This window comes from Liolophura sinensis, chromosome 12 (genome assembly GCF_032854445.1).
Source record: "Liolophura sinensis isolate JHLJ2023 chromosome 12, CUHK_Ljap_v2, whole genome shotgun sequence".
Lineage (NCBI taxonomy): Eukaryota > Metazoa > Mollusca > Polyplacophora > Chitonida > Chitonidae > Liolophura > Liolophura sinensis.
In genome coordinates, this window is record NC_088306.1 from 3,151,847 (window position 1) to 3,220,864 (window position 69,018).

The 69,018-nt window shown below is 39.9% G+C and overlaps 3 protein-coding genes across 14 annotated transcripts; 2 read left to right on the forward strand and 1 right to left on the reverse strand.

Annotated features, from left to right (window-relative positions):
• Nucleotides 1-21,640: 21,640 nt before the first annotated feature.
• LOC135479342 (collagen alpha-2(IV) chain-like) lies at nt 21,641-22,459 on the reverse strand. The gene has a single exon (XM_064759166.1). It carries the CDS (start codon nt 22,457-22,459, stop codon nt 21,641-21,643), a length of 819 nt encoding a protein of 272 aa, XP_064615236.1.
• A 13,324-nt stretch (nt 22,460-35,783) lies between these two features.
• On the forward strand, nt 35,784-51,088 carry LOC135479551 (uncharacterized). 8 transcript variants are annotated; one of them, XM_064759438.1, is made up of 12 exons: nt 35,794-35,861; nt 37,894-37,951; nt 40,102-40,210; nt 40,575-40,703; nt 41,206-41,625; nt 42,199-42,383; nt 43,149-43,257; nt 43,589-43,658; nt 44,181-44,354; nt 46,976-47,097; nt 47,414-47,525; nt 47,920-51,088. In XM_064759438.1, the coding sequence occupies exons 3-12, from the start codon at nt 40,136-40,138 to the stop codon at nt 48,027-48,029; spliced, it is 1,506 nt and encodes a 501-aa protein (XP_064615508.1). In that variant the 5' UTR covers nt 35,794-35,861; nt 37,894-37,951; nt 40,102-40,135; the 3' UTR covers nt 48,030-51,088. The 8 variants fall into 8 exon arrangements, with proteins under 8 accessions (XP_064615510.1, XP_064615508.1, XP_064615506.1 ...); XM_064759436.1 differs by having other exon boundaries at nt 35,846-35,861; nt 40,025-40,210; XM_064759440.1 differs by lacking the exon at nt 40,102-40,210 and having other exon boundaries at nt 35,784-35,861.
• Nucleotides 51,089-57,534: 6,446 nt separating this feature from the next.
• Nucleotides 57,535-67,148, forward strand: LOC135479207 (uncharacterized). 5 transcript variants are annotated; one of them, XM_064758999.1, is made up of 10 exons: nt 58,709-59,438; nt 60,454-60,509; nt 61,299-61,919; nt 62,479-62,663; nt 63,132-63,240; nt 63,594-63,663; nt 64,194-64,370; nt 65,105-65,226; nt 65,917-66,049; nt 66,699-67,148. In XM_064758999.1, exons 3-10 carry the CDS (start codon nt 61,311-61,313, stop codon nt 66,800-66,802), a joined length of 1,509 nt encoding a protein of 502 aa, XP_064615069.1. In that variant the 5' UTR covers nt 58,709-59,438; nt 60,454-60,509; nt 61,299-61,310; the 3' UTR covers nt 66,803-67,148. The 5 variants fall into 5 exon arrangements, with proteins under 5 accessions (XP_064615068.1, XP_064615070.1, XP_064615071.1 ...); XM_064758998.1 differs by lacking the exons at nt 58,709-59,438; nt 60,454-60,509 and adding an exon at nt 57,535-57,637; XM_064759000.1 differs by lacking the exons at nt 58,709-59,438; nt 60,454-60,509 and adding an exon at nt 57,574-57,645.
• Nucleotides 67,149-69,018: the final 1,870 nt, after the last annotated feature.

A 69,018-nucleotide genomic window follows, 5' to 3' on the forward strand; every position in this document is an offset into this window, starting at 1 on the left:
TGATATACGAGAAATGAGGGTCAATTAAGTGAAAGTTTGAGTGGTAGTCAATGTTTTAAAATAGAGGTGAAAAGTAGACTGATGATGAAAAGGATGATAAAAGTGATGGAAAAAAAAGTAAAAAAAAAAAAAAAAAAAAGCAGACTGATTGGATTAGACCACCGCATTTGGCCATGAATAGAAACTTCCCGATTTAAAGCCTCAGCCAACCTGAAGGGTCAAATTTGCCTTGGCTGCGCGAAAGAGTGACGTTTTGGTGAAATGAGCCAACGATGGTCAAGAGATGCTGATCTCAAATTCGAAAGATAGGTTACATTTCAAATTAAACCATACGACGACAAAACTGTAACAAAAAATTGGTTGAAAACTGGGTTGGAGTGTGTTCAGATGGACTCAGGGCCGGTATTTGTGGCGTCACATCCATAAATTTGAATGAAATAGTTCAAGTTCATCAACTGCATCTATAGGTGTTTATATTGAATCTCTGTGTACTTATTTGGAGACCGACGACATTTTGGGATGTCACTGGTCATAATATCACCAGAAAATGTCATCGTATAGTCCGATGTTTCAAATGTATTCTACTTGGTTGAAAAAAATTTCCATGGACACAATTTAATCATTTTTCATCTGGCATATACTTTATCTTAGGGTTTACTTTGTCTTTATAGCTTCATCGATAGTATTACAGCCGTATCATGCAGATATATATATATATATATATATATAAAGTTGACGACGAAAAAAGCATTGCACTCCAAGACACAAATCTCAACATCGCAAAAACAAAGCCTGGCATGAGTATTAAATGATCCATCATAATAAAACACGGTATTCGATTGGTCGGACGTGTTCACGTGACCTACGGCCGAAGCAACCTGTCACGACAGTTCTGAGTCGCTGTGGATGATTGATCAGTTTCGCTCATTCACATCCAGCTTAACGGGTGACTTTAGGTTGATTACTATGTCATAATAAACAACGGGTGTGACAGCCTCAGTGACGTACACATCCGCAGATTTACCAGCACGGCTTTACCATCACACACGGGTACTATATGATGATATATGCTCACGTGAATGTCCACAGTCAGCGTGTGTAATGACTCCAACCCCGACAGTTAGGACAGCAATGTGGATCGCTGGGTGTTACCGAGGCCCCGTTGTATGTGCTACATGTAAATCATACCGAAAGCTTTTATAGCCGTGCGTGGAGCAGTTCTGTGAGAAGATATCGTCGTCGTCGTCGTTGTTGTTGTTGTTCTCATCGTTATCACTGGGGGTTCGTCTTTACGTGGGGTGCATTTTTGAAATGTGTATGCGTCACCTCTCCCAAAGCCAACTTCAAATACTCTTATCCGTGGCCGAAGAGCCATATTTATCAAACAACTTAAGACTTAAGTCATAAACTGAATGTCCTTAATAAGTCAAACTCAGAACAGAAAATAGCTCACATTGTTCTGCAGTAAAGAAAGAGTGTACAAACTTTCAAGAGGGAAACATTTTAATTGTAGCTGTGTTTGAATTTTTGACTGAAGTCTTGTGACGTTTGATAAATACGGGCAGTGCTGGAAAAGTTACACTAAAGGCTTGTTAGATGATATAAACTGCCACGCCCAGAAATCAGCTTGCTGGAATCGTGGAATTTAAATCTGATGTAACAGGTGATATGAGGTTACCTTTAAGGTGCAAACATGATGGTTTTGTAGATGTCTGAATAACCTTCTCAACAATATAGGGTCTATCCCAATAGTTCTTCTTAAGTGACTTCACCTCGGTTTATTTTTTTTTAAGTGGCTAGAGTGACCATATAACAGACATCCTTGTTAGTAATGGATTAGCTCACTGATCGACTGTATATTTCTGATAGCTCAGTCACCGACCTGCTCATGTATGGATACAGTGACTTACGAAACCACCAACCGTACGTGTGAAGTCATCATATCTGGGATCAAACCCGGGCCGTGTCATACCACAGACTTTAAAAATTGCCCTTGTTGCTGCCTCGCTTGGAGCTCAATACAGAGGTCAGAGCAAGGAAACAGGACTGATAGACCAAGTGTCAGTATAATGTGACTTGGTGGGATGTCATGTCTAGTGACTGCGGCATAATACTTCACTGGTGGCAGCACTTGCACCATGGACAAGCAATGTCACAAGAAGATACAATATATGTACACCCACGCAATGAATCCTTGACGCATGCGCAGTGGATGAAGCATCTCTCACGTGCATCCAGGGCTCAGTCCCGGGTAAAGCCATACCAAGTCGTTAAATTCAGTAACCTTGGCATGACCTTGCGTGGCGCCCAGCGTAAGAGGAATAGACCAAGTAGTGGTCGGCCCATTGTACAATATTACTAGGTGAGGCGTCATGTCTGGTGTCTGCGGCATAGCGTTCCAGTGAGGCAGCATTATATGACGAAAGTATAACTGACAGCCAGCTTAGATCAAAGGCAAACAAGCGAGTCAAATTATTAACTGATCAACTCACTATCACACCAACTGATTCAAGAATTCTCCAACTGATCAATCAGTTAACTGACAAACCAACTGACCTAACGCTTATGTATCCAAAAGACTCCTTAACGACTTTCTTGTGAGGGAAAATTCTTTTGCATTGCGTTGAAGATGCCAGACATTACATTAGATCAGGATCTGAGCGCCACAAAAATACTGGCCGACGTTGCATAAGTGAAATATTTCTGAGTACGGCGTCAACACCAATCGAATAAATAAATAAATAAATAAATAAATAAATAAATAGTCAAGGATTTCTTGTTTCCGAGAAATGATGAAATTAAAACCTTCCTGATCTGACTAAAGACTTGTGATCGCTAACTTAAGTAAACCCGTCATGAAATACAGATGGAAAATTCTTCCCGATAACTTAAGAGCGGAAGAGAACTGAACTTGAATGGAGTTTAGGCAGAGGTTATTCTATGGGAGTCCTGTAAACCATCCAAGTTCCTAGACGACGTTTGGACGAAACATAACGGCCTGTTAAATAATAATACCAAGAAGCGGTCGTATTTTAGGATGTATCCTTCCCCCTGACATCTTTACGGCCTGGCCGTGGTCCCTGCTGATTAACTCTACCCGTTGGTAGAGTCAAGAGCCGGCCTGTGGGGTCGGGAACTATTTATCATACCCTCATACTTAAGCAAGACGATTCAAGATTCTGATTGGACCAGACGTGGAAGCAAGGTACTATAAAGCTGTTTGCCGCTTACAGCTGTATACACCCGGATATTCTGAGTTCAAATATTTCGTCTGAAGGAATAACTGTATAGGCTAATCCAGCAGTCGGTGTATCGGTTTGCTGCCATTGTCTTACCACCGTGACGTCATTATTGCTCACACAGGTTCGGCCGCCAGAAAACATAGTGCGTTTTTCAGACCAAACAAAATTAGCGAAAGGAGAAACGTTTGCGCTGCAGTAAATGATCTCGAAGAATATATGCATGTAATGGTTTACTTCGTCTAACTCCATTCATTACTGTCACTTACCTGAGTATTTTCTACATGCTGGTCATTCTGAAACACTCATCAGTCACTTCATTCACTACAGCGCGCTAGCTCGCTGGCTCAGATGGTGAAAGCACTTGCACCTGTGGCTATCAAGTTCATGACGATAGCGGTCCCTTGTTCGAATCCAAATGTAGTTGATCCGATCTCTACCTTTAGTCAGACGACTTGTCAGGCATGTGGCGAAGTCGGTAGTTTCCTCCACTCACAAACCTTACAGCCGTCAAGTGAAGACTTCTTGAGCACGGCTTTAAACCAAAGGAAAAGCAAATACTTCATCCAAAATTACTCCTCCGACTACACACATGGGCAATGCAAGTTTAGAATCACAGGGGAGATAATACTGGTGACCAGTGTAATAGGGACATATCTTGCATGGCATACACAAAGAATTCATTATCAGTGCGTCACATGGTGGACACTGACTGTATGTCACATGTCATCGGTGGGACTCTGTGGCCTGGCTGATTAATGTGCCATCTCGACGCAATGGTACAGGAGCCTCTCGCCAATGCGGTCGCTGTGAGTCCAAATCCTGCTCAGACTGGCTTCCTCTCTGTGGGTAGATTTGCCAGGGACCTTCAGATGGTCGTGGGTTTTCCCTGGGCTCTGCCCAATTTCCCCCCACTGTTTAATGCTGGCTGCCGTCGTATAAGTGAAGTGTCCTTGAGTACGGTGTAAAACAACAAACAAATAAATGAAATAAATGAATGTCTTCGGCACGGCGTTGCTATGAGTGTACAGTACAAACCAGATCAGTCTCGCGAGCGACCTGCATATATAGTGCTGTCTCACTGAAAAACAATACCGAAGACACATGTTATGAAGTCGGCAACCGATTTGATCTAATTCGCACCCAGTCGACTCTAAGGGCGGTCCTAGCCGAGATGGGCCGTGTTTAGTTGGAAGTAGGGTATGCATTCATCCACGACGCCCAACGATTGTCAGATGCTTAAGTGGGGACTCCTAGAATTCACCAGGTACCAGGCAACCCATCTGTGTGTAACCATGTGTATAGAGAAAAAGATGGATGTACGTAGGATCAGCATATGCCAGAAATTTCATTCTGGGATCATTCATCACTTCGTGAAATTCGAGCAACTTTTTTTATGAAAACTTTCTTTCTGCAAACGAACTCTTTGGTTTACCATTTTGAATACCGCCCCAATGCGGCCACGTGACCACACAACGATCTGTGACTGCCTTGAGGAACAAGAACGTCGCAATCGTCGTAGCGCTGTATACGCTTGTGGATAGCGTCTCACAAAATCCAACGAGGGCTGATTTTTTTCACAAAATATCTGGCAGTCAGATCGCTCAGGACGTTTGTCATGGTATAAATGGTATAAAGAAGGTATAAATTCATCGCCGACTTAAGACGATTTTTGGGTTGGCCAAAGTCGGGTCGGATGGGGGTACTGGCAAATACCCTGTGTACGTATACAGACCTTTACAGACATTTTATTAAAGGAGAAGAAAATTTAAATATCACACAAATACCATTGAAAAGGGTATGCATTTTCTCGCAGGTGCATGTCATAAACAATTCTAATATGTACCTCAAGTTGATAAATTATAAATAAAGTCAGCTCCAAAATCCGCTGTGGGCGACTCCATTTTGCCTAAGATCTAGTCCTGAAGCCTTCTGTGTTAGGAGGAGAATTGCCGTCGGTAAACTCTTCTTCCCAGAAGGTAACGAACAGTACAGTTCGTTTTCCGCTTGACGATCGGGAAACCGGAATGTTGGACGCAGTTTCCGAGTTTACACGAACAAGCCGGCAGTTTTAACTACTCTCACTGGCTGAGAGGCAACACACCCCCAGCATAAATTACAGGGTGTTAACGATTGGGGACGCGATGAACTCAGCGATTTAGTTGAGCAACTTTAATTTTATTTGGATGTATTCCGTTTTGATAATATGCATGATGACAAAATAGAATATGTGAGTTCAAATGACAATAAGCTAACTGACAATTGTTTATGAATACATCGCTATATCATGCCCTCCATTCTTTTCTTACTTCGTTTATTTAATGGATGGCGTACACGTTGCAGTTTTTTAAGCATGAACATAAACAGTTGGAATAAAAGCGTAACTAAGGTAAATTGACAAGAGACCGGATTTCACTGGTATGTTGCATTTAATCATTTAAATCGCTCTGTTAGAGCTTACTGAGATAAAAAAAAACAACATATTTTTTGTGTGTGAATGTTTTATTCTCAGTTTTTAACAATGTGCTCATTTCTTCTCTCTGCTGGTTTAGAGATAAACTGTGTAGATGCATGCGCACTGTAACTTGTCCTCGTACTATTCTGTCATGTTTAGATTGTTGGATACCTGTAACACAGCGTGAACAATGTATACTCTGTGACTTGCTGTCACACCTCACTGCTTTATTACATCTTAATGAGTTATGAGAGTGTGAAACGTTGCGCGATAGTATCAGAGGGCGATTATGTAAAAGATCTTATCTCTACATTTACTCTGAAAGAAATGACAAATTTCACCACCTCCGACGACTTTTTCTGACAGCACTTTTTTTGTGATATCTTCACGTAAATGGCGAATTAATCTGGCGTGTAATTGTTTGCATTTATCGTCAGAGCTTTATACAGAGTAGCCGCAGATGTCCCGCGCTGTTTGTCATTTTAGCGACAAATATGCTTTACAGAAAAGTACCGTACAACAATTTACAATCATTTGACGTACCTTTTTACTTAATGTTTAAATCTGTATAAATGCGTCAATTACTGCAAACACCTTCACACTTAAAGCGTTCCTTGTACACATGCATGGGTTAGATTACGTGCGATATATCGTCTTCGGTCTCTTACTGTTAAAGTGCACACCCACAGTGTATTCATTTACAACTTTATTTCATTGACTGAAGTAAGCTTGCGAAGACGGTATTGTTAATAAAATGACTATAACTGTATTATTTTATGTTTTATTTCATTGAAACGTCATTCTGTAGGAATAAACACTGGAATAAAAATCATTTCTGCTAATATATTTTAATTTTTAAGAAGCCTTTCTCTTGTTTGTAAAATCGACCAACAGTGGTAACGAACTGTATGGGCGAAAACAAGATATAGCCGGAAGTATAAGCATCTATAACAATAAAAAAACATGTTAATTATAGAAACGAATACCCTATAACCACATGTACAAATTCTTCTACTGGATCAGGATAAGTATCTGGTTGTATATCTGAGAGCATCCGCCTGGATTTACACTTACCAGCCATGACCTCAACTGTAGCAAATGCCTGATTCAAACTAAAATAGAAAGTTGAACAAAGTTCCCGAGTAATCAACGGATGGCTGTAATAGACTTGTAACGAACAATGTTCCCGAGTAATCAACAGATGGCTGTAATAGACTTGTAACGAACAATGTTCCCGAGTAATCAACGGATGGCGGTAATAGACTTGTAACGAACAAAGTTCCCCTATACTTTAGAGAAAATTCTTGCAAATATACATACTCAGTCACACATTGTACTAAAGATTAACATTTAGCTATAGCTTTACTTAAAGTGTTTGTGAATATAAGTTTAAGCATCATTTTGAACCAAATGTGAATTCCAGGATAAAAAAGATGTTTGTAGACGTTCCCTGTTTTTGTTATTCTTTCAGGGATTTGCCAGGGAGTCTATTAAGATGCATTTTTCTCCAAATATGTTAATGTTTATCAGTATATATCTAAATCAAATAAATAACTGGAAGGCATGGGGGTTTGGTTCCCTTCTCTGGACCGTGGGCCATTTTTCTTTCTTATATATAGCCGCATCCGGGTATTAGTCTGAGATAAATGTATTTGACAAAGTATTTTGACAAAACAGCTGAATAAACGATTAATTGACCACTTATTTATGGACAGAATGAAAAGGGATTTCTATTGCCCGTTAAATGTACAGTAACCACAAGCATTTCATTTCTCATATTTATTTTCGGTACTGAAATGATATCTTAAGTATTGCAAGCTCAAATGTTTGTTGATAGTTAGCCGCGGTGTTAGACCCTAGGGCCTTTGAAACGCCTTACACAGCCCCACTTAGAACCCTAATCTTAACTTTGATCATTAATATGGTGTGTTTATTGACACGTTTTGGAGACGCGATGTCTAACGTGATTTTGATAACCAGTCTATTTGCTGAACGGCGTGGTACTAACTATGTCGTAAAATGACAATAACATCACAACGGTGCTTTTGATTTCGACCAGAATGTTTAATACCGGCTTTTATCTTCCCGGGTTTGGTGCTATTAATATTGTCATTGTACGCTAATGTGTCCATTATGTATGCATCCACTAGTGTTCCTCTCTCCACCTATCCCACGCATAACTTTGTTTATCCCAGATTTAAATATTTCAGCACTTCATTGGTATGTCAGTGAGTTCGTGGTATTTTGTAGATGTAGTCTTTATGCAGTTTACGTTATACACCCTTTGTCAGTTTCATCCACTAACTAATGATCGTCAGTCTATACCCTATTTCTCTTAATTTTTGGAACACCTGGTCTGTTCATTTTAGCCGATATACATGTAATTGTGGAAGGAACATTTAGTTTCTTTTTTCTTACGTGGTTAGACCATCTAATGAATAACATACCCATAACTTTGCTTTTCCAAAAGGCTGGTAAAGAAATGTAATATTCTACTTTCATCTGACCCCAAAATTAGAAGAATTAGGGTGGGCAAAAACGGGTTACACGTTAATTAATTAAATAAATAAAATTGCGCAAAGGCAAGTTTTGAACCGTGTTTTTACCAACCGACTTAATATATATAATCACAATATCCTTACAAGGACAAATCACAACTTCATCTTAATTAATCTAAATTTCAACCACTTGAAACTTTTGACCTTCAAAAGGAATGTGTTTTGTAAAAAATCTCCTTAAGTTTTGCATCGATCAAAAAGGTCATAGATGTAACAATTATTAAAAGGAACAGATATAGTTATTTGAACTGAACTGAACATATCTTAATGCGTTAAACACAGTAGAATTGGGAACGATTTGGTCTCTTTCCCTAACTAAATGCAGTTTAATCGTTAAACTACAGATGTGAGAAAAGAATGGCAGTAGATTAAGATACATAATACAGAAAAAAGAGAGAATGAAAGAATCAGCATTACTAATTATAAGAAGTGCTAGATACAATATGAACGAAATAGTAAAACAAGACTGAAAAGACAAGGCAAAACTGAGAGCTGCTACAGTGAATAGTCTGACTTTTGTATGCATGGACGGTATGCTACATTCGCTATGTTACAGTGAATAGACTGACTTTTATATGCATGCATAGAATGCTACATTCGCAATGTTACAGTGAATAGTCTGACTTTTGTATGCATGATACATTCGCAATGTTACAGTGAATAGTCTGACTTTTGTATGCATGGACAGTATGCTACATTCGCAATGTTACAGTGAATAGACTGACTTTTATATGCATGCATAGAATGCTACATTCGCAATGTTACAGTGAATAGTCTGACTTTTGTATGCATGATACATTCGCAATGTTACAGTGAATAGTCTGACTTTTGTATGCATGGACAGTATGCTACATTCGCAATGTTACAGTGAATAGACTGACTTTTATATGCATGCATAGAATGCTACATTCGCAATGTTACAGTGAATAGCCTGACTTTTGTATGCATGGGCGGTATGCTACATTCGCAATATTACAGTGAATATTTATTTATTTATTTATTTGATTGGTGTTTTACGCCGTACTCAAGAATACTTCACTTATACGAGGGCGGCCAGCATTATAGTGGGAGGAATTAGCCTGACTTTTATATGCATGGATAGTATGCTACATTCGCAGTTCTACAGTATGAACATGTTGGGACGAGGAAACCAGAAATCTGTGCATATTATTTACATAGTACATATAGTCCCTTTTATTGTATTAATCTATAGTCTTTTTACGTGTTAAATAAAATAGAACGTTTATTGCCCAATAAACTGAATTCCTGCAACTCGCCGCGATTTCGCCCGGCAGCATGACTTTGACGTCACTTTATTGACGTCAAATGTTCCTTTCCCAGCTTATCATTATGATGTCATAATGAAGACCGTGCGACGTTACCAACTGACACATTGTAACGGTGTAGACGTTAAGCTACAACCCTTTCTTGACATAACAATGACTTGACGTTCTGCTTCTTGGAATTAAAGATATATACTGCTTCCTAATACAAATATATTTAATCAAATTTTGCGGGATTGGTGTTATTTTCCTTTATAAACCCAGAGACAATATTTCAGCGGAGTAAGGAATGTTCTCTTGATTTCACGCAGAATAACAATGTACAAGTAAGAAGTCATCTGGCGTATTGATTGAGGTTTTTCCCATTTTGGACGTTAGGAACAAAAAGAATGCATTTTTAAATGTTAATTTTCCAGATTACGGATGTGTCTATATGTTACTCCATGTCACTTACTCGACGTGGCCTAGACGGACTCGGAAGCACTTGGTCAATAACAGGATGTAGCATTATTTTTATAGCAGCTGAGCCTTCCAACTCTTAGAATCTGTTTCGACCACCTGTGATTGTAAACTTTGGTACGAAAGCTATACTTTTATATTATATGTATTTTTTAATTAAAGGTTAACAATATTTCAAGAGATGGTTGCTAACAGAGATACAGGTGAACGATGTTTGTTTTGCAATTGAGCAGTGCCGATAACACTGCATGTCAGCTCTTTAGTCATGGACGCTTTTATCTGATCATCTCATGTCATGAGATCATCAGTGGGTTTCACCTTGGTTTAATGGTTCTTGAATTCAAAGAGAGCTCAAAAGATGTTTAGTCTTCATTTGATAAACCATTGCCCTTTCTTAAAATAGTATCATTTTTCAAGATTTTTTTAGCCCAAATTAATGAAGTCAAGTATTTAATTTGTAAGGTGATCTCACGGGAATATATTGAGAACATTCCACTTATTTTGGGGCCACCGTCGGAACACCATAACCATGCTGTTTGGACGACAGTCAGGGCACCATTCCCGTACTGTTTGGACGACAGTCGGAACACCATAACCGTGCTGTTTGGACGACAGTCAGGGCACCATTCCCGTACTGTTTGGACGACAGTCGGAACACCATAACCGTGCTTTTTGGACGACAGTCGGAACACCATAACTGTGCTGTTTGGACGACAGTCGGGTCTCCATTCTCGTACTGTTTGGACGACAGTCAGGGCACCATTCCCGTACTGTTTGGACGACAGTCGAAACACCATAACTGTGCTGTTTGGACGACAGTCAGGGCACCATTCCCGTACTGTTTGGACGACAGTCGGAACACCATAACCGTGCTGTTTGGACGACAGTCGGAACACCATAACTGTGCTGTTTGGACGACAGTCAGGGCACCATTCCCGTACTGTTTGGACGACAGTCAGAGTACCATTCCCGTACTGTTTGGACGACAGTCGGAACACCATAACTGTGCTGTTTGGACGACAGTCAGGACGACAGTGACAACATCATTCAGTCACTGTTTAGACGACAGTCAGAGGACCATTCCTGCGCCGCTTGGACGACAGTGATAGAAACCTGTCAATACGGTTTGGGCCACAGCGAGAAGGCCAATCCTTCCTTTTGGGGGCCACAGTGAAAGCATCATTCCAGTGCTGTCTGACCACAGTGAGAGGACCATTCCAGTGCTGTTTGGACCACAGTGAGAAGACCAATCTAGTATTGTTTGGGCCACAGTGAAAGCACCATTCCAGTGCTGTCTGAGCACAGTGAGAGGACCATTCCAGTAGTGTATGGACCACAGTGAGAAGACCAATCTAGTATTGTTTGGGCCACAGTGAAAACATCATTGCAGTGCTGTCTGACCACAGTGATAGGACCATTCCAGTATTGTTTTGACCACAGTGAGACGACCATTCCACTATTGTTTGGACCACAGTGAGAAGACCAATCCAGTATTGTCTGGGCCACAGTGAAAGCACCATTCCAGTGCTGCCTGACCACAGTGAGAGGGCCATTCCACTGTTGTTTGGACCACAGTGAAAGCACCATTCCAGTGCTGTCTGACCACAGTGATAGGACCATTCTAGTATTGTTTGGACCACAGTAAGGGAACAATTCCAGTATTATTTGGGCCACAGTGAAAGCACCATTCCAGTGCTGTCTGGCCACAGTGAGAGGGCCATTCCACTACTGTTTGGACCACAGTGAGAAAACTAATCCAGCATTGTTTGGGCCACAGAGAAAGCACCATTCCAGTGCTGTCTGACCACAGTGAGAGGGCCATTTCACTACTGTTTGGGCCACCGTAAGAGCACCATTCCGGTAGTCTTTTGATTAGAGCTTAAAAACACTTGTTGTTAGAACAGAATACATATTGCACACTGGACACACTTCTTAATAATGTGGATATCACTAGTCAGATCTTGGCAATGGACTTATCTACATGTTCAACATAGTCTTGGAATACAGAAGTAACAAAAAATCCTAATTAACACGTTACCAGTAATAAGTCTTTTCACGCTGGTTTGGCAAATTTTCTTTGCAATAAAATTTACAATCAAGCGTCAGTAAGATGTGTGTGTTAAGCTTCATGAACGAGATTTCAGATAGTACGAAACTGCGGCTGAAGAAAACATATTCACTCCATCCCACCAGATATTCTATATGCTTATACCTCGAAGGAAAACTGGCAAAGCGTAACAAAGCTATGGGGACGACGCCTGGGGTTTGCCAGATAAAACAAAAATAGCATCGTAAAATCCCCAAAATACTGACTGAAGATGTTTGCTCATGCAGATAATTCGAACAATAAAAGTAAGCCGGGCTTCAAATGGATACCGCAGCTTTGCGAAAAACGTAGATTAATTTCTTCCACATGGTCTAAAGCTGGCCCACTCGGGCAAAGACGTATCAGATTAACGCAGCAGAAAGCCTCTTGCAAAGAAAATCTTCTCAGGCCGCGACAATTTTACGATTTTTCCGTCTCAGATCATAAAGATTGTGCTTCTACTTAAATCTCTAGACAAGTTTTATGTTTTTCCGGCAAAATGTTATGTTTTTCTTCCCTTTTCTTACATAGACCGATAGCCATATTCTTATCCTTCAGCAGAGTTCTTTAGCACCTGTCTGAAATGCTAGATATGAGGTAAAATATTCGAAATATGAATTTGTCATGACTAAGAGGTACAATAGACGTAATGATATAGTAGTGTTTGACAAAGCATGATGGAATTTATCTGTGATTAAATAATACGTGAAAATATTCAAATTTATGTTTGACTAAAAATAAAGGAAAGACGTAGGAACAATTATGATCATTCTTAAAATTTTAACGTTACTGTATTTCCGTCAAACCTATAACTGCATTCTGCATCACCGGACTGTTGAAAGTCCTTACTTGTGCTTTTTGTTTCAAGGCTTTGTGACAGACGACCAAGACGGAAAATTACAACTGTAAACGTCACCAGTGTTCATATGGGGTCTGTACATGCGCACAAGACAACACTTTACCTTGTTAAACTCCTACATCGATAAATAAACACGAACCTCTTTCACAAATCTTCGTAAATCCGGTGCAGTCGTAGCGTTTTTTCAAAATTGACATTGTTGAGGTGATATGGGCCTATTACTTTGATGTGCTATACTATTTACATGACCGCTCAAGATCTGCTGTATCAGACTGGACAAAATGTTTCTCTAGTCTACTTTCCACTGGGGGAAGAATCTTGTTGAGACGCCTCTCCAGCGATCACTATATTTACGTATTTAATGGATGTCTCACGCCATACTCAAGAATGTTTCACTTATACGACGGCGGCCAACATTAAGATGGGAGGAAACCGGGCAGAGCTCGCATGTTGCTGGCTGACGTTTTCCACGCACGACTGTAGAGGAATCAGCATGAAATGGACTTGAACTCACGGCGACCGTATTGGCTAACACCCTCCACCTATTTATTTGATTTATTTGATTGGCGTTTTACGCCGTACTCAAGAATATTTCACTTATACGACGGCGGCCAGCATTATGGCGAGAGGAAACCGGGCAGAACCCGGGGTAAACCCACGACCATCCGCGGGTTGTTGCCAGACCTTCCCACTCAGGCCTGAGCTAACCAACGGAACCCCCCCCCCCCCCACACACACACACGACCTATCCCACTCCATCATTATAGTACACGACTTGTGGATCGCGGCCTTGGACAAGAAATTTGTTGTGACAATAAGAGGTCTACGTTAAAGACCACTTGTCTTTCATCAATATGTTGTTCTTGTACGTGACACGTAAGAAACCATGTCAGCAACTTGCTTAGGTCCGGTAGTTTAACAACGTCAAGCCGGTTTCTCCACAATAGTGAAAAATTCTTCATTCATACGCTGAACCGGAGTCGAGTAAAATAAGTAAATATATACTTCATGCTGACTAACCCCGGCGTTACGTTAAAAGATTTGTGAATTTCCCTGAAAAGTGCGCGAAATTTCAGTGTGATCTCAGTGTGGATCGAAGTGACATATACTGAAACATATCCTCTTTTAAAATGATTTATGGCTTTTTTTGTTATCTGTTTGTCATGTTCCTTTTAGGTTTGTTTTTTTTTCAGTTTTTCAGAAATAATTCCTTAAAAATGCGTCATTTCCAATTTATGGCAGAAAGTTCACCAAGTGATCTGATGCAGGCAAGCAAAACCCAAACAGTCCCCGATTGAAGAGCCCAGCACTTGATAGCAGCATTAACATTCTTACTCAGTAAAAATAACCCATAGAGATAACGGAGTCAAACCTCGAAGTAATTTCACAGTCATTTTATCAGAGGCTGGAGAATCTTAAGTGGCAAGAAACGTGCCGGTTTGCCATTGACAAATATTCGGTTTGCTCTCACATGACCTAACCACGTGTTCGCACTCACCCGTGTCCGACTGCAACTAAAGGGGCGTAACCTCTGTCTTGCTGTCAAGTCGGGAGCGACAGCGCAAAACACAATACAGTTACGTCCCTTGAAAGTTGGACTTTGGTAAATTCTACAGGCTGTTTCTTTGCTTCACCTGGGATTAGCGCTGGTTACCAGATTATTTTCGTCATATCACGATGATTTTTCCTTGTAGAGAACCGGGCCCATCTCGTCCGGACATTAGAAATTTAGATTTACAGTGTTTCGTCACAGGAACACTTTGCAGAAACACCTGACACGACGTCACACTCATCCACATTATATTGACACCGGATGTCCATTCCCCTGTTGCTGAGCGCCAAGCGATGTAATTCTAATATTCCCAGTTAATTAACAGTCAATTATGCTACCGCAACGTGTACAGAAAAAACCCCAGAACCATTGATCGCCAAATATTTTCCTTGATAAAAATTTTGTTTGCAAGAAGTTGCATACACTATACATTTTATTTTGAATGAACATCGAAATAGCGTGACAAGTAATTTATTTGCAGCGAACCGGTGAAAGTGGGAGAAAAACAGCGAAGTTTGGTGGAACATTTTGGCTAGAGAAAAAACGAAAAATTGATGTGAATCTAAAAGCCAGTTCTACTCTAATATGAATCAGGCAGGAGGGAAGGCCCTTTTTAGGGTCATACAGAATAAGTAGGAGACCCTTTTAAGACTCATGCAGAGTAATGGAAATGTATTTTAAGGCTTATACAGGGTTAGAAAGAGGACTATTTAAGGATTATAGATCTCCCTTTCTAAGTGTCCTACATAAGACTGGAGAGGACTGTAAGGTTTATACAGAATAAAGGAGAGGCCCTTCTAATCGTCATACATAATACTGGAGAGGACTTTGTAAGGTTTTTTTACAGAAGAAGGGAAAGGCCCTTCTAATGGTCATGCAGAATACTGGAGAGGACTTTGTAAGGTTTTTTACACAAGAAGGGAAAGGTCCTTCTAATGGTCATGCAGAATATTGGAGAAAACTTTGTAAGGTTTTTTACAGAATAAGGGAAAGGCCCTTCTAATGGTCAGAAGACCATGGGGCAGAGCCCTGGGGAAGCCCATTACTATCCGCTGGTTGCTAAGAACATGTTATGTCTCTTTGTTACTTTGTGATCAAGTGGATGTGATATGTCTATAACTGTCCATAGCTGACATCTTATGGATCTGACATGTCTATAACTGTCCATAGCTGTCATCTTATGGACCTGACATGAATATAACCGTCCATAGCTGTCATCTTATGGACCTGACATGACCATAACCGTCCATAGCTGTCATCTTATGGATCTGACATGACCATAACCGTCCATAGCTGTCATCTTATGGATCTGACATGAATATAACCGTCCATAGCTGTCATCTTATGGATCTGACATGAATATAACCGTCCATAGCTGTCATCTTATGGATCTGACATGAATATAACTGTCCATAGCTGTCATCTTATGGATCTGACATGAATATAACTGTCCATAGCTGTCATCTTATGGATCTGACATGAATATAACCGTCCATAGCTGTCATCTTATGGATCTGACATGAATATAACTGTCCATAGCTGTCATCTTATGGATCTGACATGAATATAACTGTCCATAGCTGTCATCTTATGGATCTGACATGAATATAACTGTCCATAGCTGTCATCTTATGGATCTGACATGAATATAACTGTCCATAGCTGACATCTTATGGATCTGACATGTCTATAACTGTCCATAGCTGTCATCTTATGGACCTGACATGAATATAACCGTCCATAGCTGTCATCTTATGGACCTGACATGACCATAACCGTCCATAGCTGTCATCTTATGGATCTGACATGACCATAACCGTCCATAGCTGTCATCTTATGGATCTGACATGAATATAACTGTCCATAGCTGTCATCTTATGGATCTGACATGAATATAACCGTCCATAGCTGTCATCTTATGGATCTGACATGAATATAACCGTCCATAGCTGTCATCTTATGGATCTGACATGAATATAACCGTCCATAGCTGTCATCTTATGGATCTGACATGAATATAACCGTCCATAGCTGTCATCTTATGGATCTGACATGAAAATAACTGTCCATAGCTGTCATCTTATGGATCTGACATGAATATAACTGTCCATAGCTGTCATCTGGTTGGTGTGACATGACTATAACTGTCCATAGCTGTCATCTAGTTGGTGTGACATGACCATAGCTGTCCATAGCTGTCATCTAGTTGGTGTGACATGACCATAGCTGTCCATAGCTGTCATCTAGTTGGTGTGACATGACCATAGCTGTCCATAGCTGTCATCTAGTGGCTGTGACATGACCATAAGTGTCCATAGCTGTCATCTAGTTGGTGTGACATGACTATAGCTGTCCATAGCTGTCATCTAGTTGGTGTGACATGACCATAGCTGTCCATAGCTGTCATCTAGTTGGTGTGACATGACTATAACTGTCCATAGCTGTCATCTAGTGGGTGTGACATGACCATAACTGTCCATAGCTGTCATCTAGTTGGTGTGACATGACTATAACTGTGCATATCCATTGGATGGAATTGTAGTATGCTAAATCAAAGTCTCAGTAATCTAGTTGGTGTGACATGACCACAACTGTCCATAGCTGTCATCTAGTGGGTGTGACATGACCACAACTGTCCATAGCTGTCATCTGGTTGGTGTGACATGACCACAACTGTCCATAGCTGTCATCTAGTTGGTGTGACATGACTATAACTGTGCATATCCATTGGATGGGATTGTAGTATGCTAAATCAAAGTATCAGTAATCTAGTGGCTGTGACATGACCATAACTGTCCTTAGCTGTCATCTGGTGGATGTGACGTGACCATAACTGTCCATAGCTGTCATCTAGTGGGTGTGACATGACTATAACTGTACATAGCTGTCATCTGGTTGGTGTGACATGACTATAACTGTCCATAGCTGTCATCTAGTTGGTGTGACATGGCTATAACTGTCCATAGCTGTCATCTGGTTGGTGTGACATGACTATAGCTGTCCATAGCTGTCATCTGGTTGGTGTGACATGACTATAACTGTGCATATCCATTGGATGGGATTGTAGTATGCTAAATCAAAGTATCAGTAATCTAGTGGCTGTGACATGACCATAACTGTCCTTAGCTGTCATCTGGTGGATGTGACGTGACCATAACTGTCCATAGCTGTCATCTAGTGGGTGTGACATGACTATAACTGTACATAGCTGTCATCTGATTGGTGTGACATGACTATAACTGTCCATAGCTGTCATCTAGTTGGTGTGACATGACTATAACTGTCCATAGCTGTCATCTGGTTGGTGTGACATGACTATAGCTGTCCATAGCTGTCATCTGGTTGGTGTGACATGACTATAGCTGTCCATAGCTGTCATCTAGTTGGTGTGACATGACTATAGCTGTGCATATCCATTGGATGGAATTGTAGTATGCTAAATCAAAGCCTCAATAATGTAATTAATCCGTTCCATACAAGATATATTTTATCCAATGGCTGGATACAACTCATATGAAGCCTTGATATCAGAAATCAATTAAAAATTAGGTGTCCTGTATACGTGGAAGGTATGTAATTACATTTTCTTGTGGTAAGTTCCGTTTTGAATTCCTCTGCCAAAAAATGTATAACCCATTTTGATGCTAAGAATTTCAGATTTGTGTTTTAACAAAACACCCACTCGTTTCCTAAATTGTAACTGGTGGTGTCCAGAAAGCAGCATTACATTCCATTCTGGCGATACATTACATATACTTACAAACTGAAAAAAGTTTTGCCTATATGTTCCGTTTCCATGTGTGTTTTTATTGCAGGAAGAGGAAATGATTCTGGCAGATACAGCTGTAAACCTAAGCAAGTCCACAACAATGGCTGCTGGTCACAACCCATACCTGAACATGTTTAAGGTGGGGTGTGCCGTCGTAAAACTTAACAACTTTTTCACTGACCACTAATGGATCTGCTGGAAACTTTTCCTATTTACCTCCACCAAATGTATAATGTACTGTTAGACTTCCGTAGATTAGACGTAAGCTTCAATCCGTTCGGATTTACTTTCCCGCATAACTAATCATAGACCGAGTCACCGAATGCACTCCTAGTCACTAAGAACTCTAACGCTGTTGCATTAAAATTTCATGTAACATTGTCACGAAAGACCAACCATGCTACTTATTATATTTCACCATGCAAATAATGCGGCTCAGCCGGCACGAAAGAGCATTCATCCACGCTGATTGTGATGTAACGTTTTTTTTTTATTATTTGCTTGAAATGACACTGTACGATTCTTGAAAAAGAGGCGATAGTTGTTATGTTACTACAAACACGTTTAATTGGAGAAACAACACGCAACAGTTGATTCTTAAAAAAAGAATCGACGCGGATTTCAAGAATCAAATGTTGCTCGTCGTTTCTCAACTACATAACCCAACAAAGGGAGAAAACCTACAGACGTCGTCTGCAATATATCTGTACCCTACTTGACCATTGTTGTCCAATGAAAATCGGTGTATTTTCCCTGCTGCGAGATAAACTTTAATATGGGCTCACATTACCGTCCACGTGTTCACTCCCTTGATTCGACTCATCATTCTCCCTCCCCTCAGCACCCATCCCTCTCCCCCACCCCTGTGAGATTTTTCTTCCTCTAATTTGATTGATCTAATAATTACAATATCAACGTGTATATTTAATAACCTGCAAACATCGGAACCTTACAACTGTGCTAACTAACTATAAAGTTTGGAAGATAACTGAGAAAATGATGTGGTGAGTTTCACCACTGTTCCCACTATTTTGACAGCGGTCTAAAGTCGGTGGAGGGGGGGGGGGGGTGCTGTCAGGTGCCCGTTTCAAGGTGATGGCTCACCGTAGTCTTGTCCAGCAACAAATCTCACCCAGGGCGTACAGGTGAAAGGTGAAACTTCCATGGCGTTCATAAATAAATCAATACAGAAATGTTAAAGTGGAAATGTGCATTACTTGACAATGTTTTATTATGATGTTATTTTATTTCTCTTTTTTGTTTGCTGGTTTAACATTTGAAATGACTATCAATCAATAATTTTCAATGAATGAATGATTATGGATTAACGCGACATCGGCAAAATTTTCGCAATATCGCCGCGAGAACAAGTTGAAAACAGGAGGCGGTAAATGGTTCTCGATATGATAATGAGAATATCAAAGATGAAATAAACATGAGCGTAACATGTTTAAAACCAGATAAAACAACAATTTTGACGTTGTTTTGCAGTCTGATTCCACTTCGGACGTGTTTGTAATGTGTCCTTTCTGGAACAAAGTGTCGAGGACACAAGACTTGAACCCAGACCAAGTTACATCTGTCACCCGGGTGTCTTAGTTCGTTCTTAATCAAGGCGGTCACTATCTTGTGGAGGATACCAGAGATGGCACCACACATGTCACTCACAGTAAGGTGTAGGTTTTTTTCACCAGTTTTTATTCCGTTCGTCCGTGCCATAATGACCATGGACACACGGAAGCACAAATTACTACGAGGTATTGCGTTTCAAGTTATTTCTTAAGTTTTACAATGAGTATAATTCCCTTGTATATATGGGCAGAGCGTGCAGAATCTCTGGCACCCCGATTCGTGATTGTGTCTATTCCCGCTCAACCCGGGGCTAGAGGCTGTATATTCATCCTGTTGAGTTGATCGCCCTTTTGGATTTATTAACAGAAGCAATCAAATTGAAACTGAGATATAAGTATAAGTATAAGTATAAGTATAAGTATGAGTATAAGTATAAGTATAAGTATAAGTACACTTTATTATCGACAACTTATATTCTAGCATAGTACACGGTTTGAATGCTGATTTTACTCCGTTGACTCCGTTCTATTTTTGTACTTTATATGCTGTCATAGCACTTTCGTGGTTTGTGTTAAACGTCGTTTTTGAGAATTGGCCTTGCGATTATTGACGCGGAACGTCATTACTGGCTGACGGCTGGTATATGAATGTCTGTTTTGAGGCATAGATTACAAGTGTAGTGATTACAGCATGCTTGACCACGATAAACAACATCCTGCTGATAGGGTGACGATAACTGCTAAACCCACACATAGTATTATTTAACTCAGCTTTGCCGTTATATTTTTTTGTTCCATGGGAAGAATGAAAAACAAATTCTTCTTTCTGAAGAAGAGATTGCCCTTATTGGTGGGTTAAGAGAGGCCATATTACCACGATCATTACGGGTATCATCAGTCAATCTTTGAATGAGGTATTCGATTTAATAAGATTTGTTTTCATGCCAGGTCTGTTACGCTCGTTTCGGGAGTGTATCAACTTCCAACTTATTTGATTGTTGTTCAAAACCATGTTCCTTTCACTTATTCGACTGCTTTCAGGTTAAAGGGTGACACATAGGAATTGGAAACAAATGACCTGTTCTGCAGACAAATAAGTGAAGACACTAATTCGCAAAGATTCATTCTCAGAAAAGGTAATCTATATGGCTACGTATCAAATAAAGATCTCTCAATAAAACGTGAAGAGTGAATGTGCTTGAAGGTCGACTTCATTGAGGGCAGGATTTCAGCATAGTACAAGCATAGCGCGTGTCGGCTAGACAGTAGAAATATGGTGTATATATGCAAAAGATTTCATCAGTTATTAAATAATTATAACAAACATCATTATTCGCTACCATGGCAACTGTCGCTACCAGCTCTACTCTCGCTACTACCATCACCGTTGTCGCAACCGCAAGACCCATTAATCCCACCATTCGCATCGGTAACCTCAGCCCCATCATTCTCATCAGTCCCATCAGTCCCACCAGTCGCATCGGTCTTATCAGTCCCATCGATTCCATCGATTCCATCAGTTCCGTCAGCCCCTAAAGTCGCATCAGTCCCGTCAGTCACGTCTATTGATTCCATCAGTCCCGTCAGTCCCGTCTATTGATTCCATCAGTCCCGTCAGTCACGTCTATTGGTTCCATCAGCCCCGTCAGTCCCGTCAGTCCCGTCTATTGATTCCATCAGTCCCGTCAGTCACGTCTATTGGTTCCATCAGTCCCGTCAGTCCCGTCTATTGATTCCATCAGTCCCGTCAGTCCCGTCTATTGATTCCATCAGTCCCGTCAGTCCCGTCTATTGATTCCATCAGTCCCGTCAGTCCCGTCTATTGGTTCCATCAGTCCCGTCAGTCCCGTCTATTGGTTCCATCAGTGCAGTTAGTCCCTTCAGCCCCATTGGTTCCATCAGTGCAGTTAGTCCCTTCAGCCCCATTGGTTCCATCAGTGCAGTTAGTCCCTTCAGCCCCATCGGTTCCATCAGTCCCTTGAGTCTCACCGATTCCAACAGTCCCTTCAGTCCCATTCTTTCCATCAGTCCAGTCAGTGCCTTCAGTCCCTTCAGTCCTTTCAGCCCCTTCAATCCCATCGGCTCCATCAGTGCCGTCAGTCCCATCAGTCCCATCGGTTCCATCAGTGCCGTCAGTCCCTTCAGCCCCATTGGTTCCATCAGTGCAGTTAGTCCCTTCAGCCCCATCGGTTCCATCAGTCCCTTGAGTCTCACCGATTCCAACAGTCCCTTCAGTCCCATTCTTTCCATCAGTCCAGTCAGTGCCTTCAGTCCCTTCAGTCCTTTCAGCCCCTTCAGTCCCATCGGCTCCATCAGTGCCGTCAGTCCCATCAGTCCCATCGGTTCCATCAGTCCTGTCAATCTCTTCAGTCTCTTCAGTCCCGCAGGTCCCATCCTTTCCATCAGTCCCATCTGTCTCATCCGTTCCATAAGGCCCGTCAGTCTCTTCAGTCTCATCAGTTCCATCGGTTCCATCAGTCCCATCAGTCCTTTCAGTTCCATCAGTGCAATCGCTTTCATCAGTGCCGTCAGTGCCGTCAGTCCCTTCAGTCGCATCAGTCCCACCAGTAGCATCGGTTTCATCGGTTTCATCAGTCCCATCGATTCCATCAGTCCCACCAGTCTCATCGATTCTATCTCTAGCGGCAATGATTCAGCAGTATTCCAACACCTTTGTGAATCTGGTCACACCTTCCCTAAATGTCAGTCCTTAAAAAATAGCCCAGGTGATTTGAACGACTGGTTAAAGAGGCTATTTTAGTCCGTGCTTCAAACCCCTCTCTAATTCGCAAAGGTGATTCAAGATGTAACTTAACGCACACTTGGGACCCTGCACTGAAAAAAATAAGAAGACTTTAGTGTAAGCTTTTGGAGATTTTTGTATATTCCATGTTCCTTTTACAACTGAGCGCAACCTGTTTAGAAAAAAAAACATACTTACCTTTGTACTATAGTCTATATCTTTTAGATATATGTTGCACGTCCACATTATTATAAGAAATTGCAGTTAGAATAATTTTTTTAATACATAATGTTAAACTCCTTAAGCTTAGTTTTAAAACCAAGAACTCATTGTCTCGGGTGACGTCCTAATTATCCAAAAGCAAGTTGCAGGCTGCACAATGGGCGTGGGGTATGATTTGTTTTTACTGATTACAGGCAATTTTGATTGTGAGCATGAATGATTTTACAGACAGCTGAATATATGCAACTATAAAAGAAAGAGACGATGAAAATGTTTATTTGGAGATGTTCAGTTACACACGTGCAAGCCACTGTACTCCTAATGATTTTTGTGAACAATTAACTGAAATGGACAGGCTTCTTGCAGATGCACATACTCTTGTAGAATTTCGTCTTCTTCGGGATACTAGACACTAAAGGTCGGTTAGTTTGTTGTTTTCTACCAGTCAGTTTGTCAGTAGTTTCTACGGGCTTGTTTGTCAGTGTTTTTCTACGGGTTTGTTTGTCAATAGTTTTGTACAATCTGTTTATAGTGGTATTTATGGGTGGCACAATATCTTAGGGTCAGGGCTACTTTACCTGTGAACAGATACCATATATAGATAATACAACCCAGTATACTAAAAAAAGTACAGTTAACCAGGTTGCTCAGAATTGCGGAAGCACTATATGCTTGTTACTTTTTGCTACTTGTTTTTGTTTATGTAACGCCATACTCATAGATGCTCTATTGAATAATGGCTGTCTAATTTTATAGGTAGATCAAACTGAAGTGCTCGGGGGTAAACTACCGATCTTAGAGGAATTCAAGGTTTGACTACTGTGGTTTGTCGACGTGGTTTGTCTGCGGCTGTGGTTTGTCAGCTGTGGTATATCAGCTGTGGTTTGACAGCGTGGTTTGTAAGCTATGGTTTGACAGCACCATTTGTAATGTTGTCTGTCAGCTAAGGCCTGTCAGCTATGGTTTGTCAGCTAATGTTTGTTAGCTGTGGTTTGTCAGCTAATGTTTGTTAGCTATGGTTTGTTAGCTATGGTTTGTCAGCTAATGTTTGTTAGCTATGGTTTGTCAGCAAATGTTTGTTAGCTAAGGTCTGTCAGCTATGGTTTGTCAGCAAATGTTTGTTAGCTATGGTTTGACAGCACCATTTGTATGGTGTGGTTTGTCAGCTAAGGTCTGTCTGCTAAGGTTTGTCAGCTAATGTTTGCTAGCTATGGTTTGACAGCACCATTTGTATGGTGTTGTGTGTCAGCTCAGGTCTGTCAGCTAAGGTTTGTCAGCTAATGTTTGTCAGCTATGGTTTGACAGCACCATTTGTATGGTGTTGTCTGTCAGCTAAGGTCTGTCAGCTATGGTTTGTCAGCTAATGTTTGTTAGCTATGGTTTGTCAGCTAATGTTTGTTAGCCATGGTTTGTCAGCTAATGTTTGTTAGCTATGGTTTGACAGCTATGGTTTGTCAGCTAATGTTTGTCAGCTATTGTTTGTCAGTTTATGTTTGTTGGCTAATGTTTGTTAGCTATGGTTTGACAGCGCGGTTTGTAAGGTGTGGCCTGTCAGCTATGGTTTGTCAGCTAATGTTTGTTAGCTATGGTTTGTCAGCTAATGTTTGTTACCTATGGTTTGTCAGCTAAGGTTTGTTAGCTATGGTTTGACAGCTATGGTTTGTCAGCTAATGTTTGTCAGCTTATGTTTGTCAGCTAAGGTTTGTCAGCTGATGTTTGTTAGCTATGGTTTGACACCACCATTTGTAAGGTGTGATTTGTCAGCTAAGGTTTGTCAGCTTATCTTTGTCAGTTAAGGTTTGTCAGCTCATGTTTGTTAGCTATGGTTTGACAGCGCGGTTTGTAAGCTATGGTTTGACAGCACCATTTGTATGGTGTGGTCTGTCAGCTAAGGTTTGTCAGCTAATGTTTGTTAGCTATGGTTTGACAGCGCGGTCTGTAAGCTATGGTTTGACAGCACCATTTGTAAGGTGTGGTCTGTCAGCTAAGGTTTGTTAGCTAAGGTTTGTCAGCTAATGTTTGTTAGCTATGGTTTGTCAGCTAATGTTTGTCAGCTAATGTTTGTCAGCTTATGTTTGTTAGCTATGGTTTGTCAGCTTATGTTTGTTAGCTATGGTTTGTCAGCTAATGTTTGTTAGCTATGGTTTGTCAGCTAATGTTTGTTAGCTATGGTTTGTCAGCTAATGTTTGTTAGCTATGGTTTGACAGCACCAGTTGTATGGTGTGGTCTGTCAGCTAATTTATGTCAGCTATGGTTTGTCAGCTAATGTTTGTTAGCTATGATCTGACAGCGCAGTTTGCGATTCAGGACATTTTGTTTTGTATAATAAGTCTAGATGTGACCCAGAATCGCATTCATTTTAAATCGCTGTAGCTTTGATGAGCCACAAAATCCGTAAGGGAAATTTTTCCTTAAATCAGTAGTCCAGCAACAGTTAGCACTACTGAGTTAAAGGCTTAAGCTGGTGGCTGAACGTCAGCAATTAGTTAAATAAATAGCAAAAAAAAGAAATCGAGTTGATTTGAGTTATCGTAATTGTTCTGTTGTATAGATTAGTGACTAATTAAAAAATTAACTTTATTTTCTAATCAGATTATTTTGTTCATCGTTCGCGTCGAAGAACAGAGTCACTTTCAAATAGTATGATTACACTGAGGCATTTCCATGTATTTATGTATTTATTTAATTGGTGTTTTACGCCGTGCACTGGAATATTTCACTTATACGACGCCGACCAGCATTATGTTGGGAGGAAACAGGGCTGAGCCTGGAACAAACCCACGACCATTCGCAGGTTACTGCCAGGCCTAATCACATGCAGCCGGAGAGGAAACCAGCATGAGTTCCCACTGGAAACCCAAGGAGGCCCCCTACATTTACATGTAGTTAAGCTATAGCTCTACAGCAGATCAAACTGGTGTAAATATCAGAAAGCTCCAATCCCGAGAAGCGAGGCCGCTTAGTGTGATAGATTGTAGAGGGTAAAGAATACTTATAGTTCGGATTATCCACGTGCTTTTCAATTTCATGAGGAAGTGTTCCCGAAGTGGATAACCGGTCTGATTTAAACTTTTATAAAAATTGTCACCCTGGCAATAAACTACAATTGAATAAATATTTAAAGATAAAATAAAACTTCCTGATATTTAACAGTTCTTGAAATGTTGAAACTCGTTTTGCGTCCCTTTACTCATTCCTTGTCCAGTGCGTTATATTTAGCCAAAATATTTTTCACGTAGTATTTATTTGTTTTGATCTTTACGACGATATTATATTACGGAACAGGGAAGAGGTCGGAAGGAGGATTGACGCCTGTCTAAAGTACCATTTGCCTAGATACCTGCCCATATTCACTGACGTGAAAACCCACACGAACTTTATTTGTGAATGGCTTTTAGAGTGACGTCATAGAATGAATGAATGATGGTTTATAGACGACGTGCATTCTTTATATCACTGGAAATAATGAACCGTATAAACGGATGAAACGTTCAAAATTTGTATAGCTCATCGTACTTAAAGTTGTGTGTAGTTATCTTCGAATTTCACTGAGAAAATATCTTTATATCCAGGAAACTTAGGCTGAGAAGGATATGAAAGTCATCATAAGGGCATTTCAACTGGAAGAGCAAATGCGACCTTCTGTTCTTGTAATATTGGGAAGTAATGGGAGTACGGTGCCTTGACCTTATAGACATGATAGACGTCCTGCTGTGGTCGTTTTGAATTTTGTGATCTATGAATCAATAAAATTTGATTACAATAAAACTTGTTTAAATATAATTAATGACATAGGCCTGCAGCATAGAGGGTAAAACCAGAGCAGCGGCGACGGTGTGATAGCTGGTGAATGGTCAAGCGTACCTAGTGAAATACGGTCTCTTTGTCGGTTTACCTCAGTTAGGGTTTAAAACTAACTGTTCATGTAAATGTTTAAATAGTAACAAATAGCACCATGGCATAAGCAGATAGTAGTTGTAAAAAATGCAGTGATGTTAGTTGCAGTATATTAGACGTCATTGATCAAGAATTACTCAAAATGCTGAGTTTTCACAACATTTAACATACAGCAGTATTAAAGCAATGCGAAGGGACCTGGCCTCGGGGATGCTTAGCCCACCAGCAGAATCCTGGTTTATGCAGGAATACAGTATAGGCCTAAGTAAGACGCACAGAATAGAGAGAAAAACCAGAGCAGCGACGACAGTGTGATGGCTAGCAAATGGTCACTTGTAACCTTTGAAATACAGCCTCTTGTCAATTTACCTCTGTAAGGGTTTTGCTGTCAGTGTTCATGTAAATGCAGTCGCTCATTACACTCAATGCAATAAGTACAGTGTAAATACAAAAAAAAAAGCCCCAAAACGCAGTGATGTTAATTCTAATTTATTAGACGTCACTAGTCTAGAATGACTCAAAATGCTCTGTTGTCATCACATAATACAATTAAAGACGCACAGCGTACTGAGTAATACCAGAAGAGCGACGATAGTGTGATAACTGGCAAATTGCCACACGTAACCCGAGAAATGCGGCGTCTTGTCAATTTTAAGGCAAGCAGTAGATGATGAGCTATCAGTGCATAGCTTCAGCGTGTCGTGTGATCTTATGTTGAGCATTTGAAGAGATATGGCGATCCCAAGAAGATCTCTACCACTTCAGAAAAAAATATATAAACTCTTAAATTTAGTTGTACATAAAACTCAATACATGTATCATCTCAACGGGGTTGGTCGAATTTTGCTCTCAGAAATGAGAAGCAGTCCAGAATATTCATTCTGATATTCTCTGATATGTTTGTATTTATTTATTTTACTGGTGTTTTACGCCGTACTCAAGAATATTTCACTTATACGACGGCGGCCAGCATTATGGTGGGAGGAAACCAGGCAGAGCCTGGGGAAACCCACGACCATCCGCAGGTTGCTGACAGACCTTCCCACTCAGGCCGGAGAGGAAGCCAGCATGAGCTGGACTTGAACTCACAGCGACCGCACAGGTGAGAGACTCATGGGTCATTTCGCTGCGCTGGCGCGTTAACCGACTGAGCCACGGAGGCCCCCTCTGATATGTTTGATGTCACCTAGATGTACGTGCTCCAGTTTTGGTACAAAAAGTCTGCTGTGATTTGGAAAATTCAAACAACTGATAGAAGTTGTTATAATGTTTTTTATGTGATGTATCTGCACTCTTAGTGAAATCCTGCTTAATAACACATAACGTATAGTGTATCTGAGTTGGTTGTTGTTCAAAGCCAAGCTCATGAATTTTTCACTTAGGCGGTCAGTATTAGGGGTGGTGGGAACGCAAGTGCCAGAATGGAAAGTTACTGACGAAACTTCCAACGTCTGGCTTACAACTATGCACACCATAATGGTGGAAGATAAACCGTCTTATTTGAACGATAGCGCAAAACGGCCTCCGATCAGCTTCATTGCACCTACGACCCAACTCACGGTGAGAGCAAAGGCGGTGTACAAAGTCATACGATGACATATACTGTGTCGTACTTGTGACAGGGCGAGTTCATCCTGCCAATGTGCAGCCGCCACTGAAGTATCATACCGAAAACATCAGACATGACACCCCACCACTAAACGCCTAGCGAGGCAGCAACAAATGACATTCTTAAAGTCTTTGGGGTGACCTGACCTTGGTTTGACCCCAGGTCTCCAGACTGCGTGATAATCTGGGATCGCACTGGTGAGAGGCTACTGGGTTATTGCGACGCGATAGTAGGTGCACCACCTGGGCCACGGTCTAGATTTACAAGCCGTATGTTGTTCTCGTAACTCAAATTCACGTTAGTAAGCCTGAAAGTACACTTAACATGTACATAGTGGAGCAGTCAATTGTCAGTTTTAATTCCTGTTCTATAGTGAGAAGGAACCGCCTGATTAGGATGACACCTTATGGTGGAAATGATACTCTACGACTAGTCGCCCACAGGGTACAAAGAAGGATATTTATCTCGGAGTTCAATCATAACCGGATATTACATAGGTCACTTCTTCGTAATCTTTGTCAGTGGGACATGATCTAGCCTATTGTCCCTTTGCACTGTTTTAGTGTGATTGTATGTGAAATGTGATGACAACACAGCATGTTGAGCAATTCTGGACCAGTGACGTCTAATTAACTGCAATTAATACCACTGCCACTTAATCTGTTTAATCAGTATTCAGCAATAACATTGTTTCGGGTGTTGGTTAGAATAATATTGTGCATGCTTTGAATGTGTGTAAAGTAAAGTATTATTAGTATGGAGTTGTTGTATTTTCTGACATCATTTCCAGCCTCATGACCGTGACCCAATTGAAGTCGTCGTTGTTCAAGATTTGTGTACAAATTTTGCTGGTGGTGGCAGTGATGTATTGCAAAGTAGAGAGAGGCACATGCGCTGTAAGGAGTGTGTTGAACGTTCTGTTCTCGCTCGACTGCCCAAGCTCAGTCAGAATGTCCTCCGTATCTCAAGGTTGGGATACAGATTGTCACCGTTGTATCGGTGAATACCTGACGCAGCATTGCAGCCGCGTTAATCACGCTCACGTGCAGTTTAGACACGAATTATCAGCAGAATTCCAGCAAGTGATTGCGTCTTTACTCTCGTGACCTGAATGGTACAAATCACACTGCTGCGTCTTTACTTTCGTGACGTGAATGGTACAAATCACACTGCAGCGTCTTTACTTTCGTGACCTGAATGGTACAAATCACACGGCTGCGTCTTTACTCTCGTGACGTGAATGGTACAAATCACACTGCAGCGTCTTTACTTTCGTGACGTGAATGGTACAAATCACACTGCAGCGTCTTTACTTTCGTGACGTGAATGGTACAAATCACACTGCAGCGTCTTTACTTTCGTGACGTGAATGGTACAAATCACACTGCAGCGTCTTTACTTTCGTGACGTGAATGGTACAAATCACACTGCAGCGTCTTTACTTTCGTGACGTGAATGGTACAAATCACACTGCAGCGTCTTTACTTTCGTGACGTGAATGGTACAAATCACACTGCAGCTTATTGGGTTCATATTGTAATAATGCGACTATTATACTAGGAAATAAAATGTGTATACAAAAACGATATGAAAAAGCAACAATTGGCTTCTTATATGTCTTGGGTGAATTTATTGTTCTTTGATTGGCGTTACGTATGATGCGTTTCGATTACAGACGGAACGACGGAAGACAGACAGAACGAATGACAGGCGGAATGACAGTAGGAACGACAGACAGACGGAACGACAGACGGAACGACAGACGGAACGTCAGACGGAACGTCAGAAGACAGACGGAAGGAATGACAGGCGGAAGGACAGACGGAACGACAGACAGGCGGAACGACAGACAGAACAACAGACGTTACGACGCATGATGTGTTTTGATTACAGACGGAACGGCGGAACGACAGACGGAACGTCAGAAGACAGACGGAGCGAATGACAGGCGGAATGACAGTCGGAACGACAGACAGATGAAACGAAAGACAGAACGACTGACACACGGAACGACAGATGGACGGAACGACGGGTAGAGGGAACGACAGACGGACCGACAGACCTACTGACAGACAGACACAAGTTCGACTTATAGAGCCGCTCAAAAGACAACTTCCTTGAGTGCATCCACAGTCTTAACTCATCGTTTAGCATCTAGCGTCTGCAGGGGACAGCCTGGTTCAGTGTTCGAAAGTGTCGTTCTCCCTCACAAAATACAGGCACACGACAATCAGGTGGAGAGTTCGACACCACCTCGTGTGGTTTTCACAGACAGAAAGACAGAGCTTTTTGTCGCTGCTATAAGACATAGATAATGGGACCAGTTTTCGGGTCTGTACATTTAACGTGGAATTGAGATTGGTGCACATCTCGCTGTCTCACATTCTTCTCAACATTTGCTAATATTCGGATGCTTTCATATCTCCACTTGAAAAGATTTTTAGCAACGTATCAAGAAATACATCACACTATGATTTATATTACAACAACCAACACTTAATGTAACGCCAAGCTTTCCACCCACGGTTATGCTAGCCGCCGTAGTGTGAGTGAAATATGCTTCAGTATGGCGTAAAACACAAGTTAAAAAAAAAAAAATAAATGACTTAACTTCAGAGACAAAACCTACTTAAATACCATTCAGAAAAAAAGCGTAACGCTTATATTAGCATGCGAATATAAAGTATATTTAAGCTTTTCTAATCACAAATTTAAGTATGAAAGCGAATGCTTTTACCACATATAATTGGAACTTTTCGGAGAGTTCCAGCTCCAGCATTTCAGCATTCCAGCTCCTGCATTCCATCTATCCAGCTCCAGCTTTCCAGTTCCAGTATTCCTGCTGTACACTTAAGGCCATAGTAAAGTGCACATATTTTCCAGCACACACACTCTCAGAGGTGTCTGAGAGAAAATAACAAAGACCCAGTGCCCATTTACCACTATGTACTCACCCAGCTGCCTTATCCACTATGAACATGGCATGTATCCTTTGAGTGCGGGCCAGCCACCACACACCAAATCTCTCAACACCTAATGATTAAAAAGTCCATGTGAAAATTTCTTTGAATGCTAATCTGTGCGAGCTACTATCTTTTAAATGTAGAATTCTTGTAATAGAGCAATAAAGTTTCATTTTGTTACAAAATACCATGACAGTCAAAAGCACAGTCTTACACTTGTCAAAAGGACTGTACAGTATATATTATCTAATTTACCTGAAAACGGAACCCTGTAATCACAGAGTCGATGTACGTGGTACTATTTATTCCGAACTGTCACGACTATACCTGAAGAAACTTTCTTGTGCGGCCTTACAAAAATCTAGCGGCGTTTAGACTACACTCAGTACTCTTGTCAGATGTGTTCACATCGTTGGCAAATTTGACTATACCTATTCATTTCGTCTAATTATTCATGTTACTTTTGATAAAGCCGTTCATACATTTGTGAGAGTAATAGGATGTAAATTTAGTGAAACGAACATTTCGGTCCGCAACTGTACTATAAGCATAATTGGACTAAGAAAAACTAATGTGGGTAAATGTCAGCCACACTCTGCATTTTGACGTGAGTTCGTGAGAAATCTGTGCTTTATGAAGACATTCTTCGATTATGAAAGCAAGTTTCATTTATCATCATCATTTATCATCACATCATTGCATCATTTATCACTAACAATACAGAAAATGAGTCTTGAGTAAATAAGTACAGAATAATTTTGTAGTTCTGGATTCACTGAAAGTTCAAGATGAATGATGCCTGCTAATGGGTCGTACTAAAAGTAGAGCTATCTCCATACTCGGAAGTCTTACTATCTAATACGAATCAGCTAATGTGATACAGTTTAAAGGAAAAGACCTCTAAAACTCGAAGTAGGAACCAATAAATAGACCACTTAAAACTATTCATATTTTTTCATTTATATTTTTAAATGTTTGTGAAAGGAGCTAAAGGCGTTCTAACAGCTAAATTCTAAGGTGGGCTATATGGACCATGCTATCAGAGTTTAGGAACTCTGACGTCACAGGTAGTTTTTCCAACTGTAATCCCCACGCTGAATGTTGGAATAATTATTTTTACCCATGAGTAACATATTACTGAAATAATGTTCCTACAAATTCCTTCCTTCTGTTCAGGAACATTACGAAAAAAAGTTGATGTGATGTCAGAGTTCCTAGATACTGTCATTATGGCTCATAAAGCCCACCATAGTATTCAAATATTTAGTTAAGGATATAACAACATCATCCTGCTCAACGGGGGTACGTAAATTCGAGAAATCTGACCTCCCAACTATGAACCTAAAATAAATGGTTTGTGTACTCGTGGACTTCCCTGTTTTTATAACAGTAGTTTCCAGTTACATGTGCAAATTTCCTGTATTCCGGACCAGTACTTCTATACTGTTTCAAGCTTTTGTTTTTAGCAGAGAAAAATTCCCTCAACAATGGTAAAATTCAACGTTCAAAAATTTATTTATTTATTTATTTTATTGGTGTTTACGCCGTACTCAAGTATATTTCACTTATACGACTGCGACTTCAACGTTCAAAAAGTTGTCCATATATAACCCCGATATGACGTATTCTCCAACGCCGCGCCATAATGCTGACCGCTGTAACAGTCGTATATGTAATTATTCTTGAGTAGACGTGCTGAGTAAAACTCAAATCAGGTAAATACATAAATAAATCAATAAAGAAAGCAATGGATAAATCAATAAATAATTTGAAAGCGTCCTGATAAGCATAGCGGTCGTGTGGTAACACTTTTATTTCCATGAGAATAAAAACTTATCCGCCTTGGAAGTAGTTGTGGTAATAGCGATCGCGGTGGTAATAGCAGTGGTGGTGGTAATAGCAGCAGTGGTGGTAATAGCAGAAGTGGTAGTAATAGCAGTAGTGATGGTGGTAGTAGTAGTTTTGTTAATAGCAGTAGTGATGGTAATGGCCATCGTGGTGGTAAAAATAGCAGTAGTGGTAAAAATAGCAAGAGTGGTGGTAATGGCAGTAGTGGTGAAAATACCAGTAGTAGTGATAATAGCGGTAGTGTTGGGAATAGCAGCAGTGGTGGTAATCACACTAGTGGTGGTAATTGTAGTAGTTGCGGTAATAGCAGCAGTGGTGGTAATAGCTGTAGTGATGGTAATAGCAGTAGTGGTGCTAATCACACTAGTGGTGGTAATAGTAGTAGTGGTGGTGATAGCAGTTGTGGTGGTAATGGCAGAAGAAATGGTTGAATGTTAGGTAGGTAGTGTAACACTTATATGACGGCGGTTTGTGGGTGTTGGAAAGTATCGCATAACCATACGTTGTGACATTGAAGAAGGGCTCGTACAGTTTTCTTCCATAATATAGATAGATAGATCCTTTATTTACCCAGGGTTACATAATTAGTTATAGAACTAGTTTACATTATGGCCCTGTATTCAAACCTATATACATTATTAGTATGAGTAGACGAACATTATATATACAATAATATAAGATAGATAAATGTGTGAAGATTTTAAATCATCAGCAAATTTGTAAATCGGTTGGAGTCGAGTAGGAATAGGATCTTTTATTATTGTATACATAATATTTAGAGTTTATACATTTATACATAATTTTAGAGTTTTCTCACAAATATCGTTTAATCAGACGTTACGACATTAGAGGAAAGCTCTGCTCTACAATTTTTTTCCATAATATCGTTTAATGATACATTGCGACATTATAGAAGAGCTCTGTTGTGCAGTTTTTTCCCATAATGTCGCTTAATCAAACATTGTAACATTAGAGGAGAGTTCTGTTGTACAGTTTTCTCCCAAAACATGGCTTAATCATACGTTGCGACATTAGAGGAGAGCTCTGTTGTACAGTTGTCTCCTATGATATCGGTTGATCAAACCTGGCAACATTAGAGGAGAGCTCTGTTGTGCTGTTGTCTCGTATAATATCGGTTGATCAAACATGGCAACATTAGAGGAGAGCTCTGTTGTGCTGTTGTCTCGTATAATATCGGTTGATCAAACATGGCAACATTAGAGGAGAGCTCTGTTGTACTGTTGTCTCGTATAATATCGGTTGATCAAACATGGCAACTGTTGTACTGTTGTCTCCCATAATATCGTTTAATCGTACGTTGCGATATTACAGGAGAGCTCTGCTGTTCTAGCATACTTAGCGACGTTAACAGAGAGCTCTGTTGTTCAGCCCTCTCATATAACATCCCATAATCATACACTATAACCTTACTGAAGAGATCTATGTTGTGTAGTCCTCTCTTCTACTATGGTATAGTCATACATTGCGGCATTAGGGGAAAGCTATGTTGATCAGTTCTCTCCCCTAATATCACACAATCATACATTCTGACCTTAGGGGAGACCTCTGTCGTTCAGCCCCCTCTTTTCTAATATCGTACTATCATACATAGCGACATTCGGGTAGAGCTCTGTTGGACAGTCCTCTCCCGTAATGTCGCACAATCATACATTGCGACATTAGGGTAGAACTCTGTTGGTCAGTCCTCTCCCATAATGTCGCACAATCATGCACTGCGACATTAGAGGGAAAACTCTGCTGGTCAGTATTCTCCCGTGATGTCGAACAATCATACACTGCGACATTAGGGGGAAAACTCTGCTGGTCAGTATTCTCCCGTGATGTCGAACAATCATACACTGCGATATTAGGGGAGAATGCTGTACAATTTAAATGTCACACAAGTTCGAGGAAATAACATACTTTCTTCGTAATGGCGTAATTGCGTAATTTGAACAAGTAATTACGATTTATTCCCTGGTATAAGTGAAATGTACACTGCGTCAATGTCGGCAGAAAACGCATTTTATATCTAGCACAGATGTCAAGTTACGTCCGTATACTTTAGACCTATTTTTTTTTTTTGTTTGGTTTTTGGTTTTTAAAAAATTTCCAGGCTACCCAAATATTTCTTCGGCGAAATGTACCCGGATATTTACATAGTAATAGTAATTTAGTATAGTTATTATATACCGATGTAGCGTAATACTTCCGGATCGCAGTAATAAGTCACACAAAATAGCATCACATCTTTGAATACTTTTATCACTCAAACCAAATGGCATGGCTCTAAATGTGTTTGACTTAATACTTTATATTAAAACACCTTGAGTATACAGGGTTGAACATCAGTCAGTCAATCAATCAACCAAACATGTCAACACCTGATGAGAAGACTTTTTCTACAGAGATTTACGTTTTATATTTCCACGTGTTTTCTCCACGAGGTAGCCCCGTGCAGAGAATGAGTATAAGCATTGAACAACTTGCTCCATTTTTGATTATGTGCTGTATAACCCTTGATTCAGTGAGGAGTATTTACGGCAATGTTTGTAGGTCAGGCAACACACAAGCTTAAGTGCGGTCTGCCCTGACAAACACGGACATAACATACATAACTTCGAGGGTAACCCACATAGCCCAATTGGATGAAGATCCGTGTGTGTGTGGTTATACGCCAATGTAATACGTGGAATTCACCCGTGATCAACTCATATGCTGTGTTTGTAACTCATAAATCATATCAGGTAAAAACAAAATTTTCAGACATTACATGTGTGTACATATACTGTCTTCTTGTGGCAGGGCGAGTCCTAAAACGCAGTCACCACTGAAGTATCGTACCGTAGACACCGGACATGTCGCCCCACCCAGTTACATTATACTGACCTCGGGCCAGCCTGCCCTGTTTTTCGTGCTGTACTCTCAAGATGCTGAGTGCCAAGCGAGACAGCAACAAGTTCCATTTTTAAAGTCTTTGGTATCCCAAGGTTTGATCCCTGGTCTCCCGATTTCGACTGAGAGAGTGAGTGCTTGGGGTTTAACGTCGTACTCAACAATTTTTCAGTCATAGGACGACGAAGGAATCATTAGGGTGCATATACGTCTAATGTGCCTCCTTGTTGCACGACGGATTTCCACCGCTCTTTTACTTAGTGCTGCTTCAACTGAGACGACTTACCGAAGGCAAGTAAGCCGCCCCACCCGAGCCATTATACTGATACGGGTCAACCAGTCGTTGCACTATCCCCTTCATGCTGAAGGCCAAGCGAGGAAGTTACAATTTCCTCTTTTAAAGTCTTAGGTGTGACTCGATCAAGGATTGATCCTGGATCTACCGGTCCCAAAGTGGACGCTCTACCCGATTTCGAGGGGGACGCTCTAATCATTATGCCACCGAAGTGATCTTCAATATTGATATTCATTTGAGACTTATCTGATCGATACATCATTCATCGACATCGATAATTCTTTTGTCGATATTGCTAAGTGATGTATCCATATTGATAAATGATTTATCGTTATGCCTAAACAATCTTATTTATTGACAGGGTAAATGAATCATCGATATCAATAAATGAATTATTGATATTATTTATTGATATAGACGAATCATCTATCGATAGCGAAAAATGAATTGTGACAAATAGTTATCGATATCTATAATCCATTCAGCAATATCGATAATTCTGTGTAATTTAGGGGACCTTGGACCCTGGATTTGAGAGATTGTTTGTGATGGATGTCGATGAGGACTTGGTGATGGATGTCGAAAATCATATAAATAAATGAACTCAGAAAACGATTGGTAATAAGTATTGTTGACACTGGCTGCGACTTTCAGTCGGAACCGTCACAAGACTTTCGCAGAGAAAAGGACAAATGGTTTAAATCGCCCACTCAAACAAGTAGCGGTATATTCCAGTGCGTGTTGACAATTCTCGAACATACGATTTTGTAAATGTGAATGAATAAGGGGTACAATATATATTTCCGTATTTACTTAAGGATTTATGCCATTCAGGCCATATTGGATTTTATACCAAACCAAAAAGTTCATTTTTTGCTAATAATTTCTACACTCTTGCGGATGATGTCAGGTAAATAGTCCTATCTGATGCATTTTTGAGAATTTTGGGCAATTTTTGTAAAACCGGTAGTGACAACCTCCAAACCGGAAGTGGGTATATCTCCTTAATCGATGAAGCCAGAGGTGTATTCTTACATCATGTCATTCACGTCAGCAAACCGAGAGTAGTAAATGCCAGTAAAAATGACCATTTTTTATATTTTCAAAATTGAAAATGTTGTATAGCTAAAAGTGTTCAAACAGAATTCCGCAAAACTTAGTTCTGTCGTAGTCCTCTTGATGAACATTGGCGAGTAAAAATTTGTGTGACCTGAGACATGTGATCTGTTGGCCATTTTGAGTTATTATTATTATAATTACTTTTGTCTGATCCACAAGTTCGATCGATTTGAAATGGCATCATTTACGTTGTCATTTTCACATACTTCTCACTGGTTGAACTTTGTCATATACTCCACAACGTGTCTCTTCATAGCTTCCTGTTGTTCTTCGACCGACAAAACTAGGACGATGCACTGTTTAGGGAGATGTCACGTGACTCGATTAGCCTATTTATATTGTCATGTCATCCGGTCTTGCCTCCAGTCCCGGAACAAGCATTATCTAGGCTAAAATACCCAGATATATATGTGTATATAAGACATACGAGCGGCCCACATACTCCACATCGGTTTGTTCTCTCGAAACAGATACTACAATACGAACGTCTCATTGTGACAGACCATTGACACCATCGCAGTAATCCAGGTAAGAAGGTATGACTTTAACGTGATCATGTCACGCGTGACTGGGTGATGTTCACTCAGTGAAAGTAATGCTGAACAATTCAGAATATACTGCTGTTAACCTTTGTTCCTGTAATTCAACTTTCTCGTAAATTTACAGGATGTTTATGAAAGCATATTCTGAGGGCACTTTTCTGTTTAAATTGATTAGATTATACCTTTTGTGTACACCTGAAATTGGTCAACCTAACCAATATTGTTTAATCTCAAACGTTAAATTATATAAGTGCACAAAACGCCCTGAAATTGTCTCTTAACATATCTGAACTTTCTGTTCACAAGAGGCAGTAACAAGTTCATGATCACAAATGCACAGGGGACGTTAAGATCCAATGTTATTTAGTACAGCCCCATAAAGTAGACTAAGTGAATATGGGATTTGTGATATTTTTTAAGGGCTCATAAAATAAACTAGACTAAGTGAATATGGGATTTGTAATATTTATTAAGGGCTCGTAAAATAAACTAGATTAAGTGAATATGGTATTTGAGATATTTATTTCACTTTTTATTATAAGGTTTTATATTCACAGTGTTCTGCCTTTATTACTGGTTCTTGTCCTTAAGACAATGTATGTGTCCGTTTCCATGGTTACATCCAGGGTATGTCCAGATATGATTTTCATTTGCGTTGTACATACAATTTCCGTTGTACATATATTTCCGTTGTACAAATATATATATATATATATATATATATATATATATATATATATATATATATATATATATATATATATATATATATATATATATATATATATATATATATATATATATTATATTACATATTTTGCTGCAAATGTGCGTAGACAAAAAAAAACAGTGATGTGCCACTTTGTTGATACTGTTGTGAGTAGAACGGAAAGTTGTGGAAAGCAGCTGAATCGTTTTGAATTGTAGCTATACTAACTCGGTATATTAAATGCAATACAAATATAAAGGGCAAGAGCATAACAAGTAAAACCAGGGCAGCGACGATAATGTAATACAACTGGAAAACGGCCATAAGTAACAGGTAAAACCTGGCCTCTTGTCAAGTTACCTCAGGTAGGGTTATATTCTAATTGTTCATTTGATAGCCTCAGAGTATCAACGTAAACACTCCCTGACACAGTGGAGAATTAGTTTACAACAATATACAGAAAAAAATGCACTGATGTTTATAACTGCATGCTGAGCTACGGTGTTCTGTGAGTTTTACACAGCCTGGGGCATCATCTCCCGTGCTGGGCTGTACGCACTGCCAGCTCCACCCGGCTTTAAGCGTTTGTCTGACGTGAGCCCGCAGGCTGTCATGGAAGAGCATATCAGAACTTCACTGAAGAAAAGAGCTTTACTCATTCTCTTTGTATTATATATGATTTGAGGTGCTCTGAGAAAAAAATAGATGTTTAACATTATAATCGCGTGATTAGCATCTGTATCCAACAGATAATAAATGTGCTTAATTTTGAATTGTGACACATTTAAACATGTTTATCCCGCAACTGATAATAAGGCCGCTTTATAATGTTGATGATGTAAAATTAAAACTTGAAACCACTCTGTTTAAGAAATAAGTTCATCCAAGTTAGAAGATAAATGATTTCATTTATATTGCATTCTAAATGTAGACATGAAAGAAATCCATGTATTTATGAAGCAAAGGATTTTTTTTTTTCAGAAATAAGAATACTTTGAACATGTTAAACGGTAGCAATTATTTGAGTGTAGTGACGTGACTCTGAAGTATATAATCTTGTATACATTACGGTACACGGTACATAAATACGTGTAACTGCCCAAACTACCACCACAACCTATACGCGTCCCTATTATTGCAAATTAAATATTTTTTTCTAACTGATAATGTTAAACTTGATAAACGGTATAAACCTGTTGGGAAAGCTTGTTATTTAAAAAAATGACAAGAAAAAGAGTTTGTTAGAAGATGCAGTAGTGTAATCTTTTGTTACTGTTGGCAGATACAGTAGTGTAACCTTTTGTTACTGTCGGCAGATACAATGGTGTAACCTTTTGTTACTGTCGGCAGATACAATGGTGTAACCTTTTGTTACTGAGCTGGTTTTAACCGATTGGGGTGTTCTTCATTTCCACTGTTCACGAAAGCACTTCTATTCTGGAATGTTTATGGCGTCACCCGATGCAACAGGCCTTCTTCATACCTTGGCTAGACTGTAAGGTGGCCTCTATCTGGGCGTCTCGGTGGATGGGTAAGGTAAACCACCTAGACCCAGTTGTTCGAAAGTGTGTTAGCTAATACCTATATTAAGTCAAAGTGTAACATCAGTGGTTTTAGTACATATGTAATATAATAATACACAGTTTTTTGGGGGGACAAACTTAAAGACCTTGCTTAAAGTTAAATCTGGTACTAAGTCTTAAACCAAGTTTTGGACAACCGGGCCCAAGGATTATGTCCTTTTTTTTTACAACCACGTGATGTGGAATGTGATCACGTGACACGCTGCAGACATGTGAATGTTCACTGACAAATACCGTGATAATCAGGTGATGCGTTGTTAAACCTTAGGCATTTATGATTGCATATACTTACTCGGGCAAATAACTTTCAATCACAGGTATATATACAGCTACTGGCTGGGGAAGAAAGATGCGCATGGCATGTAATGCCGGGTATTAGGTCTGACAATTGCATTATCAAACAGATGGAGACAGTACAAGACAAACCGGATGGCTCCATAGATTCGGTACTCTTATTTATTTATTTATCTAACTTTTAATTGATTTAATATAATATATTCATTTGATTCCTGTTTAACGCCATGCTCAAGAATATTCACTTATATAATGTCAGTCAGCTTTACTGACGGAGGAAAGCGGAGTATCTGGAGTAAACCACCGACCTTAGACAGGTATTTAACAATTAAACCCGCTGATCAACGACAACATCGAAGCAGTGACATCTGGATTCTGTCACATGACCTTATTGGTCAAGGATCTAACAGTCGAAACGAGTCACACCTGATCCTCGATAGGCCTGCTGTGTTATTCCAAGTAATTGTTTGACGTTTAACAATGTACTCATGACTTTTTCACCTACGCTTTACGGCAGTTATTTTTATGGATGGAAGAAATCGGAGTGCTAGGAGTTAATTACAGCCATTTATTTATTTATATTGTTACTCGGTAGATAAACAGTGACCCACGGTAAATCCGTTTAAATAAAACAGGAAATATCTAAACTTTCAGAACTCAGCACAGATGATAGGCCAGGACGCAGTTCATCAATATAGTCAATCAGTTCAAAATGAACTGTTGTGTCAAAGAAGCCAAAACTCTCTGCCACTGGACGACACTGAGGCGGAACAGCCACCTACTCTCAGGCGCCAGCGTAAACTGGAGACACCGGCTGACTTGGACACCAACAGCCCAAGGCACGTTTGCACGTGCCACGTTGAGCGTGGGCAGCAAGGTCATTGTTCCCGAGAGAGCATTGAATATCAATTGTTTCGGCAGGATTCGAGATTTGATCTAAACCCGCAACTCGGTGATCACCCCCTCCTTAGGTGCCACCCTGACCCGTCCCTAGATGGTTCACCTTCCACGGATTCGACAGACACCATCACTGGCCTTGTCCAGAAGTTGAAGGATATGTTGTTTACGAAAGATGTAAGTATACAACAGAGTGAATTTTTCCAGCGACATGGCGATTCGGCCCAGACTCAAATGTCGATTGTCCTCCAGCACTGTGTTAATAATGCGCTATCAGTTTGCTCACTGAACGTCATCACAGAGGAGGGACAGATCAACAGATTGAACAGCTAATCACATCAAAGAGAAGGCAACAAAAAATTGTCCTGCTAATTTTAAACGTAATCTATATGAAGTTAAGACTTCCAAATGTCTACTGACATGGGTCTACCTTTGAGTGGATATTCGAATGTTCAATTTTATCCGGAGTTTCTCTACGACCAACCACTCACTGCAGCCCCGGTATTTAGTATCATGGCCGAAGGTTGACTTTTTGACTGGGCTACCTCCCCTTAGTAGTATTAACGACGGTAAAATTCAAATATCAGACCTCAACCGCCCTTCCCAACCACAACCGGCAATTTTTCCAAACATATAAGCCTAAGGTGTGTAGTTAAGAGTCAGTGCAACCCATTTTGTATTTACCTGAACCAACTCAAAAAATATCCATTTCCTTCGGCAATATGTCACTTTGCGAGTTTTTTTTTTCAGAATGACCTCAGATCACTTGAAAAGTGTGACTCCGTCAGACTCGGTGTGCAGAAGTCCACTGGATATGAACCCTTCGGGTGCGACCTCCACAGCTACAAGGACCCCAACAGGAACAGGTGGTTCCATTTACTTAAATACCCTGGCATAAACCAAGACAACACAGTGGCAAGAGAACTCGGAATCGAGTAAGTCCATAATAATAAGTCCAGTTACGGTGTTAGAAAAGACAGCAGATGGCGTTGTTTCCGTATCCGGACTCTCGTCACTTTGACCTTCTACATGCTGGAGTTCTCTCCCTTTGTCTAGGTCACCCGCTTGGGATTCTGTATCTTCAGCTATAAACCATCCGCCCATCCGTTCACACGATTGTTTGTTCCTCTATCCCTCCGTTCATCCATCATCTTTTCCTCTCATCTGTCTTTTCTTCCGTACCACTAGCTTTCCGTTAATCCATCTGTCTTTCCTTCCATACCACTACCTTTCCGTTCATCCATCTGTCTTTCCTTCCTTACCATTACCTTTCCATTAATCCATCCATCTTTTCTTCCGTTCCTCTATCTCTCCTTTCATCCATCCATCTTTTGTTCTGTTTCACTATCTGTCCTTTCATCCATTCATGTTTCCTTCCGTTCCACTATCTATCCGTTCATCCATCCATCTTTCCTCTCGTTCCACTATCTATCCGTTCATCCACCCATCTTATCTTCAGCTCACCCATCTGCCCTTTAATCCATCCATCTTTCCTTCCATTCACCCATCGGTCCTATTATTCCCCCTTCCACCCTGTTCCACATCATTCCATCCATCTACATACTCTTTTCAATTCATTTATTCATACATCGACCCGTTCATAGCACATTTATTTATCCATCCGCCTATTTATTCAGTTCTTTATTGTATCGTTAAATTATGCTGTCAATGTGTTAATCAGGAAAGGATTGTGTTCACAGAGAGAATGACGAAATCCTGATGATTAACAAGGAGGTTGTCACGCGGGTGAATCAGCAACAGGTGAAAATGAAGATATCTCGTACGCTGAAGAGCGGCAATGTCACGTTGGTGAGAGAATTTCGTCAGTAAAAACACATTTGTGATGTTTACCAAGAGATATGGCAAATAAAAATGTGCTTTAAGGAAAATGAGGTGAAATAATAGAAATTAAAATTATCGTAATGACATAAAAACAAGAAAAGTTACATCACATTAAACATTCAAATGTCTTAGAAAGTGCCGTTGTTCTTGTCTTCTTACGTGTCAGTCAATAATCCGTCGGTTAACTCCTAAGCTTATGTTAAATCAACGAAACATAACATCAATCATTTACCCATCGGTTAATCAGTTTTAAACCTCGCAATCTTTTACTTAATCAGGGACTCGTCTTTTATTTTAGTTGCTTCGTCGACTTGTAGAGGGCGAAATGTTCGAATACCTAGAGATCCAAGCTAAAGTAGAAGTCATAGGTAAGGTTTTTAGGTTTGCAGAATTCCGTTTTTTAGTCACAGGAAAGAGGAGTGAGCTTTGACCTTTACTATCGAACTTTCAGAGGTGTAGAGATAGGCGCGCCATATTGGTGGAATGCAAGCCCTCTTAAACAAATAGCCGATGGAGAGATAACGGCCACATGAGCATGGCAAACCGCTTATTGTGAAACATCAATATGTATCCACCTGAATTGTTTAGAAATTAAAACAGTGTTAACTTGTCCTTCGGTATTACCACCAACAACACCACACTGCTGGGGCTATACCATAACGCCGCTACTGAAACTGAGAGCTGAGTGGTTGAAAGGGCCATAAGCGTGTAGCGCTATCAACCACTCCATGAACACCCTTTTCCGTTGCCTAAGTACACTAATCAGCTTAGTGCGTTTATTATTCAAAGAAGCCAATGCTAACATTTTGAAAATTAATAGTACCGCTTCCATTTACATGCAGGCCTATGCAGCTTTTAAAATTTACCTTTTATTTTCGTTGTTGTTACAGAGGGGACGATCCGTGCGTCGCGGACAAGTATTGTATATTCAACCGCTAAAGGAAGCTACCTTGTGTTGCGTAAGGAAGAGGTGGAATCTAAACAGATAAACATCTTCCACAGAGACAATGTTGTTTGCTGGAGTGGAGATGAATTAGTTACTGAGGTGCGGCCACCCGAAGAATGTGAGTAGGCCTATGTAGAAATCCTTGACACCAATACACGTAAGTAGGGAACCGTAAATGAGACATTATGAAACAAATTTTTTTGGAAAAGAAAATAACTGAGATGGTGGGAGAAATGTTTTTTGAAAAAGAAAATCTTTTCTCTGCATGTAACGATTTGTAAAGTTGGGGACTTTGACTTAACTGGCCAATCATAAATGAAATAGCGGCACCAGCGGATAGGCTATAAACCCGTCTATGTGTGGAGAGCTACACTCCTGATCGTCATTGCCGTTATTACTATTTGATTGAAGAATCAAGAATACTCAAGAATATTTCACTTATACGACGGGAGCCAGCATTATAGTGGATGGAAACCGGACAGAGCCCGGGGGACCATCCGCAACATTTGGGCCTTTGAGCCTTTGGTCCTGACGCACGTATAGCCCGCTTTAGTTCTACTGTGGCTGGATCAAGCACATTTGTATTCGAATAATGTCTCACATTTAACTGGTGCAGTTGACACTTACAGAAGTCAAATATTTAAGGCCGGCGCTGCATGCTGTATTCTTTATTTTCTTTTCATTTTGTACATATATGCCTGTTTGAAATCTGTTTATTCAAAACCTGTCTCGATAATGAGCAATGAATTACGCCTAAACAAGTCGGTCTATAGCGGTGTACTATTTTGTTCTTTTCGCACGGCATTGTTTCTGTATAGACCTAGTTATGCTCGTCAAGCAAAGACGTACAAGTACATGTAGCTCATAATCACTGTAGCGTGGCACCTGAGAATGTTAGTTCGTTTGTGTTGTACGTCGTTTTTGGAAATTGGCCTTGCCATTATTGACCTGGATCGTCTTTATTGGTTGACGGCTGGTATACGAATGTCTGTTTTGACACATAGATTTAAACATATTGGAATTGATCTGGGTAGACGATCAGGTCCATTGTAGTCCTTGTCCTTGGTTTGAAATACAAGTTATTTATCTCATGGTAAGACCCTAGTCAAATTATGTAGCTAATAGTGAGGGACACTGGCCTATGGCTGCCATACTGGGGTTGTGATGGCAATAGCCTGTGATTTGTTGATACTCTTGGGGCCCTGACTTTCAAAGCTCTTTTTTTCACCATGTAATCTTTTCTCTTCTGAAAAAAAAAATGTTTTTGTCTTCCAAAAAATTGGTTTTCACTTGTATGGCTCAACAGTAACAGAAATTCACCTAATATATAGAAAGTGAATAGAAGTCACCCTAATACAGAATTTGAATCAAAAGAAATCAGTATTAAAATATAAAATGTCAATGACTAGAAATCAACCAAATATAGAATGTGAATCAGTAAAAATCAGGCAAGTATAAAAAAGAGAATAAGTAGATATCAGGCAAATATAGAATGTAACGAACAGAAATCAGCAAAAATATACAATGTGAATTAATAGAAATCAGGCAAATATAAAGAAGAAATCAGCCATATATATGATATCAATCAATAAATATCAGCTAAATATAGAATTTGAATCAATAAAAATTGACCAAATGTTGAATTTGAATTAAAAGACATCAGCCATATATAGAATGTGAATCTTGATTAAAATCAGCTGAATGTAGAATGTGAATAAATAGAAATTAGCTAAATGTAGAATGTGACTAAATAGAAATTAGCTAAATGTAGAATGTGAATAAATAGAAATCAGCCAAACATATACAGTGTCTTTCAAGATAGATCATCCTCACATAGAACACCATGAAAATTAGTCCAGTATAAAATGGGATTCAATAAAAATCAGCCAAATATGAAATATCAGTAAATAAGAATTTGTCTAATATAAGATGTAAATGAAAAGAAATCCGCCCATCATAAAATGCCATTTAAGAGAGACCAGCCTAACACAGAAGACCAATGAATGAAAATAAGCAGTATGTTAGCAGATTGTTGGCCAAGAGAAATCACCCTGATACAGAAGGTCTGTCAATAAAAATCAGCCTAATATAAATGTGAATCAACTAACACCAGCCTAATATTGAAGTCTGCCAACAGAGATCTGCACTTATATATCAAATCAGTTTAATCAATTTGTGATTAAAGAAAGTGCCTTTTCTGTGCCGTTACTCGTTACACATGATTGTGTCTCTATGCGCTTAACCCCGGCTAGGAGCTGTATATTCATCGTATTAAATTAGATCGCCACTCTGGAGATACGAACAATTGCAATTAAAGCGGAACTGAGATACATATTTTGTTAGCGACAACTGATATTCTAGCATGGTACACTATTTGAATACTGATTCACTCAGTCGCCTAGAACATAACTTGCGTGTTTCCAACATCTTTGAAAACTGTAGACTTCTTTTGTTTGCATGATTCCGTTCTATTTCGTACTTTATATACTTTCTTAGTTCTTTGAGGGTTTGTATTATACGTCGTTTTGGGAATGGGCCTTTGTGATTATTGACCTGTAGCGTCCGTATTGGTTGACAGCTGGTATACGAATGTCTCTTTCAACAGGTGGATTAATACTACACAATTTTACGGAGAAATCCTCCACAAAATCAGTAACAAAATAAATAAATAAATGACATATAGTTTAGTTTTATAAATTTTGTTACAAAAACTTAAAAGCTGCATGATATGTTTTTTAGATACCTTTGAGCGGTTTATAGTGGAAGCATATCACTTGAGCACTGGCCATATTCACTTTTTCTATGTTTTGAAATGTGGAGACAGATACGCGGAATCTGGGGAAAACGGTGTAAAGCTGAAGGTGAGAATTTTCTGTTTATTCATTTATTTATGTGACTGAAACAAAGTTCCAAAAGTTTCACTTTCATTTTAACATTTGTTTTATGGTGAGTGAGTATAACTTTTCCATTTCCTGTAATGACGAAATTTGTACTTTGTACACATTGTCTAATTAAAGTGTGGCTACTTGTGATGGACACAATTCTCCACGAGACCATTAGATCACTATACGCGTATTGTTTCTTCAGTTATTAAGGTTGAGACGCGCTTTCTGTTTGAGACCATGCCGGTTTCCGTACATGCGCCTTTTAACATTTTTATCATTTTCTTGTTTTCAGCCTGCCGGAAGTGGATGGTCTCCGAGAAATGTGGACTCTCGCTTCTTTCGAGTTCATGTAATAGAAACTGGTTCCCCCAGAAAGATTGTACTGGAATGTGCAGAAAAACAAAGTGAATGACTTGGGTTTATTGTTATTTTTTATTGTAACAACCTATCAGGATTTTGTCTGTCATCCTGAGGCCACAGACCGGTGGTTTTCTCTGGCTCTCTGATTTTTTGTCCTTGGTCGCCCTCCTATATGTGAAGCATTCCAGGGTTAAACATCAGGGTATTTGCTGACGTCGTGTTTATCAAAAAAATGTTCGTAAAAGACTTCGGCCATTCTTTTTTCTTAATTAGATGGCAATAATAGACAAGTCGTTTCTTCTTCCGTATGCTTAATTGTTTAAACGTCATTTCGGTCTTACTTTCACAAGAACCGGTTATTGTCCACTTTATTCCACGATATTATACCATTTTTGGCCTTTCACATTTGCTTATGAATTTTGTTTGTTTTACTTACAGATTATTATCTTGCCTGCAAAAACGGAAGGGTAGAATTTATACAGGCCAATCACCCCGCTGACGCGCGTGACTTCACCGTATTGAAAGAGGTTGAAAGAGGTTCACTTTAATCGTGTCGTTGCGTGGGAATGTCATTCAGTTTGGTATTAAGCGAATCAGAATGCATAGTTTTCAACTTCGATGGTATTATCACCGTCAGCAGGGCAAGGGAGACAACCGTTTGATCCACTTACTGGTGCTACTTTATAGAGGAAGTGACCAAAGTGACTGTTAGACTTTCACGCTTTTTGAGACTGTGCATTTACATAAATTTGTTGTGTTCTTTATTGTTTTGTTTTGTTTTTAGGGGTGGGTCACTCTTCCTATGAGTACATGTATAGTTTTACACTTTTTGGCATCGAATTCTTTTCGATAAACGTTTATGAGGAATGTGTCAAACTTCTTGGGAATATATGCTTGCTTTTCTTCGGACTGTGTTCCGGATGAAGGATGGTGTGCCCCCTAAGTGGTAGAACAAGCAGGACGTACTTTTTGCATAGCTTCGGTGATTCCCTTATTCCAATGCCAACAATTATCCCGAGGACATCACCCAGGAACACGTTTTATTACGACTGAAGCGGTACTTACAGGCGTATTTCAGTCAGGAGGACATTACCCAGAAACACGTTTTATTATGACTGAAGCGGTACTTACAGGCGTATTTCCCACCCAGAAGTGTTTATTCTTGACTTGGGCATTTCGTCCAGTTGTTGCCCTTTATAGTCATATGGATCACATATAAAAGACTCCAACATGGAGAATAAAACTAGAGCACCGACCACAGTTCGATAGTGGCCAAATGGTCATGCACATGCGACCACAGTTCGATAGTGGCCAAATGGTCATGCACATGCGACCACAGTTCGATAGTGGCCAAATGGTCATGCACATGCGACCACAGTTTGATAGTGACCAAATGGTCATGCACATGTTACAGTAACAGAAATACGGCCACTTGTCTATTTTTCTTATTTAGGGTATTGCCTTAACTGTGCATGTAAATGATCTTCGGCAATTATCTGCCCTTCGGTCAAGCATTTGTCACTTTGTCCATTTAAATAACGAATCTTCTTTTCAGCTTTAGAAGGTACTCACTATAGAAACCAAAGCAATGTTTTTATTATGAATTACTATTTATTCTGTGCTAATATATTGCCTTGGCTTACCTGTACATGAGCATTTTCTTATTTTTATACACATATTTGGAGCAGCTAACGTTCTGTTTGCTTTTTTTGTAATTGTTGTGACTTTGTTACATTTTTTGTCGATGTTTTTAATGATGGAGATACTTAATAGTTTGCATCTTAGAAAAAGTATTTACAAATAATATCTGTAAATACTTTTGTCGTTCGTTAAGATAATTGCTCATGAGTTAATAATATATTCAAGACCAGGGTCCTCATTGAACCTGGAAGTGTAACATGTCACATACTCAGACGAGAAAACAAACAATGGCTTCAGAAAAAAAAGGACGCGCATGCCAGATTACAAATGTTATTTTCGCAACAGAATAAAAATCTTGCTTTTTACACAACATCTAGTTGGTTGCGTACGAGGTACAAGTGCTAAAACAGTCGTACATCGGAAAATGGGATGGGTGTATTTTAAATGCTGGGATGGTGAGGTTGAGCTCCGTGGCCTAGCGGTTAGCGCCTGAGCGCAGACCAGTGCCACAGGCGCCTTCATCAATGCGGTCGTTGTGAGTTCAAGCCCAGCTTATGCTTCCTCTCGGTCACAAGTGGGAAATCTGGCAGCAACCCGCGGATGATCGTGGGTTTTTCCGTGACAGAAAGCCCGATTTTCTCCTTCCATAATAATGATCGCCGTAGTAAAAGTGAAATGTCCTTGAGCATGGCGTAAAATTCCCAAGTTAGGGCAAATCCCTATTTTTGGCGATTATCCTGCCCGCACTGGTTGGGGACGTTGCTGACACACGAGATGCGGGTTCAAAGCCCCAACCGACTGGGACCAGCTCAGTATGACCAACGCCGTGTCTTGTACTGGTCACTTTCACTATAGTGTATTTCTTTTACCGGGTCGCCTATATTCAGCTCTCTACAAAATCAGTCATACTCGCTACCAAAATTGCCTTCAGTCAGTTTACAGACAGCTGAATGTAGGAAACTATCTAAAAGACGATAAATACATAGATGCCAGTTGTTAGATCAAAGGGTTGTCAGCCTTTGGCCCATGCACCCGCATGCATTCTACTGTCAAAGATGTTTCCTTGAAGAAAGGGGTCTCATCAGTAGGGCGTTTATACGTGGAGACTCACGAGCCTTCTTTATATAACCGACATATTAAGCTCAGCCTTCAATATGCTACAAAGCTCTATAAATGCTAAAAAGCTCATGCTACAAATCTTGCCTAAGACTGTCTTTTCTATCCATCATATGTAGATAAAATTAACAAATGTTCTAACAAGATCCTTCCGTTTCGTCTTCGTATACGGGACCATATTGTGGAGGCTTACATCAAGTTACTGATTCGAAAGTCAAAAGATTCGGCGAGGGTTGCGGGTGCTGCTGTTAAAACAGAGAGTCTCTTCTCTTCGTCTTCCTTCCTCATCTTCAATCTTCTCAGCCCGAAGCCAGAGCTATACTCCTGGCCTTATCATATGTTTCTTCTGGGCGTGCCCAGAAGGCAATGATATGCAGTGACTCGCCCTCCTGTCTTTTGGCAATACAGCATAATAAGTTTAAAAATCCTTTTATACTTGAAATATTAACCTTACACAGAAAACTAAAAAATAAATGTTTTCGTCGCCTTTGGCAGGGTGAATGGGACCTTCAGGTCCATAATAAATTGCACAGTGTTCACCCTGTGATTGGCTTTAGTTTGTATACTCAGGGTATGTCTGGTAGAGATCAAGTAGTTTAACGAAGGGTATTGAGCATTCTCTTCTAACTCACATTTTTGTTCTTGATGGGGGTTCTGCCCCAGAGTGTACTGGATGTGGTGCTCTATACGTCATCATACATATCCTAGTTGATTGTGTAGACTTTGCCCATGTTCGGCAAAGATTCTACACACTCATATCCTATATCATAAAATATAAATTTTAATTGTCATAAATTCTTATCAATAAAAAGTTATATACACATAGATTTCATGATATACTATTTTCAAAGTATGCTGGTTTTCGAGTTTTAACTGTTTTACTTTTTTATTATCTGATTTAAACATGTCCGAACATTTTTGTTTCCTTTTTGATGTTCTCACTACCATATCGAAAACCTCAATCGCCTCGTTCGAAAATCTCTTTCACCTTGTTCTTGTCACGATATGGCTGAAATATTGCCGATGTGATGTTAAGCCAAAATCATTCATTCACTCATTCAACAAAGGCGTATTAAATCCAAGTGTTCGTTAAAGTGAAAATAAAGTCTGCCACTGTATATATAAACAAAGACGAAAGAAGCTAAGCCACAAGTATCGCTGACAAATAATTTTTAAGTCATTGGAGGTATGAAAGCTGTGAAGAGGGAAATCAGCATTGAGGATTTGGCACTGATGGAAAATTATCTTCCACTAGCCATGCTGTAGAAGCCCTCATGGGCCAGTAACTGGCCTTGAAAGCATCATGTACGTAATTACTGGCTTCGACGTCAAAACTTTATCAGTTCTTGATTGTTATTGTGGCTTCTTATGGTGGAGAGATATGTGCAGTACATAGAGATGATGTATCAACATCGAGTTGTCTGAGGTCGGGCTGTGGCATCAGCCGAGCCGGAAGAGGTCTTTGTCATATACCTTTTTATTCAACGAAATCAACGAGAATGATCTGGGCAAACTTGCAAGTTCAACTATGACGCCGAAGTGCCTGATGACGTCACTCTTAAAACCGCAAACAAACATAGTTCGTAATAAATATTAAATTACGCAACGGAAAGTGAACACAGATATTAAAACTAATTGAAACTTATTAAAAAATAACCCAAAATTTTCTTCTTGATGATGTTAATGACAAATAACCATAGTTTTCAACGATATCACCACGTTTTCACCACGAGGGTTACGTCAAAATATCACTACTGTGTGATTCACAGCAACAGCACAAACAAGTCATATGTCAAAATGGAACATAAACGGAACATAAGTTGAATAAAAAAAATTACTGCAGTTTTCTACAACGCTGAATTTCTGCGTGGAATGAACTCGCAGGATCACCCGTGAAATTTTATTGCTCGTACGTTAGTGAGCGTTGTACATCTCAAACTAGTTCAGGAGGATGCAGGCAAGGTATGAGAGTCCAAAATAGTCCGAGAAAGATTGCTGACGCCATCATTAGATGCAAAACCTTGTATCTGATGGCTCGTATCGGATACCGTACACAGATAGGTATGTGATATAATCGGATTTTTGTGGTTATTTTAAAAGAAAAGAGAACAATAAAATTTAGCCAAATATCAGAAGAAAGATCGTGAAAAGTTATTTACGGCCTTTAACATTTGTTTAATGAAAGGATATTTAAAAATATTGTGGTATGGTGGGTATCTGGAACCATTTCTTGATGGTATGTATTGTCGTGGCAGTATAATGTATTGTTTTATTTACTTATTTAATTGATATTTCACGCCGTACTCAAGAATATTTCACTGATACGATGGCGGCCAGCCACTATAATGTAAATTTATTTCAATGTAAGTTTGCACAGTAAAAATGGCCGACAAATGGTACCGAGGTATAGCCTACATGTAGGTATTGTGGACTTCGTTTACCGGAATCAGCCGAAAGCGATGTAACTGCCATCACTACACACAGCGACACCTGTGCATGCGCGGACGCTTAAGTATGTCTCGGGCAAATTTTCACACTTGCGTGTAGTTTACAGCTTACCTGTGAACATACCTGTTAATTACTAAGATAAGAACTGTCTTGCGATCTCCAGCAGGTGACTCTGCGCTGACGGGAGTCTGACAGCTCAGTCATGACAGTTAAGTCTTTGAAAATGTACCTGCTGAAAGCGGCACCTCTGATATCTCTAGCCTTTGCTGTCCAGGCAGGTAAGCTGTTTTTTTTTAATTATAAAACATATTTACTTGTGTAATTTCAAAATAGAAATTCAAACTTGACATTTTGGTTCAAGAATTTTTCATATGGGTCATGCTGGTAAAACTAAAATCACACTCGTAAAGCTGTCTTTTTGTTTTGATATTGATCACATACCGATGATTGATTTATCTGGTGGAACTAATCTAGACGCGTGAAACCTGAACCTTATAAACGCCATATACGATCATCCTTAAGCATTCTAAGTAAGGAAGGCGTATCGTTATTTTGACAGTATTACTGCCTTATCATGGCGAAAAGACTTTCAAACATTCACTTACGTATGTTTGAAGCACAGATTGTCACGAGCAAATATTTGATCAAAAACTTAAATATTATCTACATATACATGGCTCAATGGGCTAGTTACTGACCTGTTTTGATGATGAGTATCAAGATACACAGGGCCGAGCCCGCCTGAATCAGATGTGTTTAATGTCATCGATTTTAGACATTTTTCATCGGGAGAGACTCACAACTAAGGTACTGTAACGTACCATGGTCTCAGATAAAGTTTTAGAAAATTCTCTCGGCCTCATATCATATCGTAAATTATATCTCTTTTCATCGGATGCCTTTTGAAACTGAAGTTGTGTTGCTTTTGTCAACCTGTCTATAACTTTGTTATAAACTACATATTAGAAGATTGTCACCGTTTTATGATTCTTATCTTTATAGCCTTGGAAAAAGAACAAAAAGAGGGAGAATAAAAAATCTATTCTGTAAACGCAGAGAAAAGTACTTTCCCCGACTTAACCAACCAATGAAATGCTGATATCTGAAACAATAGTTTCTCACTGGCCACTAAGTCTGGGGAAAAGTACTGTGCCCCGAGTAAGCTGATTTAAATTCTTCTGTCTTTTCTGACGGCCATAAAAAGAGAATTTATGTACTGAAATTTCTTTTATGGGTGTTAGTGCTCCAATCAAAAATGCCGTTATTTAAAATGCAGCATGCCCTTTGGTTCACTAAGTCAAGGGGAAGTACTTAGTTCGAAGACTTATCCCCTTGATAGTCAGCCAGTGGCATCAGCGCTTGCTTTAGGGCGGAGAGAAGCTTTTATATTGCACCATTGTTAATATACGTCCTTGTAAGATCGATTCTACTTACAGAGATCAGCTTATTTGAATGTATTGTGACTCAAATCTAACGAAAATAAAACGACAAGGTCAGCTGGATAGGCCCGTAAATAGTAGGCCCAAGGAAGTAGATACGCTCGGGAGAATATGAGAGGCGTAAATGTATAATTAAGGAAATAGATCACATATAGCATATTCAGAACGAATATGTAATATTTGTGGGTTGTCAGACCAAGGCGGTTATCTCTATGATTGGACGCTGTGTTCTGATTATCTGGGGAACACATACACAACTGCGTGGTGGCGAGTCTCTCAGTCAATGGGAAATCATCGTTGCACGGATATCACAGACAAATAAATATGAATAACAAGATTATGACAGTTGATCAGACCATGGAGGTTATCTCTATGATTGGACGCTGTGTTCTGATTATCTGGGGAACACATACACAACTGCGTGGTGGCGAGTCTCTCTGTCAATGGCAAATCATCGTTGCACGGATATTACAGACAAATAAATATGAATAACAAGATTATGACAGTTGATCAGACCATGGAGGTTATCTCTATGATTGGACGCTGTGTTCTGATTATCTGGGGAACACATACACAACTGCGTGGTGGCGAGTCTCTCTGTCAATGCCAAATCATCGTTGCACGGGTAGTACTGATAAATAAATATGAATAACAAGATTATGGAAGCTGATCGAGACATGGAGGTAGAATAGAATATTCTGAGCCACCGTGGCTCAGTCGGTTAGCGCGCTAGCGCAGCGTAATGACCCAGGAGCCTCTGACCAATGCGGCCACTGTGAGTTCAATTCCAGCTTATGCTGGCTTCCTCTCCAGCCGTACGTGGGAAGGTCTGACAGCAACCTGCGGATGGTCGTGGGTTTCCCCCACCATAATGCTGGCCGCCGTCGCATGAGGCACACACCCACAGCTGGTGGCGAGTCTCTCGGTTAAGGGGAGATAATCGTTACACGGATATTAAGCAGGCTTGTCAGCTTATGTTTAAAAGAACATTGTGATTGGCTTGTTAATTAGGGGATAAGTCTCCTAGCTCGGGATAAAGTACTTTGCACCGACTTAGTGAACCAACAGGCATGCTGCATTCTAAATAATGCCAATTCTGAATTGATCTGTAACACGAGCAAAGTATTGTGAAATATATTTTTTTCAGTTTTAAGTTTTCTTTTCTTGGCCATTGAAAAAACAGATTTATAGAACTATGTCCACGGTTCCGTACTTTACTTTCTAGGGTTCACTCGTTTTATAAACTCACATTGGATGATATTTTGTGCACTAACAGCGTCTATAACATGCCATTTGTCAATGTCGCATATTGAGGCAATGCGCATGTACCTCGTTAATATTCATTAGTCCTAAGTATAAATGGTGACATATTCCTAGAATCGATAAGGAGACGTCCGTGTTTGTCCTCTCAAGATGGCAGCCGCGAAATTGGGCGCAATACCTAAGTACAGAGTCAAAGCGCTACTGCACTGTCGTTCCTTTCAACGTCGGAAAGGTGCCTGTTATGCTGTTTTTAGTCTCAGATACACGCACTGTATATGAGACATACACAAAGTTCCGTGAACTTTTACTTCAAAGATTTCCTGAGAAACACACAGACAGATCTGGAAGTGCACAGAAAATAAAAACACACGCGTTGTCGTCATCAAAAAGAACAGCAATCTCTAAAATGCCTTCGATGCTTTCAGGGTATGAAGGCATTGGACAGATTGGTCCTGGTATATTCTTAGACTGGAACGTTTATGTTGAAGAGAAAATTTTTCTAGGTAATCCATGTAATTGTTCATTTATTTCATTTACTTATATCTACGTGGTTTCGTAACGAGCTCAGTTTTAGGGTTAGGGGAAAACGAATAGCCGGATTACACCACCGGTCATGCACAGGCAAGTAATTGCAGAATTATCTCCCTTGATAGAAGTACAGTAAAGTCACTTTAAAATTCCATATAACACTCGTGCATGCTTATATCAAAGCAAATTTTCAACCAGGCCACGTACGGTTTAATCATGTACTCTTGAAAGCCATTTTTATATACAAATATCTGCCATGACGTCACAAATCAGTTGATAAAATTCTTCCTGGTTGGGCTGCTGTTTTAGGTCATCAGGTCTACACTCCGAGTTCCTCCGTCTACAAATCTGATAGCCCTTCTGTGTAAGTGAAAGATTCTTCAATACGTTTTTCTTTTGAAAATGTTCGTACCATAAATTAGCCTACTAAACGTTTGAGTTTATTAAATTACGTGTTAATGTTAGAAGTGCTTAGAATGAGACGCTTACACTTTCATATAGGCTCGCCAGCTCTAATAATCCACTAAACTTGTGTTGCACATTCAATGATTCTTTATAAAAATATGTTTTAACAGATTACCTTCGATACTATCAACGTATGAAAATTCTTGTATGTACTAAGGCTAGCAGATTTACCACAAAGAGAAAGGTTTCCTAGTTTAGTGCCCAAAACGGATGGTCCTGAGAAAACCACACACCACGGGCAAGTAAATGAAGAACTATTTACCTTGACAAAACACCTTTAAATGTTTAAAATTCCAGTATGTTTAAAACATACGTGGATGCTCAAGTCAAAACAAACTTTCAATTAACCAGATGTACATCATGCCAATACATGCCCCCCACCCCCCCACCCCCAATGACCGGGCGCACGAGGCCCGGGATAAAACCCGGCTGTGGACAGGGTATTTGCAGATTCCCGACTCTCTCAGACAATCACTCTGCACAGTCTCACGTTTACTGAAACAGCGCGTGACTCCCGCCAATTTGATGTGCCTATCTGTACGTCACATGCACGTGGGAAAGCTGTTCACTATCTTGCACAAAGTCGGTTGTTTTCCACCGCGCTTGAAAAAAGGAAAAACCTTATAAGTAAGTATGTCATTTTCCCTGCAGGAAGTACTGTTAGTGAAGAATTCCTTTGACATGTTTGACGTTAACTAGCAATCAAGAAAATACAAAATTAAATCGGTTAACATATGTCACCACAACAGTTTTTCCTCAGCACACAAGCACGGTAATTTTGTGGACAAGAATAAAAATATACTGGCGAAATTTTGAAAGTATATTCAACTGTGCGAACATAAGCAGTAATAGTAGCCATATATACGTTGTTATTTTTCACACCGGGAAGTCAGAGATACGTGTCATTAGTTGAACTTGTCATATACTCCACAACGTCTCTCGTCATAGGCCAATGAACTTCCGGCTGTTCTTCGACCGACAAAACTAGGACGATGCATTGAGTTTGGGGAGATGTCACGTGACTCGGTTAGCTTGTCACTTTACCATATATGGTCATGTCTTCCGGTCGTCTCTCCAGTCCCGGAACAATCGTTTTCTAGGCTGAAATACCCAGATTTATATACATATATATATTTATATATATAAGCGAGAGACGAGCGGCCCACACACTCCATATCGGTTTGTTCTCTCGAAACAGATACTACAATACGAACGTCTCATTGTGACAGACCATTGACACCATCGCAGTAATCCAGGTAAGAAGGTATGACTTTAACGTGATCATGTCACGCGTGACTGGGTGATGTTCACTCAGTGAAAGTAATGCTGAACAATTCAGAATATACTGCTGTTAACCTTTGTTACTGTAATTCAACTTTCTCGTAAATTCACAGGATCTTTATGAAAGCATATTCTGAGGGCACTTTTCTGTTTATGTTGATCAGATCATGCTTTTTGTGAAGACCTGAAATTGGCCAATCCAACCAATATTGTTTAATTTCAAAAAATAAATTATACAAATGCATAAATCGCCCTGAGAGTTACTCTTTCATATAGTCAGCAATTCTTTGATAAAATGCGCGTCTATCTAAAACGAATTTAAGCTTACTGTTGGTAAGAAAACCTCTTTTAGTGATTTTTGATAAGTGTAGTGGAAGTCAAGACTCAGTGTTACTTAATACATGCTCGTGAAACCGAGTAGACCAGGTCAACACAGGATTTGTAACATGTTTGTTACAAGAGTAACAATAACGACCGTAACAGTGTATACTTAGGCACTCCTATCGCTTAGTTGTACGTGACATCCCTAGCAGTTTTGTGCCTTTATTACTGGTAATGGTTCACAAAGGGAATGCACATGCACGCTTCTATAGATATATCCAGGATGTGGCAATTAATATTTTAATTTGCACTGTTCATATTTTGCTCTAAATATAGACATACAATTTGAAGGTGTGGCGCTCTGGTGTAGTGAGTAAACGTGTAGAACAGAAAGATGCCGAAAGTAGTCGAATCGTTTTCAATTGTAGCACTACTAACCATGTATAAAATAGAAGGGCTAGAGGATAGAAAGTAAAGCCAAAGTAACAACGACAGTATGATAAGTGGCAAATGATATCACGTAACTGGTGAAATACCGCCACTTGTCAATTGACCTCAGTTAAGGTCATACTCTGTTCACATTAGTGCCTGAAAAAAAGCAACGTAAACACCCCCCCCCCCCCCCGCTTCCCACCATCCCCGCTCTAGCCCCTTGGAGAGTTATTTTAAAAAAAAAAATACAAAAAAAAAATGCAGTGATATTTATAATTGCAATAAATTAGACGTCACTGGTCGAGAATTACTCAGTGTCGTCACATTTAATAAACAATCACATGAAGAGCTCTACTGTTCTGTGAGTTCTACACAGCACGGGACATCAACTTTCGTTCTGGCCTGTACGAGTGAGTGAGTGAGTGCTTAGCGCTTTGACGTCGTACTTAATTATTCAGTCATATCGGGGACGATCTGACCTGTACGCAATGCCAGCTTCACGCTTGTCTGTAGTGACCCGCCGTCTGCATCCCTATTGCATATCAGTGCTTCACTGGCGAGAGAACTTTACTCGTTGAGTCAGAAGAATTATGTTCAGTGTATATGGTACAGACAGTGTAATATAGTTTATGCAGTGTTAGGGCTAAAGTGGTGCAATGGTTGGATTTTTTTATGTATTTACTTCCTTATATACAGCGCCCAACAGGGGGAAAATGACATACTTACTGATAGGGTTTTTTCCTTTTTTACAACCATGTGATATGGTATGTTATCACGAGGCGCAAACAGCCATATAGCCAGCGGGAAATACCGGGACAACCACGTGGCGTATTGTCAAATCGTAGGCGTTCATATTCGCGTATACTCTCTGGGGCAACTGAGTACCTCTCAGTCGCATACATACAGGGAGTGGCTGGGGAAGAAAGATGTGCATAGCGTGTAATGCCGGGTATTAGGCCTAACAACGGCGTTATCAAGTAGATGGAGACAGTACAAGACAAATTGGATGGTTCCATAGATTCGGTACTCTCACTTTTTTATCTCTGCATTTATCTCTCTATTTATTTATTTATTGATTTTTTTAATTATTTGATTCCTGTTTAACGCCATGCTCAAGAATATTCACTTATATAATGTGACTTAGATAATGGTTTACCTGGAGTAAACCACGGACCTTAGACAGGAATTTAACAATTAAACTCGTTGATCTACAACAGCATCGAAGCAGCTACATCTGGATTCTGTTACATGACCCTATTGGTCAAGGATCTAACAGTCGAAACGAGTCACACCTGATCCTCGGTAGGCCTGCTGTGTTAGTGCCACTATTTGGCTGGTGTTTAACTCTGTACTCCGCACCTTTTCACCTACTCTCCTCTGTATTCCGGACCTTTTCAACTACTCTGAAAAAGTGAATCAGTTAATTTTACCAGAAAGCCTGTTGTCTGAGTGATACCAGAATGCATTGTGTTATAATAACACAGTATTCTGACATATTTAATATAATATCTTGTTAGTTTAATACAATTATTATGTTGAATTAATAGAATATCTGTGTTGCATTTAAAAGAATAATCTGCTGCAATGACGGAATATACTCTCACATCACTCAGACAACAGACTTTGACAGATGTATCATTTGGTTTGATTCACGGAATGCCCGGGGTAAAACCACCGCCATTTGTCATGTACCTGTCCCGAGTTAGGACCGCAGTGGTTGCAAAAATACAACAGAAATGCAAATAAGTTGAACAGTTTCTTTATCAGCAAGGGAGGGATTCTCCGCAGGGTAAGAAATGGATTTTGGAGCTTGCCTGGTAATTTGCCGTAAACAGGAAATGATGTGACTCGTACCCAATCTTATTTTATTACCACCTGCAGGGAGATGTCAGTTAAATGAAAGTCACCATGCCACTGTGTTTTGAACATTTCACAAGAGTGAGTTTGTGTTTGGGTTTAACGGCGTACTTAACAATTTTTCAATCATATCACAACGAAGGATTCATTAGTGTGTAGGTAATGTGCCTCCTTGTTGCAGGACGGATTTCCACCGCTCTTTTATCTAGAGCTGTTCACTGAGGCGATTTACCAAAGGCAAGTAAGCGGCCTATACTAATACCGATCAACCAGTCGCTGCACTATCCCCTTAATGCTGAAGTTACAACTTCCTCTTTTTTAAGGTCTTACGCGTGATCTCCACCGAAGCGGACGCTCTACCAACTGTACTATTGGGGCCGGTACTATTTACACACGAGATTTTTACGCATACTGAACAGGCCTTTATCAGACCTATGATTAATTTTCCCGTATCAATCCCATACATAGGTGAAGATCTTTCGTACATGTGTAGAAATACATTGTAACCATGAAAACGTATTTTTATTTGCACCTATATATAAAAGAATTCCACATACGTATGTAAAAATATTTTTTCGCACGGTTTAGTAATTGAGACGTAATTGGAGCATTTTAATCCAATTACCGTTCACACAACACAGTTAAATCGGCTCAAGACCTGAAACTGGCTTCAAGCCACCCCGCTAGCATTGGCAAGTAAACCGGATTAACTGCCACCGCTTTTCCTTCACACGAGCGACATCAAACTGGCCACTTTCGGATTTAAACCAGTTTAACTTTGCCCGTATGACCGGGATAATTCGATGATGAAAACTCATTGTGCTGGACACATGTATAGCTGTCACTGCTTTGGTACAGGAGATATGCTTTTGGTATTTGGTATATTGCGTAGGTGTGAACATGTTCGTGTATTATGGCATATTTTTAACCCATTTATTTATTTACTTATATTATTATTGGACAGATAAAGAGTGACCCGTGATCAATCCATTAATTTAATAAGACCTAAAATATTCAAACTTTCAGAACTCAGCAGCCATGATAGGGATCCAGCGTCCAACGCCTTACGACATGAACAAAGTGGAGGCGCCGGATCACCGACTCAGCCTAAACATGGCCGCAGTGCACAGGCGTCAGAGAATGTTGAGGAGGATAAGCAGCTGTCCTGAAGAAATGCAGTGTCAAAGGAAAATGGATTTCCAGACCTGCGCCAGCACATTCCTGCACAACCATTACGTAGTTCAACGATTTAAAAGTAAATCACTCCAAAATGCACTGCTGTATCACAGCGCCCTGTCCAGGGAGCAAAGCTCTCTGCCACGTGACCACGCGGAAACGGAGCAGCCAGCAACTCTCATGCGCCAACCTATACTGGAGACAACGACTGACTTTGACGACACCGACGGCTCAGTGCACGTTCGCAGGCGCCGCGTTGAGCGTCAGATAGGTTGTTGTCCCCGAAAGAGCATTGAATGGCGATTGTTTCGGCAGGATTCGGGGTTTGATTTAAACCCGGATCTCGACGGTCACCCCCTCCTCAGGTGCCGCTCCGACCCGTCCCTAGATTGTTCCCCTTCCGCGGAACCGATAGACTGCATTACCATTGGCCTTGTCCAGAAGTTGAAGGCCATGTTTTTTGGAAAGGACGTAAGTATCTTATAGCGTGAATTTTCCCAGCGCAATGGCGATTCGGGTCCAGGCTCAACTGACCAAAGCAAAAAAAGTATACCGCTGTTTTAAACGTCATATACATTATTCATTTATTTATTTATTTGATTGGGGTTTTACGCCATACTCAAGAATATTTCACTTATATACACACTGATATCAAAGATGGCTATCAAAACAACTTCGTCCGGGAGAGTCCGAATTGGAGGCGCTAAGCTGGTCCGCGTTCCCAGTATGTCCATCGATGACGTCATTTCCGAATATCCCCAACCAGTGATGGGAAATATGCATAAAATAATGAAGTTCTTAAGAAATCTAAAATATGATATTCAAACCTGTTAAAGATATGTATAGCCATCGTATATAACCTACACTCAGCGTAGGTGATAACTCTGATGAGAAGGTTCTACAATATCAAAGATTTAGATCCGACATTTAAATGTCCATTTGTCTTGCAAACTTCAGACATTTACATTGGGCCAGTTGAACATTTTATCTATACTCATCTATGTTAAGTAAACTGCGTTTTGTCTTTCAGGATGACCTCAGATCACTTGAAAAGTGTAACCCCATCAGATTGCATATGCAGAACTTCACCGGTTATGAACCCTTCGGGTGCGACCTCCACAGTTATCATCATCCCGACAAAAACAGATGGTTCCACTTCCTTAGATACAATGTCATCAACCCAGACGACACAGCGGCAAGGCAACTCGGAATTGAGTAAGTCCTTGATAGTAGTCAAAGCAAACAACGATTGAAAATGTTATGCAAGTCCGAAGGCGGTATTAGACAAGATAGCAGATAGCGCTGTTGTCGGATATGGACAGCCATCACTTGGACCGTCTAGATGCTGGAGTTGTCTCCTTTCCTTCAGGCCATCTGCACAGGCTTCTGTAACGTTACCAATAAACCATCCGCCCATACGTTTGTACGTTCCTCCATTCACCCCTTCCTCTGTTCATCCACCAACACTATATGTATGTCCATCCTTCATTCCTTCCGTTCAACTATCTGCTTGTCTATCCATCCATCTTTCTGTTCAACGGCCCACAATTTCATCGTCCCACTTTTAAATTCCTTTCATTGCAAACTTATTTATCCATCCGTTTTCTTAGTCAGTCTTCCATCCGATTGTCTGATAACCTATCGTTATACGATGCGTTAATCAGGAAAGAATTGTGTTCACAGAGAGAATGACGAAATCCTGATGATTAACAACGAGGCTGTCACGCGGGTGAACCAACGACAGGTGGAAATGAAGATATCTCGTACGCTGAACAGCGGCAATGTCACGTTGGTAGGAGAATTTCGTCATTAAAAACACAATTGTGACTCATACCAATAAAAATAACAAATAGAAATCCTTGTGATTATTTATAAGGACCATGGAATGGATTGGAACAACTAATATTGTCCACGTAACTGAAAAAACAAGAAACGTTATTTCATTTTAACTACAATATCCAGCTGTTCTTGTCTCTTTACAGGTAACTTTCAATCTGTCCGGCAGTAACTCGTCTGTCAACCAATGACGTTGTTTTAAATTAACGAAACACAACATCCCTCATGTATCCACTAATTAATGAACCAATCAGCTTTTAAAATTTACAATGTTTTACTTCATCACTGAATCCTTGTCTTTTACTTTAGTTACTTCGTCGACTTGTACAGGATGACAAGTTCGAATACCTAGAGATCCAAGCTGAAGTAGAAGTTACAGGTAAAGTACGGTTAGGTTTCGGAGAATGCTCATTTATTTATTCAGTTTTTGACTTATGTGATGGTGGTCAATATTTTGAGGCCAAGAAAGAAACCGAAGTCACCTTTGGCAAGTTACTAACGGACTTTCAGACGTGCACAGATGTGCACCCCATAGAGGAGGGACGCAATCCTTCTTATAGACTATTGAAAATGAACATGGTCAGCCGCTTGTTGTCACACTTAAATAAGAATTCACCTGTGTATAGCTTTGGAAGTTTGAATGTGTTAACTGTTCCTACCGTATTACCACCCAAAACAACATGTAGGGTTATAGCTTAAACGCGCTTCGGAACGGATGCAAGTGCCATAAACGCCTAGCGCTTCCTACCACTAAACACATTTATCGTTGCCCAAGTACACTAATCAATTCAGTACGTTTATTATTTGAAGAACGAAATGTGAATACTTTGTAATTTTAGCGTTATCGCTTCCATCTGCATGTATAGATCTTTTTAATGTTACCTTGTATTTTGATTGTTGTTGTTGCAGAGGAGTTGATCCGTGTGTCTCGGACACGAAGTATTGTATATGCCCAAGCCAGAGGGCGCTACATTGTTTTGCCTGACCAAACCGTGCAATGTAAACGGGTAAACATCTTCCACAGAGATGATGTTGTTTGCTGCAGTGGGGAAAGATTAGTTACTGAGGCGCGGCCACACGGAGAACGTGAGTATATAGAAATCCTTAATTCCAACACAGAAATGTCAGTGAGTCTAACGTTAAGCATAACGTGGAACAAAATATATCTCCCTAACCGAGTATGTGGAAGAAACGACATCAATGAAACACTACTTGTCATTCAATGTACCGTGTAGTTCGATACAAAGCATTGCAATTTAGCGGGCAAGATCAGCCTAATATGTACACAATGTCAGACCAAAAAAATCAGTTTGACACAATCGATGTTAACTTTGAATCGATATAAATCAACCTTATATAGAATATGAAAAAAAATCGGCTTAGTATAGACTGTCAGCCAATAGAAATCAGCCTAATATAGACTGTCAGCCGATAGAAATCAGCCTAATATAGACTGTCAGCCAATAGAAATCAGTCTAATATCGAATGTCAGCAAATAGAAGTCACTTTAATATAGAATGTGAATTGACACGTATCGGCTTAATATACGTCAGCCCACAGGAGTCAGCCTAATGTACAGTATCAACAAATAGAAATTAGTACAAGAGAAATCAGCCATTTGTAATGATGCCAGAAATCACCTTTCCTGTGCCGATGCACATAAATATCCTAGTGACATTAATACAACACAATATTACGGGACACTAAAATGTAACAGTCTTCCACATAATCAGTGACAACGTAAGTAAATAAATGACATATATTCCAGTTTTATACATATTGCTATAAAACTTTGAAAGCTACCTTGAAACGGTTTTCAGGCACTTTTGAGCGGTTTACCGTGAGTGCATGGGACACGATAGAAAACAAGGTTGCCTTCTTCTATGTTTTGAAATGTGGAGACAAATACGCGGAAGCTGGAAACAACTGTGTAATATTGAAGGTAAGAACTTTTTTTTTTATTTATTTATGTATTTTAATTTATACTTCGTGTCCTTTGGTCTCGTCGTCTGCACCACGGCTCGCGCTTTTTATGCCACCGAAAGAACGTTCACTTTTCATTTTCATGGTTGTTTTATTTTAATGATTATGCCTCAGCAGTTTCCTGACCGCTTCCGTGGCCTATTGGTTACAGCGTTGCCCTTGAAGTCGGGGGAACCGGGATCAAAGCAAATTCGGTCATAGCAAAGACCTTAAAAATGCTTCGTGTTGCTACCTCGCTTGGCGCTCAACACTGAGAGGTTAGAGCACGGAAACATGACTGGTCGACCCGCTGTCAGTATAATGTGACTGGGTGTGGTATAAGGTGTCGTATTTCCGGCCCGATACTTCAGTGGCGGCAGCACTTTGGTGACATGGACTCACCCTGCCACAAGAAGATACAGTATATGTACACACATCTAATGACTCCTCGTCGTCATATCACTGATGAATTGTTAAGTACGACGTTAAACCCCAGGTATTCATTCATTCGTTCATTCGTAAGGACGAATTTGTGATCGACATTATTCTCCTTCAGACCATTAAATCAACGTATGTGTGTTGTTTCGTCGGTTATTAAGATGTAGACACGATTTTCTGTTTGTAACCATGCCGGTTGCTGTATACATTTTGATCATTTTCTTGCTCACAGCCTGCAGGAAATGGCTGGACTCCTGAGCGTCGCCTTCCAAAACAATTCAACTCTCGCTTCTTTCGAGTTCATTCAACAGGAATTGGTCCCTCAAGAAAGATTTTCTTGGAATGTGCAGACACAGACCGACAAAGTAAATGATTTGGGTTTTGTATTATTGTAAGAATATCTCTCTGGTCGTTCTATGGAAAGGATTTTGTCTGCCACACGCATGTAAATGTTCGTGAGGAATTTGTCACAGACCGGTGGTTTTCTTCCGACTTCCCGGTTCCCTCTCGTCGTATATGTGAAGCATTCCTCAGAACAGCGCTAAACACCATGAAGGCCAAAAAAATAAATCATATCTAACAGTACGACGGCTTATCAGTGTCTTTGTGTAAGTTGTATATGTGTCGTTTTATAAAAAAAAATATTCGGAAAAGAATTCTTAAAAGATTTCGGCCAGTCTTTTTTTTAATTAGATGATAATATTAGAAATGTAATTTCATGTGTTTAATTGTTCGACTGTGATTTAGTTTTTGCTTAAATATAGTTCGGTGATCTAAGGACAATGTTTACATATTACCGGAACTGTCGACCTATTCAAAGTGCTGCATCACTAAAACATTATTTTGGTCATCTGACGACGATGCCATCTTATTAGCGGACCGGTTGACATTTTCAAAGTGCTGCATGCCAGTTCTGAAGTGCATATGGAGTGGTTCTTGTCCACTTAGTGCCACTAACTCATATTATTTTGGGTATTTTACGTATTTAATGAATTTTATTTGTTTGACTTACAGATTATTATGTTGCCTGCAAAAATGGAAAAGTGGAATTGATACAAACCGAGAACCCCATGACAATTCGTCAGTGGACAGCGTTGAAAGAAGAGACTGTCCGTTAACACTGGTCGCGTCTTGGCGTTTGGATGTCAGTTCGGTATAAGCAAATGCAAAGTTTACACCTACAGTGGTATTATCACTATCATTGCAAAGGAAACAACCGTTTGATGCCCTTTCCGGCGCCCTGTGTATGTAAGGGAAGTGACCTTTACAAGACACAGACATTGGAACATGGCAAATACACCGTTATGCGACTTGTTCGCTCTGGACTTCAGAATGCCATGAACATTGTTTATGTGTACCCATAAGACACGTGCATTGCAGTGCCTTATTAGTCTCTTTTTAAGACTCTGCATTTACACATATTTGTTGTGATATTTTTTATAGTTTTGTTTTGATTTATTTTGTTGTTTGTTTTTTTTTTGTTTTTTTGGTGTTTTTTTGTTCACTCTTGTTATGAGTACATGCTTTACACTCCCTAGGATCGACTTTTTTTTACACTTTTAGGAACAATGTTTCAAACTTCTTGGGTATATTTTCTCCTCTTCGGACTGTGTTCCGGATAAAGGATGGTGTGCCCCCTAACTGGTAGGACAAGCGCGACGTACTTTTTGTATAGTGACGGAAGTGTTTATTCTTGATTCAGTCATTTCCTCCGTTGATTGGCCTTCGTAGTCATATGTATAACATATAAAAGACTCCAACATGGAGAATAAAACTACAGCACCGACCACAGTTCGATAGTGGCCAAATGGTCATGCACATGCGACCACTGTTTGATAGTGGCCAAATGGTCATGCACATGCGACCACAGTTTGATAGTGGCCAAATGGTCATGCACATGCGACCACAGTTTGAAAGTGGCCAAATGGTCATGCACATGCGACCACAGTTTGATAGTGACCAAATGGTCATGCACACGCGACCACAGTTTGATAGTGGCCAAATGGTCATGCACATGCGACCACAGTTTGAAAGTGGCCAAATGGTCATGCACATGCGACCACAGTTTGATAGTGGCCAAATGGTCATGCACATGCGACCACAGTTTGATAGTGACCAAATGGTCATGCACATATAACAGATGAAATCCGGCCACTTGTCTATTTTTCTCATTTAGGGTATTGCCTGAACTGTTCATGTAAATGATCTTCGGCAATTATCTGCCCTTCGGTCAAGCATTTGTCACTTTGTCCATTTAAATAACGAATCTTCTTTTCAGCTTTAGAGGGTACTCACTATAGAAACCAAAGCAATGTTTTTATTATGAATTACTATTTATTCTGTGCTAATATACTGCCTTGGCTTACCTGTACATAAGCATTTTCTTATTTTTATACACATATTTTGTCTATGTAAATAATGAATGTCAGACTTCGTGTATTTTAGCTTTTGAAGGTACTCACTATAGAAACCAATGCAATGTTTTTATTATAAATTATTGTTTATTCTATGCTAACATATTGCCTTGACTTACCTGTACATAAGCATTTTCTTATTTGTATACACGTATTTTGTCTATGTAAATAATGAATGTCAGACTTCGTCTATTTTAGCTTTTGAAGGTACTCACTATAGAAACCAAAGCAATGTTTTTATTATAAATTATTGTTTATTCTATGCTAACATATTGCCTTGGCTGACCTGTACATTAGCATCGTCCTATTTTTACAGAGATTTTGAGCAGCTAACTTTCTGTTTGATTTTTTGTAAATGTTGTGAATTTGTTGCATTTTTCAACTGCCGATGTTTTAGAAAATGCAGATTTTAAATAGCTGGTATCATATGAAAAGTACTTACAAATAATATCTGCAAACACTTTTGTCGTTTCCCTTTCGTTGAGATAATTAGTCATGAGTTAAAGGACAAGACAGCACTTTGCTAAAACACATTTCAATCGAAAGCAGGATTCTCAAGCTTTCTAAAAAGTATCATACTTTATTATTTTAATGAGATTTTCTCGAATAACATGTAGAACAAAATGACAATGCTGCACAAATGGCTGGGGTGAATCGAGGCAGATATCTTGAGAATTTTATCCAGTCAAAAACCTTGTTATCGGATTGCGCGGCCTAAGCTATGACGTAGCCTTTACCCATTCACTCCATAAAGTGACATATTATTACACAGAAATACTGCATAAGACATCATTTTGAGATCGTTTACAACGATTTAGTCATGTATAGCCGAGGGGCCATTTCATAAAGTGTTGTGGGAGAGGTCTGTATCATTTACGGACAACCACAGACGTAAAATTAGTTGATTGACAATCCATGTA

Excerpts from the sequence above, each read along its gene's own strand:
- LOC135479342 (XM_064759166.1), bottom strand. The coding sequence starts at position 22,459 with ATGAGACTGGTGGGACTGATGGAATCGATGGGACTGATGAAACCGATG.
- LOC135479551 (XM_064759438.1), top strand. The coding sequence starts at position 40,136 with ATGCAACAGGCCTTCTTCATACCTTGGCTAGACTGTAAGGTGGCCTCT. Across the intron at positions 42,384-43,148 it reads GCAAGAGAACTCGGAATCGA|AGAGAATGACGAAATCCTGA; the intron begins GTAAGTCCATAA and ends TTGTGTTCACAG. Across the intron at positions 47,526-47,919 it reads GGAATGTGCAGAAAAACAAA|ATTATTATCTTGCCTGCAAA; the intron begins GTGAATGACTTG and ends TTTTACTTACAG.
- LOC135479207 (XM_064758997.1), top strand. The coding sequence starts at position 59,397 with ATGGAGACAGTACAAGACAAATTGGATGGTTCCATAGATTCG. Across the intron at positions 61,920-62,478 it reads CCATGTTTTTTGGAAAGGAC|GATGACCTCAGATCACTTGA; the intron begins GTAAGTATCTTA and ends TTTGTCTTTCAG. Across the intron at positions 66,050-66,698 it reads TGCAGACACAGACCGACAAA|ATTATTATGTTGCCTGCAAA; the intron begins GTAAATGATTTG and ends TTTGACTTACAG.